The sequence below is a fragment of the Malus domestica genome, chromosome 10 (genome assembly GCF_042453785.1).
Source record: "Malus domestica chromosome 10, GDT2T_hap1".
Taxonomy (NCBI): domain Eukaryota; kingdom Viridiplantae; phylum Streptophyta; class Magnoliopsida; order Rosales; family Rosaceae; genus Malus; species Malus domestica.
In genome coordinates this window covers 28,654,618-28,718,814 of record NC_091670.1, presented here as the reverse complement: position 1 = coordinate 28,718,814, position 64,197 = coordinate 28,654,618, and the positions used below count along the sequence as shown (strand labels likewise).

The 64,197-nt window shown below is 36.7% G+C and overlaps 4 protein-coding genes across 11 annotated transcripts; all 4 read left to right on the top strand.

Annotated features, from left to right (window-relative positions):
* Positions 1-11,567: 11,567 nt before the first annotated feature.
* Positions 11,568-19,335, top strand: LOC103445449 (transcription elongation factor SPT6 homolog). Its single transcript, XM_029109239.2, has 14 exons — positions 11,568-11,894; positions 11,982-12,095; positions 12,275-12,401; positions 12,547-12,619; positions 12,742-12,841; positions 12,939-13,315; positions 13,401-13,586; positions 13,673-14,296; positions 14,374-15,153; positions 16,251-16,398; positions 16,483-17,681; positions 17,895-18,104; positions 18,193-18,688; positions 18,789-19,335. The coding sequence occupies exons 1-14, from the start codon at positions 11,864-11,866 to the stop codon at positions 19,010-19,012; spliced, it is 4,689 nt and encodes a 1,562-aa protein (XP_028965072.2). The 5' UTR covers positions 11,568-11,863; the 3' UTR covers positions 19,013-19,335.
* Positions 19,336-23,042: 3,707 nt separating this feature from the next.
* On the top strand, positions 23,043-24,950 carry LOC103445450 (uncharacterized). Of its 4 annotated transcripts, none has more exons than XM_008384461.4 (5): positions 23,087-23,225; positions 23,372-23,440; positions 23,694-23,770; positions 23,844-23,929; positions 24,356-24,485. In XM_008384461.4, the coding sequence occupies exons 1-4, from the start codon at positions 23,177-23,179 to the stop codon at positions 23,916-23,918; spliced, it is 270 nt and encodes an 89-aa protein (XP_008382683.3). In that variant the 5' UTR covers positions 23,087-23,176; the 3' UTR covers positions 23,919-23,929; positions 24,356-24,485. The 4 variants fall into 4 exon arrangements, with proteins under 4 accessions (XP_008382679.3, XP_008382683.3, XP_008382681.3 ...); XM_008384459.4 differs by having other exon boundaries at positions 23,088-23,225; positions 23,694-23,762; positions 24,356-24,950; XM_008384457.4 differs by lacking the exon at positions 24,356-24,485 and having other exon boundaries at positions 23,043-23,225; positions 23,694-23,762; positions 23,844-24,109.
* Positions 24,951-32,982: 8,032 nt separating this feature from the next.
* Positions 32,983-36,729, top strand: LOC103412184 (probable mitochondrial import inner membrane translocase subunit TIM21). 4 transcript variants are annotated; one of them, XM_029109937.2, is made up of 9 exons: positions 32,983-33,120; positions 33,263-33,384; positions 33,483-33,548; positions 33,634-33,652; positions 34,760-34,923; positions 35,273-35,451; positions 35,577-35,625; positions 36,085-36,204; positions 36,296-36,729. In XM_029109937.2, the coding sequence occupies exons 1-9, from the start codon at positions 33,117-33,119 to the stop codon at positions 36,467-36,469; spliced, it is 897 nt and encodes a 298-aa protein (XP_028965770.2). In that variant the 5' UTR covers positions 32,983-33,116; the 3' UTR covers positions 36,470-36,729. The 4 variants fall into 4 exon arrangements, with proteins under 4 accessions (XP_028965770.2, XP_028965772.2, XP_028965771.2 ...); XM_029109939.2 differs by having other exon boundaries at positions 33,011-33,120; positions 33,200-33,384; XM_029109938.2 differs by having other exon boundaries at positions 33,017-33,120; positions 33,240-33,384.
* Positions 36,730-41,873: 5,144 nt separating this feature from the next.
* Positions 41,874-53,665, top strand: LOC103445447 (myosin-6). Of its 2 annotated transcripts, none has more exons than XM_008384454.4 (39): positions 41,874-42,201; positions 43,275-43,403; positions 43,550-43,693; positions 43,896-44,041; positions 44,130-44,286; positions 44,438-44,496; positions 44,598-44,757; positions 44,884-45,033; positions 45,118-45,254; positions 45,373-45,519; positions 45,654-45,755; positions 46,163-46,220; positions 46,310-46,411; positions 46,618-46,655; positions 46,798-46,924; positions 47,044-47,214; positions 47,326-47,457; positions 47,546-47,655; positions 47,756-47,816; positions 48,017-48,194; positions 48,297-48,502; positions 48,746-48,865; positions 49,086-49,184; positions 49,446-49,658; positions 49,796-49,935; positions 50,039-50,159; positions 50,386-50,430; positions 50,541-50,621; positions 50,697-50,867; positions 50,998-51,141; positions 51,282-51,467; positions 51,714-51,839; positions 51,950-52,020; positions 52,102-52,201; positions 52,294-52,350; positions 52,437-52,493; positions 52,632-52,712; positions 52,817-52,899; positions 53,148-53,665. In XM_008384454.4, the coding sequence occupies exons 1-39, from the start codon at positions 42,199-42,201 to the stop codon at positions 53,260-53,262; spliced, it is 4,527 nt and encodes a 1,508-aa protein (XP_008382676.3). In that variant the 5' UTR covers positions 41,874-42,198; the 3' UTR covers positions 53,263-53,665. The 2 variants fall into 2 exon arrangements, with proteins under 2 accessions (XP_008382676.3, XP_008382675.3); XM_008384453.4 differs by having other exon boundaries at positions 49,796-49,944.
* The last annotated feature ends 10,532 nt before the right edge of the window (positions 53,666-64,197 follow it).

Below are 64,197 nucleotides of genomic sequence, written 5' to 3'. Positions count from 1 at the left end.
GGATTGCTTTTGAATTTTTTTTTTGTTTGGAGGGCATTTCTGTCCACTTTTTTGGATGAAGTTTGTGACCCCAAAAAATACTGTTCACATCAGTGTTGGCTTTATATATAAAGATATATCTTTTTAATCTTTTTTTATTTATTTATTTTTTGAAAAAAAAATTGTCTCAATTCAATGTAATCATGGAAATTCATTGACAATTATTAGAAAATGTACTATTTTACCTAACAATCTTTTCTCATCCTTTTTTTGTTGGAAAATGTACTATTAATTAATTTTATAATAGAAATGTACTCATGTGACCGAAAAATACTTTCAACTCATACAAAATTGCATAAACGAGACAATAAAATTAATAGAACCTTCTGGAGAACATTTTACCCATTACCCATCATTAGTTATTGCCATTAACTTCCGTGAAAAATAATACAATAAAACCTCTGTAAAGTGATACTTTATAAAGAAATAACCTTTTTAAAGTAATAAAAAATTATGGTTCCAACTTGAGATCGATTAGAGAGAAAGGGGGCTGGCGGTATTGAGGGAGAAGAGAGAACATTTAATAGGTAATCAACTCCTAATAGAAATATAAGATACATTCTCATATCTACTAAGATTTATACAATTATATTCCTATTATAAATATGACTGCAACACTCCCCCTTGAGTGTGTAAATACTCAACAAACTATCACATCAGATCTTCAGCAGATAAGGTAGAATAGTTGATGAAGTCATCGGCATAACAAGTGAACGCGAGTCTCAAATTTAATAAAGTTTGCATTTGTAGTAAAACTCATAAAACCTTGCTATGGTAAAACCCAAGGCATGGGGAAAACCCATATACTAAGTAGAAAAGTGAGAAATATGCATAATGTCTAAAACAAACGTCAAACAGGACGAAAGTAGGGAACTCAATGGAGTATGATCATCTCATGATGGGTGCCTCGTTAAAACCTCGTTAGGTAGCAAAAACCCAGTGGGAAAAATGTTCCTAATCATAGGAAAAAGAGTACATTAAGATCAAGTTAGTATGCTTATAGATACTCCCTCTGAGTTCGACATAACTTCTAAATAAGAGAACTACAAGCGATTCAACTCAAATAATTTACACATACCGATTCCTTGGACGAGCTTCTGAAAAGTAGACTTGGGGAACGACTTGGTGAAGAGGTCGGCCAGGTTGTCCTGGGAACGGATTTGCTTAACTTTAATGTTTTGATGTTGTTGCTGGTGGTGTGAGTAAAAGAACTTCGACGTTATGTGCTTGGTGTTGTCTCCCTTGATGTATCCCTTCTTTAACTGCTAGATACATGTTGCATTGTCTTCAAAGATCGTTGTAGGAAGGTCAACAACTGATGTAAGACCACTAGTGCTTTGAATATTTTCCATAACCTCTCTCAGCCAAAAGCACTCACGCGATGCTTCAAGCAGGGTAAAAATCTCAGCATGGTTCGAAAAAGTAGCAACTAGTGTTTGCTTGGTAAACCTTCAAGATATAGCAGTGTCTATAATGGTAAAGACATAACCCGTTTGAGATTGTGCCCTATGTGGGTCAGACAAATATCCAGCATCTATGTAACCAACAAGGGGAGAATCAATCCGAGAACTATAGGAGGTGGCAACATTTGAAGATTCGTGGGAATAGAACAAGCCTAAATCCGTAGCACCCTTGAGGTAGCGGAAAATATCTTAAACACCATTTCAGTGCCTACGTGTGGGCGCATTGATGTATCTTGCCAAAAGATTAATAGCGAAGGAGATGTCGGGTAACCAAGTGCAATAAAGCCCCAATTGCACTTAGGTATGGAACTTTGGGTTCCAAAATCTCTTCCTCATCCTCATTTGGATGGAAGGGATCTCGTTTAGCATCTAGAGTCCGAACAACCATGAGGGTACTCGAAGGCTTCGCTTTATCCTCATTAAAACAACGCAATAACTTTTGGGTGTAGTTTGATTGATGTACTAGGATTCCATCCAAACAATGCTTGATCTCCAAGCTGAGACACTATCAAGTTTTCCCAAGATCCTTCATCTCAAATTCCGATTTCAAGTATGCATCAATTTCCTCAAGCTCTACAAGAGTCCCGATGAAATTCATGTCATCGACATAAACTGCAACAATTGCAAATCTGAAATGTGACTTCTTTATGAACAAGCATGGGCATAATTCATAGTTCACATAACCCTGACTTGTCAAATATTCACTCAGACGGTTATACCACATCCGCCCAGATTGTTTTAATCTGTAGAGTGGCCTCCTAAACCTAATTGAGAGAGTGTTCCATGGTCTAGAACTATTTGAACCAATCAATGAAAGTCCTTCTGGAACTTTCATGTATATTTTTGTATCTAAATCCCTACAAAGATATGCGGTTACCACGTCCATAAGTTGCATATTCAGTTTTTCGGAAACTCCCAAACTGATAAGGTAACGGAATGTTATAACGTCCATTAAGGGGGAATACTTCTCCTCATAATCAATCCTATGGCACTGAGAGAAACCTTGCGCTACGAGGCATGCTTTGTATCGCACTATTTCATTTTTCTCATTACGCTTCCTTTTGAAAACCCACTTGTAGCCAACGGGTTTCACACTTAGTGGTGTAAGAACGATAGGTCCAAACACTTTACGTTTCGCAAGCGAATCAAGTTTTTCTTGGATTGCTTGTTTCCAGTTTGACCAATCGGTTCTACGTCGGCATTTATCGATGGAACATGGTTCAATGTCTTTGCTAAGCATGATGTCAGTAGCCACAAAGTATGCAAATGCATCATCGACGATCATCTCATTCTCATTCCAAACCTCATCCAATAATGCATAGTAGACCGAAATCTCTCGATTCTCGGGAGGCCGGCATGTTTCATCTGAAGCATCACCGTAATCTAGAATAACCTCATACATTGGAACAGATGAGTTAGCGATGGTCGGATTCAAACTAAGGTCACTAGTTGGTGCCATTTTCCTCTTTCGGGGTTATGAATCCTTTAAACCAAGAGGTCTACCACGCTTCAGGGTCGGAGCAGATGATTGGCTAGCCGCCAATGTACCTTGCCGCGTGGAAGGTGCAGCCTTCCCAAGCGAGTTGTTAACGTATGCGGGGTACATATATCCTTGCATGTGGGTTTGCAGCAGGTATATGTGTTATTGTCACCTTTGCTAGATCATTAAAAGCATCTGGCATGCTTTGAGTAATGCTCTGAATAAGACATAGTAGGAGCATACCACAACAATTCGCGGCGTTCTACAGGAATGTTAGCATGCTTATCTCCCTCTAACGATGGGAAAACTGTCTCGTCAAAGTGACAATCCGCAAAATGTGCGGTAAAGAGATCATCTGTCAAAGGTTCTAAATAGCGAACAATTGATGGCCAATCATAACCAACATAGATTCCCATTTTTCTCTAAGGACCCATTTTGGTACATAGTGATGGCATTATTGGCACATAAATAGCGCACCTAAACACCAGTAAATGCAAGACGTCATGCTTGTATCTAGTGACCAACTGTAACGGTAAATGTGGTTGGGTAGCGGTGGTCCTCAAGCGAACCAACATAGTTGCATGCAATATTGCATAGCCCCAAGCAGATGCTGGCAGTTTGGTTCTCATAACCAAAGTCTGAGCTATCAATTGATGGCGCTTTATGAAAGCTTCTGCCAGGCCATTTTGGGTGTGAACATGGGGTACAGGATGTTCCACATCAATCCCTACTGACATGCAATAATCGTCAAAAGTCTGTGACGTAAACTCTTTAGCGTTATCCAGTCGAATCAACTTAATCGAATGATCAGGGTGGTGAACCCTTAGCTTAATGATTTGAGCTAGAAGTTTAGCAAATGCAACATTGCGTGTGGACAATAGACAAACATGTGAACATCGTGTCGATGCATCAACCAACACCATAAAATATCTAAATGGTCCGCATGTTGGTTGGATAGGTCCACAAATGTCCCTTTGAATCCTCTGAAGAAACTTAGGGGGGTCGTGAATATCTTTATATCTGAGGGTTGAGTATTCAACTTCCCTAAAGAACACGTTTTGCATGGCGGGATGCCAACATAAGGAGGTAACCAATGCCCATGAAAAGATTTGAGGATATGGCGCATCATGTCACATTTAAGATGTCCCAAACAGTCTACCAAGGCAACAAAGTGTCCTAGAACTCAGGCATAAGGTCGGCCACTCTGTGGGCTTCTATGCTGCGAATGGTTGTGATGTACAACCCACTCGGCAGACGTTCCAACTTGATGCAGGTGGCTTGCCTTGAAGAAAACAATTTGAAGCCATTAATATGCCTTGGAATAACAAAGGTTTTGTATTTTAATTATTTGGGAATTTGTTAAGTTATTTTGGAAGTTGCAAGGGTGTTATAGAAATCTAAGGGCAATTAATTTGTAAATCCGTATAAATATTGTACTAGAAAGTCTTGAATGAGAGACTTGAATGAATTAAATATAGTTTGCTTTGTGCAATTGAAGTGAGTGATTTCTCCTTCTAAAATCAAGCATTTGGCTTGGTCGTATGAGCGAATCCAAGATTAGCAATGTGAACGAGCTTCGTTGCCCCTGGTTGAGTGATTCCCAGGTTATCTATCCCTCTTTTTTTCGAGACCCTTGGTCTTCCTGCATCACAACTTCTCGTGAATACGCTTCTGGCCATATTCGTACAAAGTGATACAAAGAAATTCAGAACCATTATCTTCAGTAGTTTCAATATGATATTGATTAACTCGAATATCTCTAAAACTTAGCAACATTCTTCCGGAACATGGATAATAGAGTGCCTCCTTAATGGTTAAGATAGTACCATTGGACAATATGATAGAAGTCTTTCTGTATCTTTCAATCAGGTTGGATGGGCCTGAGAGAGTTGTCAAATGAGCTTTCTTGGGTAAAATAGTGTCATTCACGCAAGATGGTGTGTATGGTTGCACTATCTGCTAGACAACTAACTTCCCCACTATACATACCTAGAAATAAATTGATTGAATTGGTCACATGCATAAATATAATTATATTCATTCAATTAAGCAATTTGAGAAAATAATATCCATTCAAATAACAATCCATAATTAAAAACAAACTAAAACCAAACAAATTATTCCAAATACTTAGAAAAATTGTTCAAAATTAAACCATAAACCTAGAAAATATGGGGAAGGGCCAACCACTCCTAGTGGGTTCAGCCACTAGGGGTAAACACCCTAAAAACATGTCTAATTTGTTCATCCATAGGAGATAATGCCTCCTGAAAATTTGATATCTCCATTGATATAGTAGCATCTTCCTGATGATCTACATGTGCAAAGTTAGACTCACGATAGGAATGATACTTGGCAATAGCCTCCAGGGAAACTCGACATACACATGACCAATGATCCCTTGATCCACAGCAGTAGCACATGTCTAGTTCAGTAGAAGCAAAATGAACGGGAGCTTTGTCCTTATTCTTGAAGTTTGGGGCTTAGGGGCAAGTGGTGGACGATGTTGGGTCCATTTCCTCCCTTAGGTGCAACACTCTGTTGACCTTGGGCCCGTGGTTGGGCTTGCCGCCCATTTCCATGGCCACGACAGTTCTTTCATCATTTATGACTGCTAGAATTGGTCGCATGCACTTTAGGCGCGGTGTTCGAGCCAGTGGGTCGAACTTGATGATTCTTCATCAACAACTGGTTCTGCTTTTCAGTGATAAGCAAAACAAAGATCAAATCTGAAAACTTGATGAATTTATGTGCCCTATATTGTTGTTGCAGGACAATATTAGTGGCATGGAAGGTTGAATAGGTCTTCTACAGGATATCTGATTCGGTTAGTTCCACTTTGCAGAATTTCAACAGCGAACGGATTATACAAACTTCAGAGTTGTATTCATTCACAGACTTAAAGTCCTGGAAGCGAAGGTGCTACCAGTTGTGTCTTGCTTTAAGCAAGTATATGTCTTTCTGGTGATCGAAACGGTCAGCCAGAGCAAGTGAGAATGTGCCTGAGTCCTCCTTAACGAGGTACTCGGTCTACAGTGCATCATAGATGTGTCTTCAGATGAAGATCATTGTTGGAGCCTTCTGAGGTTCGTCAACAGGTTTGTCGGTGACAGATGCCTCGATGGTGTCTCTAATACCTTTTGCAGTCAGATGAAACTTCACGTCTTGAACCTACTTCAAATAGTTTCTTCCAGAGACTTCTAGAACGGAGAAATCGAGCTTATTTAAGTTCGACATGTGCCTAAAAATGAGGGAAAAAAACGTGATTAGTCATATGGTAAGCCATAGACATATATCGTAGAACAAACAAGTTCTATAGACATGTATTGGTTTAATTTATGCATGAAAACTATATGTTTCATGTGGTATGTTTTGAATGAAAACTTCAGGTTACAAAGGCACTAAATTTGAAACTACCGGTTCAATTTAGTTTTTATGAACGATTAGCGATTAGTTCATAAGGAGAGGTTCCTGCAAGAAACACATAATGCAATATACTAATTTAAATATAGTGGGTTTGAGTTTCTTTGGGAACTCAAGTGTGAGAACTTCGTTACTACGAAAGTATGTCAACCATTCAAAGTATAAAAAATAAATTATTGAATCATTAATGTCCAAAAGTGATCTTCAGGTCAATAACTTTGGATTTATTATCAGATTAATGGACTGCAGGTCACTTCTAATTAATTCAATAAATTGGGCCATACAGGGTCGATTGTAAAAGCAAAAATAATAGCATTAGGTTGAAAATACCATAGCCCCCAAAAAATTGGGCTAGGTGCCGTAAGCAAAAGGCTCGGGGGTAGGCTGCAAGCCACGAGTCCAGGTCGGTAAGCCCAGCCCTGAAAGCTAGCGTGTTGGGCTGAATAAGGGGGTCATAGGTTTAGGCCAGTAGATTGATGACATGTGGGTTGGCATGGGAAGCTCAGCCAAGGCTGGATCTAGGTTGGGGAAGGCTTCAACCCAGTAGACAAGGCTGCAAGAAGCGGACCTGGATGTAGGACAAAGCCTGGCAGCCTATTGCAGCTGGCAGACTTGGGCCGAGAACATGGGATAGGTCCAAAAAGGGAATGTTGCAGGCTTCCTTTATGGAGTTGGGCTAGGGGCCCGAGTCAAACCAGCCAAGTCGAACGTCTGGTGTGTCCATGTGCTCTACAGCAAAGCCCAGAGACCTGATGCCAAGGTCCAGACGTCGAAACAACGTCGTCTCAATGAGGGTCTCCACATGGCTGGACTTCAGGCCAGCACAGTGGTCCTTGTGATGGTGCCACATGATGTCCAATTTCCCTTTTTTTTCAAAATTTCTAGGGTTTTAGAAACCCTAATATGCTTTTAATTTATGAATATACTTTGACTCACATATTCCACTTAGCAATTTATTTGCGTAATGCATGAAACAAATATATATATATATATATATATATATATTGACAAATATATAAACATATACAATATATATATATATATCGTAAGGAAAATATAAATATAGAGGGGTTCATACATCATGGGGAATGTTTTCATGCTTCATGGATGTTTCAAATATCTTCTTTTATTTTAAGTGTACCTGATTAGCAAAAAACAAATATAAGCCTTTGAATTTTGTGGAAGATAGCCTCCTCTTACGATTTGTTGATTCCTCAACTTCTGACAAGAGCGTGCTGATAACATGTTGTACGCCTATTTGATTGAACTAATCTAAGGGATTAGAGAGAGATGGGGTCGGTGGTATTGAGGGAGAAGAGAAAGTGATTTAATTGTGAGGTGTGTTTGTATCACCCCATTGTGCCTTTATTTATAGTAGTAGGATAGGCAAAAACTTTTCCCTTTAGGATTACAACATTTAATAGGTAATCAACTCCTAATAGGAATATAAGATACACCATATCTACTAGGATTTATACAATCACATTCCTATTCTAAATATGACAGCAACACGAACAATATTTTCTTGTCATTTTTTTGTTGGAAAATGTACTATTAATTAATTTTATAATATAAATGTACTCATGTGACCGAAAAAATACTTTTTTTTTTGTCAAAGACCGAAAAATACTTTCAACTCATACAAAACTGCATAAACGAGACAGAAAAATTAATAGAACCTTCTGGAGAACATTTTACCCAGTACCCATCATTAGTTCTTGCCATTAACTTCCACGAAAAATAATACAATAAAACCTCTTTAAAGTGATACTTTATAAAGAAATAACCTTTTTAAAGTAATAAAAAGTTATGGTTCCAACTCGAGACCGCTTATGGGTTGGTTTGGGATTGTAGTGTTTTAAAAAAAAATAGCTTATTAAAAAAATTAGAACATTAAATGTGTTTGGTAAAACAAAAAAATGTTTTTTAAAAAAAAAATTGTTGTCAATGAAAGTAGAAAAATGTAGAAAAGCATAAGCAGTACATGCTTCTAAAAAAAGTGTTTTTTTTTTTCAAAGCATAGTAATTAATGCTCATTTAATGAACTTTTCAAATGGCAAGTATACCTCACATGTTTTACAAAATTACAATATTTGCCCCTACATTATTTGACATTTATTATATCACATTAAATACTATATTATTTTTAGTCATTTAACGTATTCAAAACAATTTATATAAAAGTTTACCAAACACTCAGACACTATTTTTTTATTTATTATTATTAAAATCACTTTTACAAACAAAAAAAGGTTTACCAAACACTTAACAACTTTATTTTATAGTTGTTTATTCTCACAGCACATCAGAAACAGTTTTTTAAAAAGCACAGCAATACCAAACTAGCTCTATGTATAGGAATAAACTCCACATACCACAGTGGTGGAAAGCTGTTGAGCTTTTGCATGACGAAATGAGTTCAAATCTTATCGGTGGCTAATCTAATAAAATCTATCATTTGACAAAAAAAAAAAAGATAATTTTTCTTGATCCCCATCTTAAGAAAACACACTACTACATAGTAATAATTGTCAATGAGTACAAAAAGTGTGCAATATAACTAGTAAAAGTTTAAGATGAACTAAAATATTTCTCAAAAAGTAATAATTGTCACTTAGTACTAAGGTCTAGTGGTATTCTCTTCATTTGTAAGCGAGAGGTCTTAGGTTCAATTCTCGCCAAAAGCGATGATTGTTTTTTTTTTTTTTTTTGGTCGAAGCCAAAAGCGAATTTGAATCACATTATTATAGCTAACCCAGTGTAAGGCTCAGCCCACTCCCCTATGCACCCTCTTAGTGTGGATAATATTGTTTGTATAAAAAAAATAAAAAATTCCTAAAAATTGTTTGGGACAATACTTTAGTCTTCAGAGTTGATGTCATGTCTTTGAGCTTGCAACTACATAATACTTCATCAATAAGGACACTTTCTTGTTGAAGTCAAAATGTTTCTAACTTCCCCACTCCCCTATGCACCCTCTTAGTGTGGATAATATTGTTTGTATAAAAAAAATAAAAAATTCCTAAAAATTGTTTGGGACAATACTTTAATCTTCAAAGTTGATGTCATGTCTTTGAGCTTGCAACTACATAATACTTCATCAATAAGGACACTTTCTTGTTGAAGTCAAAATGTTTCTAACTTCTCAAACATGTTTACAGCTTCTTGGCATGAAACTTTGGTATTTCTATATTGTAATCCTCAGGAATCCTATTTAGGAAATACAAGATTCATTAATGATGTTTAGAGTTATGAAATTGTTTTGGTCCCAACTTTATGACTTGTTAGGAGTTTTACTGTATTGTGGATTGATTGTTGGTCCTATTTCTTGGTTCCACGTAATTAAGGGCATGTTTACTAAATACAAATGAAAAAAAAATGAAGAAATCTGAAAAATAAAGCTGAATAGAAGTAAGGAAATTTCCTCATGGTACATATTTGGTATGTTTGTATTCTTTTTTGTATGTATTTGGTATGTTTGTATTCTTTTTGGTACATATTTAGTATGTTTGTATTCTTTTTTGTATGTGTTTGGTACGTTTATATTTATTTAAAAAAAAATATATTTGGTACATATATTTCTTCATGGTATATATTTGGTATGTTACATTATATATCTTCTTGGTACGTATTTGGTATTGTTTATATATATATATATATTATCAGTACGTTTATATTTATTTTCAACAAAAAAAAAAAGATCAAAGAACAAACTGAAAGATACAATGAAGAACAGATTTTTGTATACTCCTAATCCTTGTGGGATATGAACTAATTAATATACAAGACATACACAAATTACAATTCAATATAAGTCTAGAACTCCTTGTCCATGCTGAACTAAACAGCAACAACAATATCACAGCAAGATTATACTGCAGCAGCAAGCATAGTTGATTCAGGCTTCTTTGGTTTATCACAAACAACTCGGCAATTTTTGCTCTTTGACTTCCTCCTGTTGTAGGTATAATTTACTGAATAATTATGGAGGCAGAGAAAAGTGCGGCAATGGAGAAGAAGAAGAGAGATGTGTAATTGTGGGTCTGTTCTATTCCACCCCATTGTGCCTTTATTTATATAGTAGTAGGAAGGGTAAAACCTTTCCCTTTAGGATTACAACATTTAATAGGTAATCTACTCCTAATAGGAATATAAGATACATTCTCATATCTACATTTATACAATCACATTCCTAATCTAATAGGACTGCAATACCTCCAACATTTTTGCCATTTTTTCTTTTTTCTTTTTCCAACGTTCCAACGCTATGAGGGATTCCAACGTTTCCAACGCCATTCCAAATAGAAACAAAACCTGAAAATTAATGGGATACATATCATTTTTATTTGCAATTTGGAAAACTAATGAAGTACATATCATCTTTATCTTTAAACTTCAAAATTCAAAAAATATGTCCCCCAAAAAATTGCCGAATAAAAAACCCTCTCCACAAATTAAAATTTGCAAATTATCATAGCTTTAGTAGGCAAAGAACGTAGCTTTTCTTTATGAAGTAATAATTTGGAGCAATTATGTATTCACATAAACTACTAAAAGACTAAGAAGATGGATCAGCGTACCAGCCTCTTGATAAAACCTGAAGCAGTAAAGAATCTTGATGAAATCTGCTCAACGTAACAACATTAAGCCGCCGAAAACAGAGAGTAATTAAATAGCAGAACGTACCAGCATTAAGCTGCCGAAAACAAAGAGTAAATAGCATATCACATATATGTCTAATTATCTCAAATGATAACAAGATAAAAATGTGAAAACAACCATTAATTGAATTGGATAAACCCATTCAAGATTCAAAGATGGGAGATCACAAAATCAAACGTGGGAGAGAAATCCACGTTCTCATCAAATTCAACAAACCATAAACTACTTCCTAAAATAAAGGTCACATACAAAGAAATATCAGCCTAAAAGGATATATTTGGAATTCAATAATTAGCATTTTAATTTAAAAAATAAAATAATGACATATAATTTAAGTAAATATAAAAACGCTGACGCGGCTATTGTTTAAGGCGTCTTAATCAAATCTTAAAATGGAACCAATGTTTGATCTAAAAAGTATTAGAAAGATGTAGGGGATTCTAAACAAAATTAACCCTACTTTATTCAATCGGGGAGATATAAAACTTTGTGCTTGGAGCACTACGGTAAGACGACAATAGGAGAAACAAGTGGACGTGCTCTTCTGCATGGAGATGGAGGGCTGCGTTACTGCAGGCTGCTGATCGGGCGTAAAGCAGAAGATCAAAGCGGGACCACTCGTGCGCTTTTCGCTGACTTGATCCTCACGCGTTAATTTGGAGAGAGAGAGAGCGGGAGAGCCGCGAATGCTTATAAATGGAGAAGCATATTACAATTTCCAGTTTGTAATTTAGGGTTTTGCAAAGAAGAAGAAGAAGGAGAGAGAAAGAGAGTGTTTCTTGTTTCAGCAAATCCGATGGGCAAAGGTGTTGTCTCCGACGAGGAAGGTTAGTGCAATGTATCTTTATTTCTCTCATTTCGCATAAAATATGCTGAAAACCCTAACCCTAATCAAGCTTGCTCAATGCTTTCAGATGAGATGATTCATGGAGAGGACGAGGACAGGTCGCTTGTTGACGACGTTGCAGTGGATGACTCTGACGGTGGCGGTGACGGTGACGACGTGGAAGATGAAGAGGAGGAGGGCGGTACGGGCTTCAATTGTTTCTTCTTGAATTCGCAATTTTGGACATTTTATTTATCTTTGAATTCTTCTTTCTTGTGTGCAATGTGCTTCAACCTTTGTTTAGTTTTCCTCGTTTATTTTATTCGCTATTATTAATGAAATTTGACTCGTGTGATTAATTATCGAGTGCACTCTTTGCAGAAGGTCTGGATGAATATGAGAAGGATGATTTTCTAGTGGATGATGTCGAGGATGAAGAGGAGGAGGAAGAAGGGAGAGCGGACAGTGATGAAGAAGAAAGACAGAAGAAGAAGAAAAAAAAGAAAAGGTGAATGTTCAGTACCCTGAATCGGAGCAATTATCTCTCTCCCGAGTTTTCCCATTTCTTTTTCTCTTTTAAAAATCTTGTAGCAATTGAACAGAAGGCTAGTTATAATTCTTTTGTATAATTCTTTCCGTGTCTAATTTTCTAGGGAGGAGTATGTCCTTGATGACGATGACTATGATCTCCTGGAGGACAATAATGTGTATGCCTTCCGCAGAAAGGTTCTGGTTCTGGTTCTGGACATAGTCTACATCTCTTTATTGTTTCAGTTGCATTTGAAACTAATTCATTTAGTTCTTCTAAAGTTGTTCGTGATATGGATTTTCTTTTTCTGTCCAAACAGTCTCAGGGGAAATTTAAGCGACTGAAAAAAGCTCAGAGGAACTCTGAGGGGGTATCTGATGGGAAGACGATTGAGCAATCTTTATTTGATGGTGAAGAAGGTATGCCTATCTCTACATATGTAGAACTTGACTTGTAGAATAATCAATATATGAATCTGATCTTTTTTCTTGTTGATTTTACACTATAATCCTACAGGTTATCCGCTTGAGGACATTGCAGAAGAGGAGGAACCAGAAGCAGAAGCCGATGGAGATGTTGGTGAAGATGATATGGCAGACTTTATTGTCGATGATGAAGAGTTTGATGTGACTGGATCTCCAGTGAGACAAGGGAAGGTTAAGAGAAGAAAATCTACAAAGGCACCAGAAGTCCCATCATCTTCTTTGCAGGAAGCACATGATATATTTGGTGATCCTCAACAACTGATAGAACTTCGAAAGCAAGGTTTGGATTCCGGGGAATGGAGGAATATGAGGATTAAAGATCAGTTTGAACCCAGTGTTCTTTCTGAAAAGTATATGACAGACAAGGATGAACAGATTCAGGCGCTTGATATTCCGGAAAGAATTCAGGTTCTTTAGTTTGCCCTTCATGACTATATATGCTACAAATCGCAAATTTCTTGTCCCAAACCATGACTCTATTTATTTTGTACAGATATATGAGACATGCACTGGTTCTCCTCCACTGAATGCAAAACGTATAGATGATGAGAGTACCTGGATATATGATCAACTTACGAGTGGTATAATACCCTTCTATGGCATGACAGACTTGGGGAAATCTATAAGCAGGGATGACATCAGAAATTTTTTGGAGTTGCACCATGTGCAAATGTTCGATGTTAGTATTGTCATTAATTTTGAAGCACTTCTGTTCATTTATCTGATATTTATTCTATGGGATGGTCATTCTCTCCTTGTTTTCAGATTCCCTTTATTGCTATGTATCGGAAAGAGGAGTGTCTAAGCTTATTGAAAGATCCCAAACACCTTGAATTGGAAGACGAAAACCAGGACAAAAATAAGAACAAACCTGAGCTAAAGTGGCACAGATTACTTTGGACGATTCAGGACTTGGACAGAAAATGGCTGCTGCTTCAGAAGCGAAAAAGTGCATTGAAATCATACTACAAGAAGCGGTTTGAGGTAGAATCTCAATGTATATCTGAGGAGACCAGACTCACATTGAATCAGCAGCTTTTTGAATCAGTTATGAAGTCACTTGAGGCTGCAAAATCAGAGAGAGAAGTTGATGATGCTGATGCCAAGTTTAACTTGCATTTTCCTCCAGGCGAGGGAGGTGTGGATGCAGGACAATATAAGAGGCCGAAGAGGAAATCACTTTATAGTATCTGCATCAAGGCTGGCCTGTGGCATGCTGCAAGAAAGTTCGGCTACAGCTCTGAGCAATTTGGACTGCAATTATCACTAGAAAATATGAGAATGGATGAGTTGGAGGATGCTAAGGAGACACCAGAGGAGATGGCTTCCACCTTTACATGTGCAATGTTCGATACACCTCAAGCCGTGCTCAAAGGAGCTAGGCATATGGTATGCATTGTTCATAGAAAATTTCATAGAAATTTTAGGTTGTAAGTATTTTGATGTTTCTTTCTGGCTTCTTTCAGGCAGCTGTTGAGATAAGTTGGGAGCCATGTGTCAGGAAGTATGTTCGAAGCAATTACTTGGATATAACTGAGATATCAACAAACCCAACACTTGAAGGAAATGTTGCAATAGATGCTTCTCATCAGTTTGCAGGGGTGAAGTGGCTGAAAAGAAAGCCATTAAATAGATTCGAGGGCGCGCAATGGCTGCTTATCCAGAAGGCTGAAGAGGAGAAGCTTCTTCAAGTTACTATTCAGCTGCCGGAAGACAGACTAAATAAGTTGATCAGCGACTTTAATGAGTACTATCTTAGTGATGGTGTTAGTAAATCTGCACAACTGTGGAATGAGCAGCGGAAGCTGATATTGCAGGATGCACTTTTTAATTTCCTTCTACCTTCAATTGAGAAAGAAGCAAGATCCTTATTGACTAGTAGAGCAAAACACTGGTTACGTGTGGAATACGGAAATGCTTTGTGGAATCAAGTCTCTGTGGGACCTTATCAACGGAAGGAAAATGATGGTAGCTCAAACAATGAAGCTGCACCGAAGGTCATGGCTTGCTTTTGGGGACCTGGTAACCCAGCAACCACTTTTGTGATGTTAGATTCATCTGGGGAGGTGCTAGATGTACTTTATGCCGGGGCCCTCTCTTTACGCTTCCTCAATGCTAATGACGAGAAGCGTAAAAAGGATGAACAAGAACGCATTTTGAAGTTCATGATTGATCATCAACCACACGTCGTCGTCCTAGGGGGTGTTAACTTGTCTTGTACTCGCCTGAAGGACGATATCTATGAGGTGAGTGTTATTATAGTAATCATTTTGTTCACTGGTTTGTGTGTATTACGATTCTTTTTCTCTAGGAGTAGTGGAATGTAATATTTCTTTCTCTTCTTATATAGCTAATATTTCTTTCTCTTCTTATATAGCTTTTCTTGTGATGGTGTATTTATTTAATTAACGTTTTTTTGGGGAGGAGAGGAGGAAATAATGAAGCAATTTTAGAAAAATTATCACCAGCCTTTTCTCTGAATGCCTTGTTCATCTTAGCAGTTAAAATTCAAAGGATTCTTTACCATCCTTTTTTGTGGTTTATCTTTCTTCTGATGGAAGTTGTATCTTCTATAGAAGAAGATTATTCAGTTGGAAGATTAATCTTAGTACAAATAATCAGATACGAAATGAAGAAATGCACTTTCTTATGTTGTTTTTCATTTTTATCTGGTTCTGTACATGTATTTTCTTAATCTGTATCGAGTATATATGTACCTCATAACCAATGTTTTAAGAGGCTCGCATCAGGGTGCGTCTAGGTGTCCTCTGAGGCTGGGCTTGAGGGTTGCCGCCTCTGTTTTGAGGGAGTGGGCGTAAGGCTTTGTCGGAGCCGCCTAGGCAGCGGAAAGGCACACCTCAGGGCTTTTTTTTTTTTAACTCCCAAACCCAAATTTTGGGTAGGGTTTTAACTGCCTCATACCTCTTCCTTACACTATCGTCTCTCTGCCTTTTTCTAATTTTTATTTTTTATATAATGGATGTGTATGTTGTCTGCGTGCATTGTATATATGTGTTTATTGTACTTTTCATCCTTTATTTTATATATATATATATTATGTCTATATATGTGTGTATATATATTTATAATATATGTGTGTGCTCAAAGTGATTATTGGTTAATAATTTTTTTTTTAATAAAATATATATGTACGCTTAGTGTATATATTAAAAAATTAGGTCCGTGAGGCTTCACCTCACACCTCACGCCTCATGCCTAGGCCGGACTATCCCTTGGACGCCTCGCCCACGCCTCACACTTTTAATACACTGCTCATATCATATATATATCAAATCCGTATCTGGTTTATGTGATGCTTATTTTTCTCCCTTGCATTTATCAGATAATTTATAAGATGGTGGAGGAGCATCCAAGAGATGTTGGGGCTGATATGGATGGCCTAAGCATTGTACATGGGGATGAATCTTTGGCTCGCCTATATGAAAATTCTCGGATTTCATCTGATCAGCTACCAATGCAGCTGCAGTCAGGTATATATTTATGTTTCCGATCTTTTGAGTTTTGTGTTTATGAAGATGTCTTATGGCTGATTTTGATTTCTTCTATGTTATCAGGCATTGTCAAGAAGGCTGTGGCTCTTGGGCGTTATCTTCAAAATCCGTTGGCCATGGTTGCCACGCTTTGTGGACCAGGACGAGAGATCTTATCTTGGAAAATCTGCGCTCTTGAGCACTTTCTCACCCCAGATGAGAAGTATGAGGTGGTTGAACAGGTCATGGTAGATGTTACAAACCAGGTAGGCATTGACCTAAATTTGGCTATAAGCCACGAATGGTTATTTGCACCACTTCAATTCATTTCTGGACTCGGACCTAGAAAGGCAGCCTCGTTGCAGAAGATGTTGGTAGGCTTTGGTGAAGCAGTATATACACGAAAGGACATGTCAAAGGACACGTCAAATCCACCAACACTAAAGGACAAGTTAAAGAGAAAATACGGGCTTGATAATAGGGTTTTTATTAATGCTTGTGGTTTCCTGCGTGTTCGGCTGAGTGGGTCGGCTGGTAGCAGCTACACCGATATTGATCTGCTGGATGATACCAGAATCAATCCGGAATCTTATCAACTTGCAGAACAATTGGCGAAAGATGTTTATGGTGTGGAAGGTCGCAATGATGATGATGATGTGGTGGGGTTCGTCAGGGAGCATCCTAAATATCTAAAGAACATCGATGTTGAAGAATATGCTAAAAGCAAACGGTGTGAGAAAAAGATAATTACATTGTATGATATAAGGAGAGAATTAATACAGGGTTTTCAGGACTGGCGTAAAAAATATGAAGAACCAACCCAGGATGAAGAATTCTACATGATTACAGGTGAAACGGAGGATACCCTTGCCGAAGGAAAAATTGTGCAGGTCACAGTTCGCAGGGTGCAAGCTGATCGTGCACAACTTGCTCTTGAATGTGGATTGACTGGTATTCTTATGAAAGAAGACTATCATCCAGATGATTGGAGGGGTATTTCTGACTTGTCTGATAGACTGAATGAGGGTGATATTCTCACTTGCAAGATCAAATCAATTCAAAAGAAAAGTTACCGGGTGTTCCTAGCTTATAGAGAGAGTGAGATTAGAAATGACCGATCTCACATTCAGAATCTTGATACCTATTACCAAGAAGACTGGAAAAGTCTACAGAGTGAGCAAGAAAAAGCTCAGAAGAGTATGCAGCTGGAAAAGAAGAATTTCAATCCAAGGATGATCGTTCATCCTCGCTTCCAGAATATATCTGCAGATGAATCGATGAGGGTATGTTTTAACTTGGCTGTTAATTTGAATTATGTAGGATAGTTTAGTTCTGATTAGTAACCGCTTGTGTTATGCAGGTTAAGGTTGAATTGATATTAAGATTTTTATGGTATCTTCATCTTTATTTTTGTTATTGAATGCTTGAGTTACGTAGACACACATTTATATTATCCCCGAACCATTTCTTACGCTGTCATCTGTTATGTCTAACAGTTATTGTCTGATAAGGATCCTGGGGAAAGCATTTTTCGTCCTAGTTCCCGTGGGCCTTCTCATTTATCCTTAACCCTCAAGATTTATGATGGAGTTTATGCTCATAAAGACATAGTTGAAGGTGGAAAGGAAAAGAAGGACATTACGAGCATACTCCGTATTGGAAAGACCCTGACCATTGGGGAGGACACTTTTGAGGATTTGGACGAGGTTTGTATTTTAAACACAATGTGTTATCAGAGAGTTGTACTGTATTAGTCCTATTACTTACTTTTTCAGTTTATAACTTAACATCCAGGTGGTGGATCGTTATGTTGATCCATTAGTGGCTCAGTTGAAGGCAATGCTAAATTATCGAAAGTTCAGGAGGGGAACAAAGGCAGAGGTTGATGCTCTTTTGAAGATTGAGAAATTGGAGAATCCCGCGCGGATAGTTTATAGCTTTGGGGTATCACATGAATATCCAGGCACGATAATTCTGACCTATATTCGGAGTTCAAATCCACACCACGAGTTAGTTGGAATGTATCCAAAGGGATTCAAGTTCAGAAAACGGATGTTTAAGAAAATTGATCAGCTTGTAGAGTATTTTCAACGCCATGTCAATGACCCTCCGCAAGAGTTAGGGCCACCAATTAGATCAGTTGCTGCTATTGTGCCAATGCGAAGCCCTGCAACTCGGGGTTCTTCAGGGGCATCCGTGGGCAGTGGTGGGGGTGGTTCAACCAATGATGGTGGGCGGAGAAGCCAGACTTCTGGCAGGGATCGATCATCTACATCGAGTTCACGAACAGGTGAAGCTTATACAACATGGATTTGAATCTGTTTGTTTTGCTTGCAGTTCAATTAAGTACACATTGAGAAATACCTTATTTGGTTTGCAACTTCTTCCAGGCCGAAATGATATGGGCAACTTTCCGGGTGCAAAGGTTCAAAACTCACCGGGAAGGGAAGCTTTCCCAGGTGGCTGGGGTGCCGGTGGAAGTGGCAGTGGCAGTGGCTGGGGTGGCAAGAGCAATGATGGATGGGGTCAAGGAAGTGGTGGTGCATATGGAGATGTTGTTGATCCTAGGGCTTCAGGCTGGGATTCTGACCCAAAACGAAGAAGGTTCAGATAACGAGCATTGACGATGGGATGCGCAGTGCTTTATATTATTCTCTTGATCGACCATTGCATAATTCCGGTGGTTACTGCCATGCAAGTTAAACTAAAGATTTTTTAGCTAACTAGAATACTACTTACTGCTCGAGGTCCAATTTGTTGAACAATTTAATTTTTTTTTTTAACGTTAAATTTCAAATTGGGAAAGAGGTATTAGAGCTGTGTAAATTAATAATGCGATCTAGTGGTATTCATTTCATTTGTAAGTTAGAGGTTTTATGTTTGATTATTGCTAAAGGTGAGTTTGAACCACATTATTGTTAACTCATTGTGAAACTACCCCTCCCTTTAATGTAGATAATATCGTTTTTTCAAAAATAAAAATAAAAAAACTCCCAGCACCACTCATCCTCAAACTTAAATTAGCATCTTATTTTATAGAGAAATCAATCTCTTAAATTTAAAATCTGAAGTCTAGTTTAATTTTATAAAAAGATATTATTTTATATTGCCAATTGAAGAAAATAAACTTTGACCTTTTCCTCCTCCCTTTCTTGAAAATTCATATATTTTGCCATCCAAATTCCCAACCCACAAAGATATTAAAGTCTGTAAATATCTTTGTTCTCTTTAAATTTTTACCAAGTTTTTAAAATATCATATATTTTGTTCCCTAAATTCCTAATCCATTCATCTCATTTTTTGTTTGAAAATTCCCAACTTATTCTATATTAATTTGAGTTATGCTAGAGAGACTATTTATTTGAGTCATATTTTGAGACCACGTGATAATATTGCGGTTAATGGTTAGACTGCTTCTTTAAATCATTAAAGAAGAAATCTAATCATCAACTGTCACATTATGTGGTCTCCAAAATATGATTTCCCTAGCATATTTCATAGACTTGATATTGGAAGGTTAATTTCTCTTAATCCTCTTTATATTTGATTAATTAGTCTCTATATTGGCTTGATAATGGAAGGTTAATTTCAACATGAAAAAAAAGCATTTAGGCCTCAAAAAAATTAATTAACTCACTAATCAAAGCATGTATTATACTCTCTTGTAAATACTATCTATTTTTTAAAATATTTATGTAAAGCTCATTTTCACGTAAAATTCTGCTTCTGCCATGGATCCCACTAATTAAAGAATAAAATTAAATAAAATTTCAAATTCACAACTCTTTTACTTGACCCTCTTTTCTCCGCCTTATTCTCTCTTGTCTCTCTCTATTCTCATACAAACCTCTGACTTTGTCAGAAATTCTGTCAAACAAAATGGTTTATGAGTCAAAACTTTAGACATAAAAAGTTTGGAGTGCTTTTCAAAAAGTGTTTTACATATATAAAAAATGGTTTGTAGATTCTTTCAATAAAAAAAAATTAATAAAAGTGGAAGCAAGGCCTATAATATGAAGAGAAGATTTTAGAATTGGTCCAAGAACTTCCATACGTAAATTAAATTGACAAAAAAAATGTCATGCAAATGGTGCATGCCTGTCTCGCTCTCCAGTTCACTTCAAACTCTGTTGGTTTGATGATGTGGTATGGACATGGGACCTGTTGAAAATTTTAATAATATTATTATTATATTAAATTTATAATTGAATGGAAATTAAAAATGATGCCTTTTGGTGAAAATACATGTTTATTCAAATGAAGAATTGCAACTTTTGACTCTTCATAAATAGTCACATGCTTTCTAGAGAAGCATCTCAAATTCTATAAATAGAGTAGCGCCTACAATCACTTAATAACTTTTAATCATACATATATTGCACTAAATTAGAGTCTACATTGAGTTTATGTGATAGAGTATTCAACACATCATGGCTCATGGAGTCTTGTGATTTGGAGTGCTATTATTACAAAGACATGGTCATTGTATCTTGAGAGACAAGCGCCGATCAACCATAAGCACCGTAGTGGGGCGTAAACTTGTCTTAATTAAGGATAGAGTGTCTAACACTTGCCTCAGCCGAATTTTTAGATTTTTCTAATCCATTATGTCACTTTCATTTAACATTGGTTACTCATGTGCGTGCATTAATTTTGATAAATAATTGAATGAATTATTTCTTAATTTTGTATGTGATTTAATATAGAAATTAGGGGTCTAATTTTTCCAACAGGACCGGCATGCTTAATTATAAATATGTGTTTGGTTTTGGTATCAAATAGCTTAGGGACCAAATTAAATCTTAAATGACTTGAAAGTTTATGGACTAATTGTGAGACCTGTATATATTCTGCAATTGAATTAATTTGACGGAAAAGTCTCATGGAGAGACATAAGTGACAATTGTCTTATAAACTATCACCGGTAAATTTTTTGTTATTTAAAAAACGCATTGAATAAAGAGTGCATTTTTGCTCACCACCCTATTTATCACCGTTAGATGAGTTTAAATTTTGAGATTTGTGCTTATCCACTACACGAATCTTGAAAATTCAAACTTATCTAACAGTGATAAATAGGGTGGTAAGCATACACCACACTAAATGGTGGTGAGCAAAATAAAACATGTGGCACAACTTCTTCAAATTGGAAGGCAATCACTCTCCGCGCGCTTAATTGTATACTAACATTTGTCTACACATACTTGTGTGTATGAACATATTTTTGTAGAAAATAAAAATGAGAGAAAGAACGTGAGGGGAGTGGGAGGTTTTTTTTTTGGTTTTTTTTTTTTTTAATATTGGAGGTATTTTAACATCACTTGTAGGTGAGGCTTCAATAAAAATAGTAAAATTTGAACATGTGAAATTACATTATTGCTCATCATTTTTTTTTTTTTTTTGGTAATAGAAGAAGTAGTTTTTTCTTTCTCTTTTGATTGACAAATATAATTTCATTAATTAATAGAAATAAAAGAAAGTGTTTAGACCCAAAATATTGGTTTGGGCCGAGTGTAGAATCATTCTCAGCCCGGAAGGATTTATTTAAAAACTGCTAGGGGTCGTCTTGTTCATGGGCCGCATGGTTAGGGTCGTTTGAATCCTAGTAGGAAAAGGAACGGCCTGGATAAGGAAGAGGCGGGGGAAGTTCTGCGGTTAACAGAAATCCTGATGTGATAAGGAGTCTCGGTGAGATGAGGAGGTTGAGACACATTTTGAATGCGGCCTGATAGAAAGGTTAGGTCCAAAATCCTGATGGGAGTAGGATTACTCGAGATGGTGTTTGATTAGAAGAAGAAGTCCCAATCCGAGTAGGGTTTAACTACTCGGATTAACTCTACTTAGGAAGTATCTGATGCTATAAATAGAGGAGGCTGTGCATTGTTCAACCCACTCCAATTCAACACACAACTGCCATGCGTAAACTCTCTCAACAACTTTGAGATTTTTTTATTTTCTCTTTTCGCTGACACATCTTCCGTTGGCATCAACAGCACTGTGAAAGCAACCGGTGATATCTTCAGTCGGCATAGATAGCTCTATCGCCGTAGAATCAGCCGATCTCGCAGTATCTTCTGTTGGCATCAACAGCACTGCGGCGAGGACGGTTGGTTACCTATCCAAGTCTCGGTCGAGAAGGATTTCCGAATCCTTATTGATCGAGGTCATCTCATTAGCCTTCTCGGCGAAGTGAGGTGTTACAGCTTACTGAGCTCGGCGCATTACACGCCGAGTTATTTTATGATTAGATACTCTCAAGTGGGATTTAGAGTTCGGCATTCAGACGGCCGAACCACGTTCACTATTAAGACTTATATCCGCTTTGAGTATTTGTGCCCTTACACTTTGGTGTCGATTCGGCGTGAGTTTACTCTGACGAATACCATCACTATGGCTGAATCTGACGACGACGATTCGTGAACTTCGTAAGAATAGTAGCCTTGTCTTCAGGTTCGAGAACCCAAGAGGTTGAGACGTGTTCCTTCCTCGGCCGCAATCACAAAACACAGAAGTCAGCCGCGCACCCAACGCAACATCAACAAATTTTACTCCTCGACCGAGAGCCGCTCACCCAACGCAACATCAACAAATTCTACTCCTTGGCCGAGCTCGGCCGACGAGTTGGTATGCCCCGCATTCACCGAATGACGTAGTTAGCTCATAGATTACTCAGCCTGCGCTCCACGTAGACTTAGTAGTTTTTAGGGTTAACAGTGAGGTTCAAATCTGGTTCGCTCGCTCTCTCTATATATATCTATCTTGCAGGCAAGAATCATCCATGGAGGAAGATGAGAGCAAGATCGGCAAAGCTGCAACGACAGAACACCGTAAGTCCGGTTGTCATTCTCGAAACTGATTTCGTACGAGGATTTGGCTGAATTAGGATGATTTTGATTACAAATTTTCGTTTTAACTTGCTGAATTAAGCTGCGCATATTGAAATTAGGATTTGACAAAATAATGTTGATTTCAGTTGCAGCCGAAGGTGCCGTTGAAGTGGAAGATGAGAGCGAGATCGACGAAGCTGCAACGACGGAACATCGTAAGTCCGATAATCGTTCTTGAAAGTGATTTCGAATAAGGAATTGGCTGAATTAGGATGATTTCGAATTCAATTTTCGGTTTGAACTTGCTGAATTGAGCTGCGCATAGTGAAATTAGGATGAAAAAAAAGTGATATCGAATGAGGATTTGGCTGAATTAGGATGATTTCGGATTTCGGTTTAAGTTGCTGAATTGACCTGCGCGCATATTGAAATTAGGATTCGACTAAATGATGTTGGTTTCACTTCCAGCCCAAGGTACGGTTGAAGTGGAAGAGGAAGAGCAGAGCCAAATAGACGAAGCGAGGAAGACGGACTATCGTAAGCCGGTGAATGAAAGTGATTACGAATTACAAGGATTTGACAATTGTTGCTGAATTTTTTATTAATTATTTATTTCAGATGCACAACCTTTGGCCAAGCTGCCCGAGAAGAGGAAAAGGTCCTGCTTGTGCTTGGCTACTGACAGTCAAATAAGTGCAGTGATGGTAATTTTTTTTCATTCGGCAATCAAATTGAAACGCAAAAAAAGTAAGAAAGAAACCTCGAAAAAGGACACTTCCATTCCAAGAAGCTCTTGTGTTTAGCCCTCAATCTCATGTAGTAATCTCTACTTCCATTCCAAGAAGCTCTTGGGTATCAATACGTATATGATTGATTTTTTTTTCTTCTTTTTTGTTTCTTGGGTATCAATATAGCCGACCCCACTTAGTGGGAAAATGCTTTGTTGCTGTTGTTTTCTGTTTCTTATCTTCAACTTAAGACTTTGTTGATAGATTGATTTAATTGCCTTCCTTGCTGTTTGTTTATTGTATCAGTTTGAGATGCAACTTTTATGTCTTATCCTTTCTTTTAATGTGTATATATATATGCTATGATTGATTGACAAGGTTCTTTAAAATTTGTTAAAATAGGATCATATGAGGCTGTTGTTGAACAACTACGTAACCTCTACATGTACGCGGTCAATCCCCGTCTTCCGTTAGGAGGTTCATGGGTTTGTTTGACAAAACTATACGCCAACGATTGGAGCGGTAATTGCACGAATGGTTACCGTATGTCATACACCGCAACTGGGAGTATTAGAACAACCAAGATGTCCAGCACCTTTTAGATCCAATAGCAGATACAATACCTATCAGGAACCACATCAAAACATGGGAGGAATGCCTCAAGTTCTCGATGGAGCCTAAGTCTACATCAATCTTCAAGATCTTGTCACCCAAAAGAAGAACGAGATTGATTCATCCACTGGATCCAATTCCGCTGCTGACTACCTATGAGATACGTACATTCCATATTACCTATAGCTGCCAAATCACATTGTGTGTGTATATATACATATATCAACTACATAGCTATATGGCTGAGCCTCAATTGTCCCACTATTTTAACTACCAGCTAGCCTATAACAGCTAAACAATCTGTGCATACATAATCTGGATGAGTTCTTGTATCATCCAACATAGTAATAGCTTTTGGTTACTGCTAGCAACCAACCCACTCCAACCGAGTGTTTTCAGCAAGTCCTTTTGACTCGTGCTATCTAGATACTGCACCAATGACCTCTGGTTTTCAACAAGTCCTTAGACTCTTGTTGTTTAGATATTGCACCAAATCTTACCAACGACCTCTGTAAAGGAGGCCTTCCGAGGTCCAAGACCAGAAATCAATTCCAAATGGGCAAATAATCGTTCATGGCTTCTGATGATGACGCCTAAGATCCACAGCCTTTTTGAAGATGCCCGATTACGTTAGCAGCTGCTAATCAGATGAAATCCTAAGATCTGGTGCAGTATCTAGACAGCAGGAGTCTAAGGACTTGCTGAAAACCAGAGGTCGTTGGTGCAATATCTAGACAGCACGAGTCAAAGGATTTGCTAAAAACACCTAGGCAGAGTGGGTTGGCTGCTAGCAACAACCAAAAGCTATTAATATGTTGGATGATACAAGAACTCATCCAGATTATATATGCAAGATTGTTGAGTTGTTATAGGCTAGTTGGTAGTTAAAACAGTGGGACAATTGAGCGGTACGTAGCTGATATATGTATATATACACACTCGGTGTGATTTGGCAGCTATAGGTAATATGGAATGTACGTATCTCATAGTTAGTCAACAGCGGAATTGGATCCAGCGAATGAATCGATCTCGTTCTTCTTTTGGGTGATGAGATCTTGAAGCTTGATGTAGACTTGGGCTCCATCGAGAACATGAGGCATTCCTCCCATGTTTTGATGTGGTTCCTAATGGGTAGCATGTCTACTATTAGATCAAAAAGGTGTCGAACATCTTGTTTGTTGTAATACTCCTAGTTGCGGTGTATGGCACACAATAGCCATTTGTGCAATGAGCACCCCAATTGTTGGCGTATAGTTTTGTCAAACAAACCCATGAACCTCCTAATGGAAGATGGGGGATCGACCGTGTACTTGTAGAGGTTACGTAGTTGTTCAACAACAACCTCATATGATCCTGTTTTAACAAATTTTAAAGAACCTTGTCAATCAATCATAGTGTATATATATATATATATATTAAAAGAAAGGATAAGACATAAGAGTTGCATTTCAAACTGATACAATAAACAATCATGCTACAATTTCTGAACAAACCCTTTACTTCCCAAACAGTCAATCCCACATTTTGATGAGCTACACATCCAGTAGGGATTTTAAGAATAAACCATGCTGCAATCTCTAAACACATATAAATGCACTCAGAAGCCACGAGTTATACAGTTGATAATTGAAAAGGTGCCTTTCCAAGCAGTAAAAATTGAAGCAATAATTGGCAGATTGATCTGTGTGAGAGAGAGAGAGTTGAATTGTTAACTATACCATAGAGAATTGCTCCGGTAAAACTATCTCCAGCACCTGCTGTATCCAGAAGTTCTTGGGGTGGTACTTTCTCAGCTGTTCCCAAAAACTGTCCCTATTCCATTGGGTTTCAATTTTGTCACTGGCTGAAAGGATTAAAATGGAAAAACGTTACAAATCAGTTGGAAATATTTTCCACTTGGTACTTATGCTCCTAAGTCCACGTAAATATTCAAGTCACGTGGATGAAATCCATTAAGCAATCCTCAAAAACTGTATAGAAGGGATGAGGGGCTACTGAGAATTTCATCAAGATTCATGGATACGATAGTATTCCCTTCTAAATTGTCTACCAATGAATGCTCAAATTCTCTTAACCTTATGGGGTGCCTTTTGCCCGTGTCACAACAGCGCCTCCAATGGTTTCATCATTTCTTTGGTTTCAATTCACCAGAGTAGCATTCAACTAGACTTACCGACGAAATACAAGTTGGGATAGTTACGCTAGCATCCTTTCTCCGCTTCAGCGATTCCAATAAGTTGTCGGCCTCCATTTCCTCTGTCTGAGAATCCTCTACAAAAAACAGAGTTTTGAACGAAAACCTAAAAGTTATTTCAATCAGATAAAAACAGGCTATATTTACAGAATTGCAAACCACAGCCTTGGACCCTCCGTTTCACAATGTTTTCTTCCTCAATAAACCCTCGACAGTTGAATACTTACCGCCCACACTTCTCTCAAGCATTATGCATCCATCTTCACCCAATGTCACAATTGCGAATTTGATCTTTGGCAGTCGCAAAAGCATCGAAGCAAGAGCACTAGGAACAGATGCTGCTCCTGTCCAGGCCTGTAAGACAAGATATCCAAAGTCACCCACATAAATGACCTAGCGGCATTACACTTAGACCAAGAGATCAAACCAAAAATTAAGACAGCAAGTTTTGGGATTTTGGAAATCAAAAGAAAGAAACTGAACATATATGATTAAACCGTGGAAATATCGCTGAGCGTATGGCATAATCAGCCAAATTTAGGAGATCATCCAACCCTTCTCTTATAAACCTAACCGAGTTCCTATCTTAGTCCAATCTGTCTCATTCGTGTTGTATCATATACAGGCGCATACAACATTAGGCATTACAGTAATATAAGATTCTCAAGATACATTACCTAACCAAAATAATAATAACCAAAAAACAAAAACTATTGACTGGTTCCAGATTTGAAGTACATTTAAACCGTATGCACTATAATATTTGCCTAAAAAACACCAAACGGGCATTCAAATTTATAAATGGCTTTCCAATTGAAGCTTACCACAACAAAAGAAGTATCTATGCTGTCGGCTTGTAGCTCCTGCAGTATACCCCTGCCTTGTGTATCATCTGCAACCTATCGTTTTACAAAGCTTACCTAAATCAGACAATCAAGGTTCCCTCTGCAGAAAGAAAATTCAAAGTTACTGATAAAATTAAAGACCATGGAAATCAGCCTCAGAGTCGGACTTATGACTGGTTTGGTACTGAAGTTGCTTATATAAAATGTGGGTATAAAAAAATAAGCTAAACAGCTTATTTTCACAGTTTTGGATGTAAAAAAGCTGAAAACGTGAAGCCACAAAAATGAGTTTATTCTCACAGCACAGCAGAAGTAGTTTTTTTTCAAAGCACAGCAATACCAAACCAGCCCTTAATCCGAGACGAGCTGCACACGTTAAAGCATTGCCTGCGTTCCCACCTGCTTGAACCTACGAACCCAACCAACCTCACTTATCAAAGCCAAGCTATAGCATGATTCATGTGTCAACAAGATTTATTACCAATAACAATGCAGAACATGGTTTCATCGGCTAAAAGTGCACAAACGACCGGGCTACATAGTCAACCTAAGTTCAAGTAGCGGTAGCGTAAGTACAATGGGAAATTAAATTACCTTGAAGCTGGTTGTTTTGATCTTGTCGTCCGGATTAGGATTAGAGGCCACTGAGGCCAAGAAATCAACACACAATGTGCCGACACCAAGCCGCCATTAGATACCTGATGGTGGGAAAATAGCCTAAGGTGGAAAGAGGTCAGCCGAGGCATTGCACCACAATAGCAACAGCAATAGCAATAGCTTATAGAAAGCAATATTTTTCTTCATTGTCGGGAACAAAACCAACTCCGTACAAATAAATTGAGATTGAAATCGAAATCGAAATCGAAATCGAAATGGAAATGAAATAGTTGTGAATCAGTTATAGATAGGATAATACAGAAAATTAAAGGAAATACCGAATTAGTTAAGCATAATACGTATTCAATTAGGATGTTGAGGGATTCTAATTCTTTCAACGAATCTAGAGGTATCTAATCAGAATGTTAAGTAATTCTCTAAAATTCAACGCGTATTCAATCAGGATTTTATAATAGTATATTAAAATCTTTAGAAATCTGGGTGTATTCAATTAGAATTTTAAATAAATTTATAACATTTCATGTGTATTCAATTATACTTTGATTTTAAAGAATTTGAAAAAGTTGAGGAATTGGAGTGAATTGGAAAGATTTTGTAGTGTATTATAAACATCTACAAATTTCATTCTCCCCATGAGATTTCAAAGGAATTGAATTAAAATTTTATATAAAATCTCTACAAATCAATTAGATTCCATAAAAATTCATGAATTTATAAATCCATTAAAATTTCTCAAATTTCCAATTGAATACACCCTCGTAGACATTGTTTCTTTTTCAAGTCACAGTGCCGTCAAGGTTTAAGGGGTTTTACTTATTAATTCATTTGGCACAAACAAGTAAAAGGAAAGCGGAAAACAGCAAACAGAGAAAATCGAACAAAAGAAAAGTTACCTACGCGGTGATTGCGGAATAATTTGACAGCCATCAACCAGAGCCGTACGATCGGCAATTTTTTGGCTTTCTACTCTCTCCGATTGAATCTCTCTTTTGCTTCTTTGTCGAGAACCTTAGTTATAATTTCTTATTTCTACCCAATTTTTTTTTCTTTTTATCCCTTGTGAATATATTTGTTTGTTTAATTTGTGGGTAAATTACATAATACCCTATCAGGTTTGAAATTTATTACAATCTCATACAACATTTTTAAAACATTTCACTTTCATACCTCACGTACTATTTTATTTCAAAATAATACCTCCGTTACATTTTTCATCCATTGATCCGTTAAGCGCTAAAATGACTACCACAGTTATACCACGTGGCAAAAAAATAATTTTTAAATTTTTAAAAAAAACCTAAATCTTCTAAATAAAAATAAATAAATAAAATAAAATAGAAAAACCTAAAACAAAAGTTGAAACACACCTCCCCGCAACCCCCAAACCCAGAAACCTTATCCCTCCACGACCCACCCAGACGCACCTCCCTCCCCCCTCCTCCTCTCTTCCCCCTGCAACATAGGAAAAAAAAAAAAAAAAAAAAAAACCTTCAGTTCATCTTCCCCCTCATTCTCCTCCTCCTCATCTCTTCTCCCCCATTTTCATCTTCTTTCCCATGCAACCCAAAACAAAAAAAAAAAACAAATCCCGTCTACGCCGCCATCGCTAGGATCGTGAGGTGAAAATGGGAGGAATTGGTGTGGATTTAAGGAGTGAGGTGTGTAGAGGAAGGTGTGAGGGTGGGTGCGGGGGGGGAAGAGGGTTGGGGTGAAGAGGAGAAAGAGCTCGGGGAAGGTGGGGGTGGGGTGGGTTTTTGGATGGGAGGGGAGGTGAAGAGAGTCGAGGAGAGGGAGGTGGTGAGGAGGCTTGGGGGGGATAACAGGGGTGGGGAGAGGTTGTAGGGGTAGGTTCTGTTTTTTTTTTAGAAGATTCAAGTTTTTTTTTTAAATATAAAAAAAAATTGCCACATGGCACACATTTGACAGCCACGTGACACAAATGATGAGTAACGAAACCGTGAGATTAATGTATGGAGGCATGTCATTACTATTAGAGAGATTTTTTAGTATGATGTTACATTGTCACGTTATATTATCAATTTCATATTATAACACCATACCACATATGTCTATTTAATAAAATTGTTCGAGGTTTATAAAATATCAACCGTAATAATGGCAATTTCTAAGGTGCGGATGAAATATAATCCATTCCGCACCTTAGAAACGCCCATGTTATAATAATCCAACCATCATTTGGTGTGATCGTCACATTAACGTAACGGGAATTGAATGTAAGGAATTGGAATTACACTTCATCCAATTGATTGAGGTGTTTACTAACACTTGGGGAATGAAAAAAGTGTGTGGGACCCACTTAATATAGGGAATCAGACTCCTTAAACTCCCGGAATTCAATTCTCGACATTGAGGTGGTAATTGAACTCCCCGAAATGAAGCCTATCAGGAATCCACCTTTTGTACCAATATTACCCCCATATTGTTTTTCTAATTCCGTAACACTCTTTGCAGTTTTACCTTCCAACTCCTCTGCAACCCCAGACCACCCTCCTTCTGTCTTTCCCAAATCTACCACCATGAACGGACACAATAACAACCGTACCCACCACTTCAGCACAACCCTTCCTAAAACCACCACAAATATAACAGCCACCATATGTAGAATTATCGCACCCATCATCGACTTCAACAATCAAAATTTCAAATTTATAGAAAATGAAAAGAAAAAAGAAAAAAGAACCCATAAGCCAAATATCATACCCATTATGATCGATAGTAGGCAACCCGCACAGGAAGCATATATGAGATCTCTGAACTTCGACCCACTCACCGGCTTTCATAGACATATTGGATTGAACGGCGTTGCGAACCATGGCGGGAGTAACCGAGAAAGCGGAAAAGGAAGGCATGGAGGAGTCAGAAATTGGGGCTAGGGCTAGAGTTTCACAGAGGGGAAGGAAATAAAGGATGAGTCACAGATTGGCAACCTTTTATCTCTATTAATGAATGAAATCTTCTTTGTCAACCAAAAGATTGTGAAAAAATTACTTAGTCTTCTATCACAAAAAAAATGATGGGCAATAATGTAATTTCACATGTTCATATTTTACTATTTTTTATTGAAGCTTCATCTACATGTGATGTTAAAAATACCTCCAATATTTAATAAAAAAATTATTAAAAAAATACCAGAAACAAAAGCCTCCCACTCCCCCCACGTTCTCTCTCTCTCTCCCTCTCTCCTTCTCATTTTCTAAAAAAAATGTATTCATACACACAAAGTGTGTAGGCAAATGCTAATATCAATTATATTAATTAATTTAGGACAAGTGCATTGTATGTTATATTAAGAGGCCTATTATGGGTAAAAAATTCATATGATTTTTTTATTAATTAGTATACAAAATAACTAATTTAAAACAAGGGTATTTTAATAATCATATTAGTTTTTATTCTGATTCAGGTAGTTAGTAAACAACAACTTATATGAAATCAAATATCATTAGTCCTCTGATTCCAAAACAATTTAGTAAACTACTTTAATAGAAATTCAATTATGACTCCTCCTTATTCCAACTTCTCCTCAATTCAATTCCTCTCATTCTGATTATGGATTAGTAAACAAGCCTTAGCAAATTAGTTTCATCGTCTAGCAATGAACTCCCACATACCAAACAAAGAACCATTTGGGGACGTTTGTTTGCCCTCACTAAGTATCACTGGACTAGATTGGACTAACTATTAGTCCAGTCCTGTGTTTGTTCCACATTGAGATTATGTTTAATGAGACTAAAGGGGATTCGCATAGACAAACTCCTTCGCTAGGAGTTCTTAGCAAGACCCTCCAATACCCATGGGATTGCTAAAACCTTGTCTACTCCGTCTTTGTATGCTACGTCTCATCCTCTATCTGCTCTTTGTTATCTTGAGCACCGACAACCACCATCACACCACAACTCGCCAACTCCAGTGAGATCACACAACCAGCCCACCACCACTCTCTCCCTCTCTCTTCATGCCGAACCCAAAATTTCGAATTAAGGAAGATCCCACTCTTACCGTTATTCGTCCAACTCTAGCGATCTGCTTCGCTTCACTGCACTTCGAACTCGACCTTGGACTCGTCTGATTCGCTTCGAACTTGACCTTGGACTTGTCGACTTCACGCGATTGACGTGATCTTGTGAACCCAATGATGGGTGAGCCACCCAGTGCGCTTGAAGAAATATGGGAGGCCAAGAACACCAGAGCCTACGACGGCAATGAAGACGTTGGCTGGATTGGGACGACAGTGGCGTGTTCTGCGTCAATGGCAGCGGCTTGGGATTCTTGTTTTCATTTGGTTTTGAACTAGGTTTGATGTGACCTGGAATTGGCATTTGATTTGCTCTGTAATTGTTTGAATGATCTGCAGGTGTGGAATGAATTTTGGGGAGAGAGGAAGAGAAATTAGAAGAGGCTAAATAATAAAATATTAATATATATTTGATTAAATGATATAATATTACAATTTGTTGTTATCCTGTTTCTTAGTCCGACACTGCACCAAACGCTTTACTAAGTTAGTCCAGCTTAGTCTAGTCTAAACCAATCCAGCTTAGTCCCTAAAGCTAGTCCAATCAGAGACAGTTCAGTGCAACAAACACACCCTTTAAGACATGGTTGGTCCAATCAACTCCCACATACCAAGCATTGAGGCCCATTAAAGAAAATGAGTCCACTAACTCAATCCTAGGCTTCTTCCAACCCACTCAACTCGACGTGAATTTCAAATCGAATTAACCCGACCCGTTATTAACTTATTACGGATCCATAACAAATCCCCTTTGCGCCGTGAGGGTGAGGGTTTTACGATTGAGCAGAACAAGAAGCTGAACAAAAAGCTTTTGGGCATCAACCCTCGAGAGACCAGACTGAACCAACATCAACCGCAATGGGTATGCATCCTTTTCGGAATTTTCTCACGCGTTTTTCTCACCATCCAAACAGGAAATAAAGCTCTCTTTATGTTTCAAGTGTTGTTCTTCAAAGGGTTTATCTTCATCTGACTTAGCAGCGGCAACCCTTTTGGTTCTTTAGGATCCTACAAGTGTGCAATGGAGTTATTGAGGAAAAATCAAGTAGATTTGATTAGGGTTTTGCCCAGGATGAGATTGAGGGGGCAGCGGGCTTTCCACACAGAGGAGGTCAAGGCAGATCAGGTTTTTCTTTTAATATAATTTGATTGATTTGCATTTCTGTTTTACTCAGAAGAGTTGAAATTTATGTACTGAGTTACTGTTTGATTGTTGTGGTACAGTTGCTGGCAGTAGTAAGATCAGGTTTTGCGAGTCAATCTGCTGCTTCCGGAAGCCATTTGACTAGGGTGAGGTAATTGTATGATATTGGTTTTAGTATTCTGTTTCTTTCGCACATTGCTCGCTGATGTTCGTTTTCTTGTAATTCTGCAGGGCGTAGCCAGAGCTAATGGTTAGTGACTGCTTTTCCAATTCATACAGTTGATAAGTAATTCTTGTGCTCAGGATAAGTATTTCAATTGTCTTCTGTTGGTTAGTATCAGCAAAAGAATCTCGGGTTGGCTTCTTTTTCATTTTCCGTCATAGATAGTTTTCCTTCAACTATGGGATGTGAGAGAGTTACTTAAAGTGGATGACCTTTTTTCGGTCGATCAAGTCTTCCGTTAAATGACTTCAATTAGAGTATTAGTATGATGTGCCTCTAATCATTAATTCTTTTCTTAGTTTCTAGCTTCGAATATACAGCTTAAACAGGAAAAGTTCATTAGTTAAACTTTCTAGGGTCTAGATGTATATGTATGCTGTATAGTTTATGGATAAATACCAGGAAGCGTTTGGTGCCTAAAGTTTGCCTTTGTATTTAAGTCTGAGGTGTTAAACTTTCTAGGGTCTAGAAGTATATGTATGCTGTATAGTTTATGGATAAGAGTAAATTGTACAAATGGTCCCTCAACTTTAATCAAATTGGAGCAATGGTCCCTCAACTAAAAATCCATTACCATTGGTCCCTCAACTTATCAAAATGTGTAGCTATAGTCCTTTTCATCAATTTTGTCAAAATTTTGTCAAAATAAGCTATGTTGGAATGACCATTTATATAATTAGGGTCCCTTAACTCATCAAAGTGTATAATTATGGTTCTTTTCGTCAACTATGTCAAAAAATTTGTCAAAACGAGTTATATTGGAAGGACCATTGCTACAATTGGGTTAAAGTTAAAGGACCATTTCTCCACTTGAATTAAAGTTCAGGGACCAATGGTAATGAATTTTTAGTTGAGGGACCATAGCTGCACGTTTTGATAAGTTGAGGGACCAAAGGTAATGAATTTTTAGTTGAGGGACCATTGCTCCAATTTGATTAAAGTTGAGGGACCATTTGTACAATTTACTCTATGGATAAATACCAGGAAGCTTTTGGTGCCAAAAGTTTGCCTTCGTATTTAAGTCTGAGGTATAATGATACACTCTACCCATGGGGAGTAGGGAAAGATCCTATTGTTTTGAATTATCTAGTAGTTTATTATTTGCAGTTGAGTTTTATACAATCATGTTTCCAGGAATTCCTGTTCTATATGGAAGGTATCCTGCCAGAGAGTTTATGCATGCTTCTTGGCCACAGTCACAACTCATAAGAAACTACAGAGCAAGTACCACCATTCCTCTCTTTAGCAGATCCTTTTCATCAAAAGCTACACGGAAACAGCAACAAAGTTCAACTGAGGTTTTAGTTTGAACTGTTTTATAAAAAATTTACATGTGTGATCTGTCTGCTTGTTTGTGGTTGGGTGATTTAACCTAGTCTAACATCATTCATGTTGACTGGTTTGATCCGTCATCTATTTGCTGATCTGAAACTAGCACTTGCTTCGATGAAGAGAAATTATTAGGTTGAAGAGGTCAAGGGCTTTTCTAGGCATCTCATTCTGTGTTATGTGGAAACATTAGGATTATCTGTATCAACTAACTTCCTCAAGACTCTGTGCTTGAGGTTGCTAAACTTGCTTTTCTCTTGATACTTTTTGCAACCTCAACTTTTGGTTTCTTAATTCGTCAACTATTTGTTTTGCCAGAATAAGAAAGATGTATCTACTATAGAGGATCCTTTTGATGCTCCTACATACAACATCCCAGAAAAGCCTGTGACGTTTGTAGAGGGAGCTTCCTACAGTCTTGTCATTCTTGCAGGGCTTGGAATTGCTGTTGCTGCAGGATATGCTGTTTTCAAGGAGCTTATTTTTGAACCAAAAGAGTAAGGAGACCAAAAAAAAAAAAAAACCTTATTTTAATTTTCTAGATAAAATATTTGATTCTGTCATAAATTGAAACTATGAGTTATTCAGTATTACTCTGTAATGACAACATGGTCATTGGCAGGTACAAGATCTTTAACAAGGCTCTTAAAAGGATTCAAGATGATGCACAGGTTAGTATATCATTATTGTTTGTCTAAAAGAAGTGTAAAAATTTCTCTTCATCCTGGAACCGTGATTTCATGAAAGGGGTTGGGAGTCTTGAGACTATGCTTTATCTGTACAGTGGCAATGAACCTTGAAAATATTGTAAATTTGTTGGGTGACAAGTTTTTTTTTATGTCCAACACTGGAAACTTCAAGAGCTACATAACTAAGGCTATCAATGTATAAATTAAATGTGTCAACACCTCGTCCCGTACGCGATGCATGTGCTAGCTACAATTGCATATACGACTACAATTGCTTGGGGAGAGAAATGCGTTTTTTTCATGCAGTGAATGGGGATTTATGAGCCAATCCTGAATTAAATACTGATCAATTTTGCACATAATCCTCTTCGTGTGTATGTTTGTGAATATTGTGTTGCCAATATTGTGGCTTAGATGACCCTGATTTGTTTTTTTTATCAGGTTAGGATGAGGGTCGGATATCCTATTACTGGATACGGTCAAGAAAGTAGAAACCGTGCTGCTCGCCAACGCATTCCCAACAGAGTATGGCACGATGAAGAAGGCGTAGAGCATGTAGAGGTGATTTCGTATTGTCAACTTCACCATGTTATTTGCAATACAAGATGATTCCCAGACCCTCATTTGATGTGCTTCTACCAATTGAGCGCAGGTTAACTTTCATGTTCGCGGACCCCATGGAGCCGGGAAAGTATTCGCGGAGATGTTCAAAGACGGAACAGACAATCAATGGAAGTTCACGTATTTGATTGTTCAGATACAATCACCTTCTCCGACACAATTGATTCTAGAGTCTTATCTGCCTTCTTACAACACAGCCAACTAGTCGCGACGCATGCTCACTTCTGTACCAAAATGGCATCGGGGTAGGATCGACATAGAGTTCGTCCTGTTAATATTTCTTCTTCTTTTTCCCCTAATATCCTGAAAATGTTGAGCTTAAACTTGTCCCATATCTTCCTGGAAAGCTTTATTTTTTAGTCCATGTTTTAATCAACTCACATGAGAGATTAAATAAATTTTATCTGGAATTTCGTGTACCTCATTATTTATCATGGAAATTTTGAAATGCTTTGTTCCTTCCTACTCACGTTTGATTACAAACTTTTCTTCATCTCCAAGTTTTAGATTTTGATATGAAAGTAGTTAATTATTTAATTATTATTAATCAGCTTTTAGTTCAACTTTCGTGCTGTCATGTTAGTCTATCTTACAAGGATCTGGATATAAAAATGTGCTTTGAATTGTATAAAACCTAATTCTTTATATAAAGCTAAGAGTTTTATGTTTTTGTTCATATTGTTTTCCAACCAACTTGCTATTGTAGTATTATATAAGGCTAACTATGTTTCGCACCCTCCATTTTTACGGTGATTTTTAAAATGGGTAACGAGGTTTTGATTCTTTCACATTGCCCCTAGATTTTGAAACTGTAACAATTTATACATTTCGTCTAATGAGTTATTTGAGTCTTCATTAAATTTATGACATAGTATGCATGAAACCGTAATTGGCTTGACATTTAAGCTACATTTGCACTATATAGCTTAAAAAGTTCATCAATTAATGAATAATTAGACGTTCAAATATACAAAAGGTGTAAACTAATACAATTTTAAAATCATAGGGTGATTTGAGAAAATTGACTAATTTTAAAATTCCCTCTAACTTTTGAGGGTGTAAAATATAGTTAACCTTATTTTATATATATTTTGTTTTTCACAAGATGATATTATTAGTTTATAGAGAAGTGAAAATGTTGCCAAGTTTTGCTTGTAAAGATAACCTCAAGTCATTAAATTATCTCTATTTAGTGACGTTACGTTATTACCCTTGCAATGTTTTGTTTTTCCTTTTACATTTTGGACCTCTTACTCATTTGTACAAATAAAAGCTCCCTTATTAGGTGCTAAGGATTTTGGCTAAGCAACACATGTGCTAGACGCTAGTTATAATTAAATAGAGCACGCACTCATTTTTACTTCTTACGCACATTTCTTAATTTCTGGCCATCGGATCGAATTAATTGAAAACGACCAATAACTAAAGATTAACAAGAGTGTGTGGGAGATAAAAATAGGTGAGTGAATAACACTATCCAATTATGTTTTGACCTCATCATCTATTAGCCTATACTATTTTTCCAAGCTATTTTACTTATTTTATAATGACAAACTTTAGTAGATGTGTGAATTAGATCAATTTATAAGAGTAATGTGCTTGTTTCTTTGCATTTAGGCTGAGATTTATCTTTTCGTCAATTACAATAGTCGGTTAGTCAATTCTTTAAAAATAGCTTGATAATACACAAAAAAATACATTTAAATTAGTTAAAGCTGTCGTTTTTCACCTGAGATTTCGAGTTCGGTGCTTGCTACCTACCATCGCTTGTTAGAAAGAAAAAAAATATATATTTAAAAAAAAAAAGGCGGTTAGCCTTAGCCCCCATCTCACAAAAAAGGAAATAAAGCGAACTAGTTTAAAGTATGATTATGATTGCAATCTTCTAATTTGATCCCGTCTGTCAAGGCGGTCTTTAACGTCCACTTTTTCCAACAGTATTTCAGTCCAACGGCTGTGGTTGCACCGCATGTGGGTCCTCTTGTCTGCACCGTTGGTTTGTTTACCCCATATGATGTTGACATTTTTCCTTTTGCACGTCCTGAAAGACTCAAGAGGGAGGCGTCAAATGTTGGAGGGAGATGTCAACACGCGCCCCAGAACGTGCTCACGAGTGACTTGAGACTGAAAATTTTAGCCCACGCTCACATTTTCACGCGCTCCATTTGATTGTCTTCATTTTCTAATTTGGTTTTTATTGTCCTTTTAAATATATACGATATTATTTATATTAAATCTGACAATAGCCTAGCCAATAACCATAATATTCTGTTTGAATTTGCTTTCGAAAGAAATGAACCTAAAACCTCTTACTTACATGTGAAGATGATACTACTATAGTATAGTACTAAGTAGTTGATTTTGTTGTCCTTAGAATATGTCGCTCTTCTTTCATATAGTATTTTAGAGATGTCAAACCAAATAGAGCGATGGCACAAGCACGGTATGGCCACGATCGATTTAAATAAGATACTGCACAACACGATTCGTAAGAACTGGGTGGATCAAACCTAAAATTTAGGCCTAATAAGCTTAGCCAAGCTCATGATTCACATGAATCAAGCACAAGCCGCAATTTGGACCCATTATGACTTTCCCAATAACCCGATGTTAACTGACTTTAAAAGGGTCGTGTCAGAATGCGCCATGCCATTTGACACCCCTATAATCTATATTATTCAATTGGATGACAAACTAATGCAAAAGGTTAATTTTACAAAATAATCCAATAATAAGGTTAAGTTTTCTCAATTTCTTTGCATTGTGGGTAATGAAAATTCAAACCTTAAACCCCTTTTTAAAACTAGAAAGAAAAATGCGGTTTAACAGCCATGTCACATCTCGGCCCGGGGTCCACCACATTCCGAGCCCGCTCCACCACCGTAACACGATATTGTTCGCTTTGGGCTCTGACCACGCCCTCACGATTTTGTTTATGGGAACCCACACAAGAACTTCCCAGTGGGTCACCCATCATGGAAGTGATCTCGTGTGCTACTCGCTTAACTTCAGAGTTCCGATGAACTCTGAAGCCAGTAAGCTCACAAAAGGCCTCGTGCTAGGTAGGGATGATAATATACATTTAAGGATCACTCCCCTGGGCGATGTGAGATGTTACAATCCACCCCCTTTAGGGGCCCGATGTCCTCGTCAGCACACTTTCGGCCAGGGATTAGCTCTGATACCAATTTGTCACATCCCGGCTTGAGGTCCACCACATCCCGAGCACGCTCCACCACCGTATCACGATATTATTCGCTTTGAGCCTCGACCACGCCCTCACGGTTTTGTTTCTGGGAACTTACACGAGAACTTCCCAATGGATCACCCCTCATGGGAGTGCTCTCGTGCGCTACTCGCTTAACTTCAGAGTTCCGATGAACTCCGAAACCAGTGAGCTCCCAAAAGGCTTCGTGCTAGGTAGGAATGGAAATATACATTTAATGATCACTCCCCTGGACGATGTGAGATGTTACAAGCCATTTGGTTTTTCAAATATTCAATGAAAATACGCATCTTAAATTTATTGAGACTGGTTGATACATTAAAAGGCAAGTCCAGGTTGTACTTGTCGTGTAATTTTTGCCTCAAAATTTGTCATCACATATTAAGCTACTATAATGCAATGAAATATACACGTGTCAGCAAATCTCACTTGAACTTACTTTTGAGAGAGTCTTGTAGCATTCCTCATAATATATTATTTATTCACCTAAAGCTTAGCTTCATAGTTTTTCCTTCAAATCTAACACTGTTTTAGGAGTCCTATCCATCCAACTTGATTCTAAGAAAACTGACAACGTAAAAACTATTGAGGGAGAAGAATGGTTAATGCCAATATTTATTTAGGTCACTTTTATTCGAATATAAATTAGGAAATGTTCCGTGTTACTCTTATACTTATTGTGTTCTCGTTTCATGTAACTTTTCATTAAAGAAAAGAAAAATGTATTCGTTTAATTAACCAACAAATGAAACAAAAATTTGATGCAATCAACCAAAATACGAAAACCAACGACAGGGAGGAGTTTGACAATCAAGACAACATGGTAAGGCGCGTGGTGGGTAACATCCTTAATTTGATGAGATGGCAATTAACAGTAACTTCTGACTTTAACCATTTTACTTGGTTCACCATCTTAGTATCTTACCTTAATATGGATATTATCTACATCTGTTGTGTTGTGGACACCGAATATTTGTCCTCTCCCATAACTACCCACGAAACTGAGTTATTATTACGAAGCTAGCCTCTATTCCTATGCACAGTCAAGAATTTGTGCACCCTCACAGAGTCTAGATTATAAGTTCATACAATCACAATTTAGATATGTACTTACTTGAACTTGATGACGTTATAAATTTTATCAAAGTGGGATTTTTATTACTTATTGTTGATGGCAAGTGCCTTCGCCCATGAGCGGTAGGTCTCGGGTTCGAGACTTGGGAGCAGCCTCTCCATAAAATGGGGGTAAGGCTAACCGACATTCACCTCTCACAGACCTTGCGTAAAGCGGGAACCTTGTGCACTGGGTACGACCTTTATTGTTGATTCACAAATCGTCTATATCTCACGTGATCCCATTGGAAATGTTTTAGTTAATTAGCTATATCATGAAAGAATAAATCAATGAGTGAACTTGAGAATTATATTTGTATATTTTATGTAGCTCACATAGAACAACCTTTATGAATATCACAAAAAAATTATACGGTTGACCTTATATCAAATGTTACAAATCATTGTATTTTTTGTTGAAGCGTTTGAAAGTACTGTATTTATCTTAAAATTATCACGAAAAAACTTAGTTTTCGAAATTTATATATTAAACAAACCTACAAAAGTGTATTATGGTAAAGTAAAATATAGTGTCTCTTTTTTTAAGTTCTTTAAGTTGAGAAGATACCCAAAACAATTAGTATTAGCATTTTAGTGGTAGCCAAACAAATGTAAAATGTAAATGTAGGGATGGGGAGAAAATTTAGTGAAAAATAACAACCTTTGATAAAATTTTATGAATTAACTTATTTCTCTTGCCAAAAATAGCAATATTCATCATAACATTTCTTACAACTTCATACCATATGAATGATAAATTATATATTTTTAAGGTGATTAATTGTAAATGAATATTACTTCTAACAAATACAACTCGTGCACTCAATCATAATATTTTTTTTTATCACGTGCTCTATTTTTATGTTGCCCGTACCCCGAGCGAGCAAACAAGTCTTTTTATACAATAAGAAAGACAATTAACATTCATGCGTAAAGAGAAATCGAGTTTAGTATTAACCAATGTATGAATTAAAATTCAAAAATTAGTAAAGGAAAAACCAACTTTCAACTTTTCACAAAACTTTCGACAGATAAGGAAAAGAAAAGAAGCTGACAAAATTGAGAAATATTGAGAGTTTACCGCCTCCGGAATTCGATACTTAAGGTCAAAGTTTTCAGACGAGTCTTGTGTGCACTCCAGCGGGACCGTGTCTTAAATTCCGTAATTACCGTCAAGATCCAGTGGCATTTTCGGAAACTTGGGAACTTAATAGGCGTTTTATTTTGTTAATTAAATCGTTAATAGGAGCAATTATGTTAATAAAACTTTACAGAGACACGAAAAATTAAAAACCAAAGTCGACAGAACAGAGAAAAATAACAAGAAAATCTAGTTGGAAAGAAACAGAAGGGGCGGGGGCTTAATCTCTTCTGCAAATTATTTGGGTTTGTTGAAGGGTTTAAGCTTCTTAGTTTTCATTTAATTTTTTGATTAAATTATTTTTTGGAAAGAAATATCAGCTAAAATTGTAGTGGAAGGAGGAGAAGTTGGAAGCTTTTTTGATTGCTGGAATTGGATGGTTTTTGTTGAGAAAGGCTGGAAGTAGATCCAGAAGCAAACCCAAGTCTCTGATCCGATCAGTTTATCTGTGAAAATGGTAATTTTATTTTGTATGTTTCTGCTGGTTTTTGTGTTTTTTTTGGATATTTTATTGATTTGGAGTTTTGGGTTTTTATCATTGTATGGAATTTTTGTTTAAAGATTGGAACTTGTTGATGATTTGATGGTTGTCTTTGGTTTACTTGCTTTGTGGACTGATCTGCGTTTGGTTTGGAGCAGAACAGAGATATGATATGCTTTCGTTGTTTTGTGTTTTGTGTCATTTGGTGTAGATGAATGTCATTAGATTTGTTTACTTCTGTAATGTTGGAATGCCCGTCTGGTTTTAGTCGCTTCGAGCTTCGTATTCGGTTGCATAAACATATTGGCAGCGATGCTTAAAGTTTAGGAATTTAATTGACAAGAGCGAGACTTTATAACTCAATGTGAATATACTGAAATGGCCATCTGGATTTAGTGAGCAACCGTTTCGAGCTTCTTCTTCGTAGCATTGACGTGTTGGCAACACTGTGAGACTTTATAACTCAATGTAATCAGTAACTTGGATGTTGGATTCTGGGGTTGTGATCGAAAGTGACTTATTGGTTCAGCTCTCATATCCAATTGGGGACTAGCAGTCGGCCTGCAGATTTCATGACCATGCCTAAATCAGTCACTGAACATTAGTTATATTTGTTTGGCAATAGGAAAATGGACTCTTGGAAGTGACACTGGTATTCGAACTTAAAGACGTGGTTGTTTTTGAGTTGCCAATAATTTTGAGTTGAGTTTGAACTTCGCAAGGTTCATTATTGAGCTTTTCTCATGCCGAATCTAGCTTATTTATCAGTTAACTCATAAAAACCTCTGACACTCTTTTCCCGTTTAAGTAAACTCTTTTCAGTTATCAGAGAATGCAGTACTTTCCTTATCTTCTTTATTTTGGTTTGGCTCAGCCTTTTTTCTAAGTTGCACATGTGCTGACTCTTCTGCTTAATTCTGTAGAGTTTCCTTGCTTTTGAAAATTAAAAGAAAATCCTTGCGGTACACTTTGTGTGTTGTTGCCGTTACACTTAATTCTTGTTCTAATATTCCACTTGATATGTTAACTTTTGGGACTCTTTCCGTTAGGCTGCTGCTATTAGTCTTGTGGTTGGATCTCTTGTTTGGGTCGAGGATCCTGAAGAAGCTTGGCTAGATGGTGAAATTGTGGAGATTAAAAGTGAAAACTACAAGGTTCTCTGCACTTCAGGGAAGACGGTGGGTGCATTTAATATTTATGCACTATGAGTTTGTGCATCCCAATCTCTGTTAATAATGTTTAGTGTTTAATCATTTATTTACAATATTCCATCAGTTTATTCTGATAATTTTTCGATCTTCCTTTCTTTCCCCATTTCCTGCAGGTTGTCGTTAAAGCCTCCAGTGTCTATCCTAAAGATGCCGAGGCCCCACCCTGTGGAGTGGATGATATGACAAAGCTGGCTTATTTGCATGAACCAGGTGTCCTGGATAATTTAAGATCAAGATATGATATCAATGAAATATATGTAAGTATTTGACTAAATTAAATAAGTTTTTCCATTTGATTATGTATATTTTCTATTTAGCTTGTCGATCTGGTGGGGACAGTCAGTTTCTGCAGTTTATCTGCATTATGTCATCTTTCTTTATGCATTTGGTGTGTGTGAGTGTGCTTTTAATTTTAATATATGAAAGCCAATGATCTAATATACTAAATGCTGCTTCCAGACTTACACAGGGAGCATTTTGATCGCCGTGAACCCTTTTTGTAGACTACCTCATCTGTATGATAGCCATATGATGGAACAATATAAAGGGGCAGATTTTGGTGAACTGAGCCCACACCCGTTTGCTGTTGCAGACGAGGCATATAGGTACATTTTCACATTCTCGCTGTTTATTTGTTTATTTTTGTGATCTCTTTTTGTCCAGTGATGTAAAATTCCATTGGTTTGGTTACAGACTTATGATTAATGACGGAATAAGTCAGTCAATATTGGTTAGTGGTGAGAGTGGGGCTGGTAAAACTGAAAGCACCAAATTGCTTATGCGCTATCTTGCCTACATGGGAGGGAGAGGTGTTGCTGAAGGGAGGAGTGTTGAGCAGCAAGTCTTGGAGGTACCAAGGATTTAGACTTTAGTTTGCATGCAAACAGAAATGAGAAGTCATGAGATTTGATACAATTATATGGTCGACAACTATTGCCTTTCTTATTATTAATTTATCGTCTGTATGATTTAATATGTTTTGGTTTTTTTGTGACTTTCAGTCAAATCCTGTTTTAGAAGCATTTGGAAATGCGAAGACTGTTAGAAACAATAACTCCAGGTCAGAGGATCTTTTGAAATGTTTCTCATGTCTTGAATTTTTTTGTATACTACATGCTCGATTGGGGGTATAACTATATTTGCCGGTTGTGATTTCTGCAGTCGTTTTGGTAAGTTTGTGGAGCTTCAGTTTGATCAGAATGGGAGGATCTCTGGAGCTGCAATCAGAACTTATTTGCTTGAAAGATCACGCGTTTGTCAGGTGTCCAATCCCGAGAGAAATTATCATTGTTTCTACATGCTTTGTGCTGCACCACCTGAGGTAATGAATCTCTTAAAATCAAATTATATACAACTAGAAGCAGAAACGCTTAGTATCCATGTTTGCAGGCAAAGCTCAACGTTTCTTCTCTAACAATTTGGATTGACTTTACGTTGTCATCTTCAGGATGTTCAGAGGTTCAAATTGGGACCCGCAAAAACGTTTCATTATTTGAATCAATCAGATTGTATTGAATTGGATGCGCTTGATGATGCTGAAGAATACATTGCTACAAGGAAGGCAATGGAGGTTGTTGGAATAAGTTCTGAAGAACAGGTATTGATACAGGGAGTACCTTCAAATGTTAAGATCTTTCTAAAGTGGCCTTGAATTATAATTAATCTTTGCAACTGTATTTAGGATGCCATATTTCGAGTTGTGGCAGCAATTCTACATCTTGGAAACATTGAATTTGCAAAGGGTAAGGAAATGGACTCTTCCATGCCGAAGGACGACAAATCTTGGTTCCACCTAAAAACTGCTGCCCAGCTTTTCATGTAATTATGCAATTTCATTGGCACATTATCACATACAAGCTGGTTCTCTTATATTAAGTTTGGCTCTCCATCTATAAATTAATGAAATGCAGCCTCCTTTTCCATGAATTTTGTTTAGGTGTGATGTGAAGGCGCTAGAAGATTCTCTTTGCAAACGCATTATTGTTACTCGTGATGAAACAATCACAAAATGGCTGGATCCAGAAGCCGCAGCTGTCAGTAGAGATGCTTTGGCTAAAGTTGTGTACTCGAGGTTGTTTGATTGGTAAGTTTCCATACCAAAAAGTTTGAATGAAGATATCGTAGTATGGTCATTCCTTGGTTTTACCGTTTCCTTAGATTTGGAACCATACTGAGGTTCACATGCTGATATCCTTGTCATTTCTCTTGTTTGTGCAGGCTTGTGGATAAGATTAACAATTCAATTGGTCAAGATCCTGACTCAAAGTTCTTAATTGGAGTTTTGGACATTTATGGATTTGAGAGTTTCAAAACGAACAGGTGCTTAATTGGTATTCCTTTAGTTTACATAATTGATATGAAATAGTTTCGTCGAGTGAAGAAGTGCCCCTCCCCTCGATGATAGTGTGCACATCAGATGCAAAATAGGTGGAGGATCATCTCCCATCAGTTACTTTCACATCATTGCTGTCATGATCATTTAGCAGTCCACTGAGCTCCACTGATCAACTAGGTTTCCTTCCAGATCGCATTGAGGATTGTAAATTTTTAGTATTAGCATAACGTTATTCTAGTACCACTTTATGGATAACCTAGGGTTGGCTGGAAAGTTCACAGTTTGTCAGAAACATGGTGGTCATAGTATCTGTGAATCGGTGTGATGATTCTACTATTAGAAACTTGTTTGGCTCTTTCTCCTGATGCATGGTTGCTTATGAATTTTGTAGTTTTGAGCAATTTTGCATCAATTTGACGAATGAGAAGCTTCAGCAACATTTCAATCAGGTTTGTCAGTCAATGGACTCCCTATTTTCTTTAGTATCCTTGGCACTTCTTCTGTACATCTAATCTCTATTGCTTATTTGTTTGGGCAGCACGTTTTCAAAATGGAGCAAGAAGAATATACAAAAGAAGAGATTGATTGGAGTTACATTGAATTTGTTGACAACAAAGATATCCTAGATCTGATTGAAAAGGTTTGTGCTGTCTAACTTGAATTCTGTAATTTGTTTCTATGTCGCTATTTACCACCATGTATTTATATGTATATTTGGTGAATCTACTGTTCACGTAAATTTGTTGATCTGGTTTCTTGTTATTAGAATATTCACATTTATTTTTATGATGATTCTTGTGTAAGAGTTCTTATGATGTTTTTAAATATAAATCTTTTTAATTTCAGAAACCTGGTGGCATAATTGCTCTTCTCGATGAAGCTTGGTAAGTGAAGTAGTTTGGATTAGCCTGTCCTTTTATGTCACATTGCTATCCTTGACGTACCATTGTTTATTTAATTACTATTTGCTTAAAAATTCGTTTGACACTATTTTATGGTGAGATAACTGAGGCTTATTTTTTGTAGTATGTTTCCAAGATCGACACATGAAACATTTGCTCAGAAGTTATATCAAACATTCAAAAATCATAAGCGCTTCATGAAACCAAAATTGTCTCAAAGTGACTTCACAATTTGCCATTATGCTGGTGATGTAAGTATACTTGTTTGTTGACCACTACGGTTACTGCTAGTTTTAGGTAATAATATGTTGTGGTTGTAGAGTTTAGAGTCGTAGTTGTACCAAGTAACAAGGTTTAATATAACTTTCAGGTCACTTATCAAACTGCACTGTTTCTGGACAAGAACAAGGACTATGTGGTTGCTGAGCATCAAGCACTTTTGAGTGCTTCTACATGTTCCTTTGTCTCGGGCATGTTTACGTCTTTAATTGAGGATTCGTCCAAGTCGTCAAAGTTTTCCTCAATAGGTTCTCGGTTTAAGGTCTGATATATATATATATCTATATATATATATTTAAATTCTGTTGAAGTAAGTGATTTGTGTATTTGCTTAGTTTTGTGGTTATGAACACTGCATTTGTACTTTATGCAGCAACAACTGCAACAATTGCTTGAAACTCTCAGTTCTACGGAGCCACATTATATTCGGTGTGTAAAACCCAATAATGTTCTTAAGCCAGCAATCTTTGAGAACAAAAATGTTTTACAACAACTTCGGTGTGGGGTATGACAATGTTGATATCTTTAGGTTGCTTTTTTCTGATAGTGTTGCAATTAGGATTCCCAGCATTTATATGTGGTCTGAATTTCAGGGGGTCATGGAAGCAATCAGGATAAGCTGTGCTGGGTATCCTACTAGAAAAGCTTTTGCTGAATTTATAGACCGATTTGGCCTCCTTGCACCTGAAGTTTTGGATGGAAGGTATCTGCACATTTTGTTTTATGGGTTGGGGATGTAAATCTTGATTGGTCACAGCATTGAAGGTTCTAACTTTTTTTCTTTCCGCTTATGTTATACTTAGCACTGATGAGGTCAATGCTTGCAAGAGACTTTTACAGAAGGTGGGCCTAGAAGGCTATCAGGTAATTGCTGATCCAATAATCAATTTTGCGTATCAGCTTGAAATTTGAAGACAGTGATGCTCTCCTTTGCAGTTAGACATTTTATTGGTACTGTTGTCTTAATTTAGTCTTTGACAGAATGATGTATTTATGTTATCCTCTAATATGCAAAATAGTGTTCTAAAACTAAACCTAACCTACTAGCTTATTCATGTTTTCAGATTGGTAAAACAAAGGTCTTCCTTCGGGCTGGTCAGATGGCGGAACTGGATGCTCGTAGAAGTGAGGTCTTAGGAAAATCAGCTAGTATTATTCAAAGGAAAGTGCGTTCTTATTTGGCTAAAAGAAGTTTTATCGTGCTCCGTCTTTCTGCAATACGACTTCAAGCTGCATGCAGAGGTAAATTAGTTGGATGTTATTCAAGGTTTCAAGTACTCTAGTCTGTCGATACCTTAAGGCTTTCACCTAATTGTTATGATGTTTTGCGTATGTCAATTGTAGGACATCTTGCTCGACATGTCTATCAGGGCATGAGGAGAGAAGCTTCCAGTCTAATGATCCAAAGGCATTTGCGCATGTATCTTGCTAGGAAAGCTTACAAAGAATTGTATTGCTCTGCTGTATCTATTCAGACTGGTATGCGAGGGTTAACTGCCCGTAATGAGCTACGCTTCAGAAAACAGACCAAAGCAGCAATTATCATCCAGGTAAAATGATAAAAAAGATGATTGTTATAATAAATTTCTTAAGCTCTTCGTATTTTGTGTTTTCCTTAATCATATAAAGGTTACAGATGAAATGCCAATATCATTCTTTTGAATTTCGAAATGTTTCAAAGAGTTGTTTAAAACTTTAAATGTCTATAGGGCCTTTCTATTACTATATCTGGCAAAAAAAATTGTTCTTTCATATTTGTCCCAAAAACTTTAGATTCACTTTGGTGTTTGCAGAGCCACTGTCGCAAATTCTTGGCACGGTCGCATTATAAGAAGACAAAGAAAGCTGCAATTGCCACACAATGTGCTTGGAGGGGAAAGGTTGCTCGTATGGAACTACGAAAGCTTAAGATGGTAACAAGCTCTTTTTCTTTTCTTTTCATAAGGTCTGTTAGATGATATGTATGCATTATTAGGTTAAAGTTTGGACATTTTTAACTGAAAATGGAGTCTTTTGGAGATCTATATCCTTCTTCATATTTGGGGGCACATAATCTTCCCAAGTACTACTGAAATAAGACTTTGTGTCATGTTTCCTTAGAGGGTCTCATTTCTTTATTGTTCTATTGTACAGGCCGCAAGGGAGACGGGAGCTCTCCAAGCTGCCAAAAATAAATTAGAAAAGCAAGTTGAAGAATTGACATGGAGATTACAGCTGGAGAAACGAATGAGGGTATGCATGATACTGAATTTAATAAAACATTTGTAAAGTTGTGATACTGGTGTTTTGTCTAGGCATGCAACAACTTAGATTGTTCTCTGCATAATCTTCTTGAGAAAAAAACTACTTTGGGGATGGTTGTTGTTGCTATCCTGTGTATCTCATTCGAATGTGATGTCTGCTGGAAAGTGGGAATATCAAACAAAAAATAGTTACACGAAAGGAAAAGGGCAAGTTATTTGCCAATCTCTTACTATGTTCCCTTGCTTGTAGGCCGACATGGAAGAAGCCAAAACACAAGAAAATGAAAAACTACAGTCTGCATTGCAAGAGATGCAAGTTCAATTTAAAGAAACTAAGGCGATGCTTGAGAAGGAGTGTGAAGCCTTAGAAAGAGCTGAAAAAGTAGTCCCATTAATACAGGAGGTTCCAGTTATTGACCATGGCTTGATGGAGAAGCTAACCAACGAAAACGAACAACTTAAGGTAAAGTGCTCAAAATTTGTTGCCGAGAACTGTACTTTGATATTTTGAGTTGATACATCAAGAACGTGCGATAAATTTGGGGAATGAACTCGTACATTTCTATTTACTTGTGTCTTGCTTATTCAAACATGTTGCAGGCTTTAGTGAATTCATTGGAGATAAAAATTGATGAAACAGAAAAGAAATATGAAGAGGCAAACAAAATGAGTGAAGAAAGGTTGAAGCAAGCTTTGGAGGCAGAATCACAGATTATTAAGTTAAAGACAAACATGCAAAGGTTATTTGAGTAAGCTTCTTGTCTGACTATCCATTCAAATTGCGACCAGTCATCTCTCTCTCTCAGTTATTTATTTCATAGTGATTGTTACTTTCATTCGCAGGCTTGAAGAGAAATTTGCTGACATTGAGTCTGAAAACAAAATTCTTCGGCGACAGCAAATAAGTACACCTATTAAAAGGGCACATGAGCACCCACCAATTCCACCAATTCCAGAAACTCAGGTAGCACTCCCTCCCCCCTTCCGTTCCTCTCTCCTTTCCTCCCTCCCCCTATCTCTATACACACACACACACACACATATAAACACACACACACACACACACACACACACACACACACACATATATATATATATATATATATGTGCATTGTCCATACATAAACACACACACAAACACACACATAAACACACACGTATCTCGTTATTGATTTATGCTATTATTTCAGAGAGTGGAAAATGGTCACCATGTGAACGAAGAGAACAGAGCCAATGTAATTTTACTTTTCTCTTCTCTGTTGCTGTCAATCTTCTTTTATCTTTGCCCCTCATATAGCTGCTCCTTTTCCCTATATTTTAGTAGTTGACACTGGTGTCTTTGCAGGAACCACAAAGTGCAACGCCAAAGAAGTTTGGCACCGAATCTGATAGCAAGCTGAGGAGATCATTTGTTGAACGTCAACATGTATGTTCTAACTAATACAAACATCCTTTGATTAGGTTGGCTTCTTTTAACATCGTGCCTGGTCGTTTTCCGCAGGAGAGTGTTGATGCTCTTATCAACTGTGTTGTGAAAAACATTGGGTTCAGTCAAGGAAAGCCTGTTGCGGCCTTTACCATCTACAAATGTCTTCTCCACTGGAAATCTTTTGAGGCTGAAAGGACTAGTGTGTTTGATCGCCTCATCCAGATGATTGGTTCGGAAATTGAGGTAACTGGGTTACTCTGTATAAGGTTTTCTGTTAGAAGTGAAAAAACAAAAGTGAAATGTGATTTTTTTTAAGCATGATGAATATGACTGAAATTGTGCACCAATCAATTAATCTGTCTGTTGATTCCAGAACCAAGACAACAATGATCACATGGCTTACTGGCTGTCAAATACATCTGCGTTATTGTTCTTACTCCAACGAAGTCTGAAGGGTTCTGGAGCAGGTGCAAAGAAGCCATCCGCTCCAACATCTCTCTTTGGGAGGATGACCATGGTATCCAGATTCTTTAATATATTCTTTTTCTACTTTCATTTTGGTTCTTTTTGTTATATATTATGTTTGAAATGCATTATTATTTTGGTTATTTCTTGGAGATTTCACTCCTGTCTTATAATATGGTTTTGTAATTGCAGGGTTTTCGCTCATCCCCTTCTTCTGCAAACCTTGCATCTGCACTTGAGGTAGTACGCCAAGTGGAGGCCAAGTACCCTGCATTGCTATTCAAGCAGCAGCTTACAGCATATGTGGAGAAAATATATGGCATTATTCGAGACAACTTGAAAAAGGAGTTGAATCCATTGCTTTCTTTGTGCATCCAGGTATGCTGAATTTTATTTGACTTCTTGTCTGACTGGAACAAAAGAATCTTAGTCCTACCAAGAGGTGCAGTGGCTGTGATACTATTTCGGTTATAAATCCAATTGGTTTCGTGTGGGTTTTGACTTCTAAAGTCTTTTTCTTAAACATTTATAATGAGTTTGTCAGATAAAATTGGTTACATTATCCAATTGTTTTTTTTTTTGCTTTCTTCACTTTGAACTTTGTTTTTCTCATCTGCGATACAGGCACCGAGAATGTCAAAGGGTGTACTAAGATCTGGGCGGTCCTTTGGGAAAGATTCTCCAGCAAGTCACTGGCTGAGCATTATTGACGGCCTTAGCACTTTCCTTAGCACATTGAAAGAGAATTTTGTAAGAAACTTATTGTACTATTTGTTTACTATACTATACTAATTTTGGGCAATGCCATACATTCTACTTCATCAAATTTTTTCCTATCTTATTATTTTATGGGGTTTCAGGTGCCTCCGGTTCTTGTCAAGGAGATCTTCACTCAGACTTTCTCATATATTAATGTACAACTGTTCAATAGGTAAATACTTGTTTCCACTTTGACGTTTCATCGTTTATGCCAGAATATTCATTTTACACTGGAACATACTATCTTTTTCAGTCTTCTCCTACGCCGTGAATGCTGTACATTCAGCAATGGGGAGTATGTGAAATCTGGATTGGCTGAGTTGGAGTTGTGGTGTTGTCAAGCAAAAGAAGAGGTGACTCCCTCCCTCTTCTCTCTCTATGTAAACTGCTCGGTTCATTGTTATTTATTTTCTGACTTTCATGGCTTCGTCTCCTTGGATTCCAGTATGCGGGCTCATCGTGGGATGAACTTAAGCACATAAGACAAGCTGTTGGTTTCCTGGTATGGTTATCCTCATCTCTTTATAATTTATGTCATTAAATATGTGGCTGTGGAGTTTACTTGATCTGACTCACATTTATCAACAGGTCATACATCAAAAGTATAGAATTTCTTATGATGAAATCACCAATGATCTGTGCCCCGTGAGTTTCTCTTTCCCTCTCCTCTCTCTGAACTAGTCTAGCATATTCTCCAGAGACACATACACGCACTCCCACTCAACCAACAATCTCTCTCCCGTCTCTCTCTTTCTCTCTGATAACAATTCTTCGTTTCTCCAGATCCTGAGTGTTCAACAGCTGTATAGAATATGTACTCTCTATTGGGATGACAACTATAATACCCGAAGTGTATCTCCAGATGTAAGTTTCTTCATGACGATACCTTCTTTAGTTGCAGTATTTGGATTCATATTGTTGTCCAGTGATTTTTGTTCTTAACAACCACCATATTCATCATTTTACAGGTAATTTCCAGCATGAGAGTACTTATGACTGAGGACTCCAACAATGCTGTCAGCAACTCATTTTTGTTGGATGACAATTCCAGGTGGGCTTTCTTTTTCTCTCCTCATGTGTTCTTTGTTGATTAATTACTGGAAAAGGTTTGTGCGACAGAGTGAAGGAAAACGACCATACCCATACAAACTTGCATGCATGAACATAGTAGCGATGCATAAAATGAAACCATACTTTCTCTGGGATGCAATCTAAACATGTGTTTGCTTTATTTTATTTCAATTAACCTGTGAAGACTTGGCGCTTTGAATTGCTACTAATCCGTGTTTCTTAATATAGCATCCCCTTCTCGGTTGATGACCTCTCTACGTCCCTACAAGAGAAGGAGTTTTCAGATGTCCAACCAGCAGATGAACTTCTTGAGCATCCCGCCTTCGAGTTTTTACATGAGTGAGGCTATAAGGATGCGCGAACATGATTTTATCTTGTTTTCTCTAGGTAGGACAGTAATTCAATTTCTATTGCATTTGTTGTAAATCTTTTTTCTTCTTTTCTTTCCCCCGTTTTATATCCATGCCCCTTCTGTAAAATTCTTTATTTATTCTTTTATTTGGGCATTCAAAGTGTGAAATCCTCGTTGAAAGGGGAAGCAGATACATGGAAGTGGGTGTGCATTCTTTTTTTCTTTCTCCTTTGCCTAGTCTCTTCTGTCAACATATGCAGGAAGATAGATATTAGGAGTACACATACTTTTCTTGTAGTGTGGTGGCTGAGCTATTTCTTCCTCCACCAATTCTTTTGTTTGTACAAAGAAATATACTAGCATTATACATTATTTTAAGGTGTTTTTTGGATGAGATTCTCCTCGTGCTGTCGAGATTGCCTGTTATGCTAGCGGGAAGTAACGATTAGATATGAAGGGGCCGGGAGACGTTTGAAGTTTACACCGGTCCTGTCAAGAGTTTGTGTTTCTAGGCACCATTATATGACTGGAGTGTGTTGTATGATGAGGGTACTAAAAAGGGACAAAAGAGAAGGGTGGAATGCTAATGGTGTTTCCAAATTCAGTTGAGTTACAAAACCGTCTACTGCTATTTTCTCTCACTTAAACCAAATTGTACGGTGGAATTTTACAAACTATAAATTTTGGGTTCCTCTAGGCAAACCTACTAAACAATAATAATATCCTTGAATTCATATTATTATCAAATAAAGAGATGAAAAATTATGCAAGGCGGCTTGATCCATGTAGTGTGATGGTTAATTCCAATTTAGCCGATAAAATCTTAGCTATCTATATGCAACGGATTTCTCTTTCTTATCACGTATTTAGTCATATGATGAGAAATAAGGCAGAATTAGAAACAACCTTTACACACTTTAAACTTTCTTCATCCCCACCAATGTCAATAACCTCATGGCTTCTCTTTTAGCCTATTTGAAGAAAAAAATTGGTCATCTCGCCAATCATATACAACTGCCGACACTCAAGAATTTATCTTGTTTGAGAAGCTAGTTGACATGCAATAAAGCCCTCTTGTGCATCACCATCTTTGACTTCTATTTTTTCTATTCCCAATTGCTGCACCTCTCTCCAAACTTCTAAAGTCAAAACACATAGAAATCAAAGAACAAGTTGATAAAATATCTAGCTCTTAGCAACCTTGATTTCCTAAGACATAATTGCACACGGACATGTCCTTGAAAATCAAATCAAAATTTGATTCAAATTTTTTTGTTTCTCCCTAGCCATGAGGATTTCACATGGCACTTGCCTAGTACCTTCACCTATTTCACAAGGGGCTTCACCATGCCCTTCTCAACCACAAGAAAGTCCTTGTTCCCTCACTTAGCCTCTGGACCACAGAACAAATATAGGACCCCTACTGGACCACCCTATATTTTTCTTCAAACCAGCACAACTGGCCCTTCGTCGGCTTGGTTTTCACATCTTGCAAAACTAGTCTTATTGCACCAGATTCGACCCAATCCACTAAATTTTGGGTCCATGTGGGTAAATCTTTGAAGGGTACCTGACTGAACCAATTTATCACTCTGGTATTTTGGTCTATGGCTCATAGGTCCCCTCAAATTTCTCCATCTAATCTCTTCTTGCCACTTTGAAATTAGACAAAAATCACAATATCGTGTTATGTATGCAACAAAATTTTATCTAGTATTGTTGGGTCCATTCCTCGGCATTCATGTAAACAGTTACAAAACGTTTTCGTCCTACTGGATTAGTGTTATGTTTTTAAACTGTTAATAAATATAAACGTGTTATGTTGTTAAACTGTTTATAAAGTAGAAGCACGATTGTGTGTCATGCTCTAATAACTTTAGTGGAAGTTATTGTGATTAGGGCCGGACAAGAGGATTGTATTGAACTAATTCAAGCTCAATAAGTAGTAGGGTTAAGTACGAAAATACTAGCCGACGTGATCTCGTTGTCATGAAATTTTCAATCATAAATAATGTGCTCTAAATTTGTCTTACTCAATCGATCGAGGATGAATGAGATGATGTTGACCTAATAGGAGAAGTCCGAGTGTGTCACTTTCGTTATCACATGGCACATCAAATGCATCCAAATTGAGCCTTCTCTTTGAAGATCATCATTTTGATATGACCTTATCATATTTGTTTCCAAATTGTGGTTGCAATTCAAAGTTTTCCAATAAGTGCAGCCAAGTTCGTGTCATATGTAGAGGAGAAGAAACCCACATTTCAAAACTAATGCCCCCTCAATTATGATTGTCTCAATGTACCCCAACCGTTGGATTAATTAGTGGAGTTCCATTTAGCTTGGCCTTAAAACTAGAGCTCAAAGGAAAAACTCCATACATTACGACGGAATAATGTTATTGTGAGTCTTTTATGTATACGTAAATGAGTGCTATTTGTGATTAATACATTCCAATCTATACCAGCCAATCATCCATGCACGCGTGTTAATTTCAAAGTACATTAAAAATGTACATATTTTGGGCATTTTAAGGAGGAACATGCTTCTATTCGTGAAGACATTAATCAAGCTTTTCAAATATCTAACTTGTCACTGCAATAGTACAAGAGGCCAAAGTAGCCAACTGTTGTCGTCCTTGATGCAGAAACTGACAGCTCACAGAAGGTTTTGAGAAGGAAATGTTTTGGTTAATGCTACTATTTAGCATAATTAAGCATCTCAAACCGCATGTTGATTTTCCAATAACAAACTAACCAACTAATTTATATGCTAATAGATAAAATATGGTTTGCCACAACTATACCAAAAGAAAATGAGAAATGCTAAGGAGACTCTCTCAAACGTGAGACTCTCCGTGGACTCTCAGTCACTTCATATTTTTGGCATAATTTCTGTGCCAACATTATAAAACAGTGTGCTAAAAACATGAGGTGGCAGAGAGTCCTACTTTGAGATAGTCTACTTAATTAGCATTTCTCAAAGAAAATAGCATGAAAAATAAAAAAAATAAAATCCAAATGCATTAATTGGGTAACAGTCAATGGTGACCCTCTTAATTAGTATAATTGAACATTCATATGGATTATGGAGATTAACTAGTTGGTCAAAAATCAAGGTTTTGTTGGTGATCATGGGTGGCTGATCATATATCTGTTGCACATGTATTAGTTTGGTAAAATGGGATTTTAATTTGCTAACAACGACATTTGACTAATTAATTTCTCACTAACGGTCTAACTGCAGTCACTAATATTCCAAAATTGTAGTTAAAATCGGCTGATCCATGTGGTCTCATGTGTTTCAAAGAATCGAGATCTCTTTGTTCCTATCTGGTCAAACTCCATTCATGAGTTATCGTAAGCTAATCTCTAATTATGGTTTAAGGGTCACGTTCTGGTTTGAAACCCTAAACGAGTAGTTCATCGGAAAATATTATAAGATGTTTGCAGTTAATGCAGTTGCAAAGTTAGTTAAGATCACCCATGCATGTTAGAGAGCAGAGAGCAGTGAGTGTGCATGTTAGAGAGTAGAAAGCTTAACATTATGTTTGGATGAAGAAATTTAAGATTACAAAGGAATTTTAAAATGACGAAAATTGAAATGAAGATATTTTATTTTCTAGAATTTGTATTTTGTTGTTTGGTTAACTTAAAAAAACAATGGAATTGAAAACGGAATTTGTTAATTTTAAATTCCCAATCATAGAAATTGGGAAATGACACCTATTTACATGGAATTTAAACTTGGAAATTGGAGGCCCCAAATTCTAAGTTTTTTTTCCATGCGGAAATTTTAAATTTCTATGTTATAAATCCAAACAAGGGAATTGGTGCATGTCAATTTATAAATTCTGACTTTTATCCAAATTCCAAGTTTATTTTCCTCGTCCAAACATAGTGTAAACGATGTTGTTCAAAACACAATCCAGATATTCAAAGGTAGAATCGCCGACTTGCTCACCGCATTTAGTTTGTTTTCTTTTATTATTACTACTATTTGGAAAATGTTTTTTTTATGACATTTCCCCTCAATATAAATGGTCAAACGGTAATTAATAATAATAAAAGGCTAGAATATGTACATAGAAAGTTCGAACGGTAATCAATTAGTGCCTTTTTTTTTTTTTTTTTAAATTTTACAGAGTTTAGTTCTACTTATTACTCTACCGTGTTTACTGCTAACAAAATTTTGATGACTTACTAATCAGTTAATAAGTTAAAAAAGTGGTAATATTAGTTTGAAAAACGTTAGCATTACCCTGCTATTCATTTGATGATGAGTCATATCTATCTATATTGTCATCTAAGTGCTCATCAAGAATTTTTTTTTTTTGTCAAAAGATAAAAATTTATTAGAAATTAAATTTAAACAGTTACATTTACATCTTCTGCAAAAATATTAAAGAATTGAGTGAGTATATTAAGCGTGGTAGTTCAAAATTTTGGTCTGAAAAAATACTAAACAAATAGTTGACTTTCCCTCAAAACGCAAGTGCCTCCTCCACCATAGAGTTTTGAGTTTCCAAATGGGGAAAACCCATTGGGTCTCACTATTAATAATAGTTTATAACTATTAGATGGGTCACATCACATGGATTGAATTTGATTAGTAGCTCCCATTGTGCCAAAATAAATAAATAAAAAGAACAGAAAAAGAAAATTAGTAGCTCTCATGACAAGCTACTTACAAACATTTAATTTCTGGACAGTTACGATCAGCTCATAGCTACTATCATACTCCATTTGTGTTGCAAAGCTAATCCAACGTGTCGAGGCCGGCCTTAGATAATGCCTGACAGGCTGACATGTGGAACTGTGCATGCAAATGCAGAAGCCATGAAACATTCATAAAAAAAAAAATTAAAAAAAAATTCTGAGTTTCTTCTCTACATTCTGCTCTGATCTACAGTAGCCAGGGTTTCAAGGACAAACGCAGCTAGGGTTTCGAGGACAAGTGTTAAAGATGAATTATTTTTGTTAATTATTGAGTTCTATATGGCAGCTTTGGGAGGATACAGGAGCATGAGACTGCGTCAATGGGGATTGACGTGTTTATATATGTGCATGAATCTCATTGCACCTAAAATATCCACGTAGACAAATTATTATTTTATGTGTAGGCACGTAGACATAGTTGTTGAAGTTCCAACCTGCAAAACTTGTTTTCTCGAGAAGCCTTGAGATTCTGACAGAAAATTTTAGTTTAGTTTATTAAAATCCTTGTAATGAAGAATGTGTGCGAAGAGGGAAGCTAAACAAAGGCAGCATCGTATTGTATATCGCCTGTGATTGAATGTATGGATAATGGAAGTGAGCATGAACACTAAAATGGTGTTAGCTTTTGAGATTTACATTAGTAAATAAATTAAATCATATTCATTTAATAATAATCGATACATAAAATTGGTCCCAGCGTCTTAATATATTCCCATTAAAATACTGCAAATTTTGAAAATTGGATATCCATTAGGTTACTGTTGTTAAATGATCATGTTATCACCGTTAAGTGATTGTGTAGACAAATAAACTTAAGGGCATGTTTTGATTTTACTGTGACGTCATCTATATGAAACTCAGAATCCTGAAGCTAACCCTCTTAATCAAAGCCAATTTAAAAATTAACAACTTAGCTAAAAGCAACCAATTTGTGAATTTAAACCTCTATAGGTGACATGTTATAGTGAAAAATGAACATACCTTTTAGTATATTCATGTCATTACTTATGCTCTAGTGACATGATAGATATATATCCAACTATCAAAACATTGGACAAGGATTGTCTGCCCCCCTTGTTCTCATACCCTCTTATGTCCTTCTGTTTGTGTAGTTACAGTTAAGTCACGTCAACATTTTATATTACTATTCATTTTGTCTTATTATCTCTATAAAAAAACAATATAAAATGTTGACATGACTTAATCGTGACCATACAAAACAGAAGGGCATGGGAGGACACGGGAACAAGGAGGGCAGACAATCCTTGTCCCAAAACATTTGGTAGTTATTTAAAATTAAAGTTTCAAAAGTTCTGGACCAGTTAATAATCAGTCTTAATATATAATTGAATAGTTCTACGTACTTAACCCAAACATTATATGGTGAACTTATAATGAAACATAATCAAAATCAAAATCACACGTACAATAAATCTCTATAGTGATACTCTATATATGTCTTAAAATAGTTTTGGTCCCAACTTGGGCCTATATATATATATATGTATGTATTAAACTTCACATTGTATTAAGTTATACTTTTTTTAGGCCATCTCTAAGAAATTTGTCTTCATGGTAATAACAGCCCCAAAAATATATTTAAAGGGGTGTGATATCCACACACCCCATTTTACTTCTCACACATCTTTTTAATTTTGGGCTGTCTGATTGGATGAATTGAAGAAAATAAACAGACAGAAATTATCAAGGGGTGTGTGAGAAGTAAAATGGGATGTGGAGATAGCACATCCCTATTTAAATTGACATACTCTACTATTAATCAGATGATTTTTGGTTACTAAGATGATAATACCAATTAGTATATGAGTTAAGTACCACAATGTGGGATTAATTAATTGCAAAAAACATCTGACGTATACAATATAAAACTTGGTTTAGAAAACCTAGTCAAACATCTACAAACACTTCTCATTAAGAATTACCACATGTTTCACTTCTAATCCCATTTTTTAATAATCAAAACCTCACCTGAATCCTCTCCCACTTTCGCTCTCACCCTCGAACTTGGAAGACTAAATCTATAAATGGATTTCGATCGATGGGGTTTGTGGTATAATTACAAAGGAAGGGGGCGGCACCTAGGATTAAGAGAAGGCTCCAATAGAAAAATTCACATAAAATTTTGAAAATAAATAACATAAAAAATAAACCCGATGCCACATGCAAGCCTTTGGTTTCGCCAGATGCAATGACCCTAACATGATATTTGGGTGACCATTTAGGAGATAACTTGAGACACTTTTTTTTTTTCCTAAATAGGGGACCACTGATGGTAAGCTATGGTTATCCATCGTTTCAAGGGCAGGGAAGACTCACCGAGGCATTTCAGCCTCCCCTGATCACAAGTCTGGCTTCCACACCTACAACGGGTTTCGAACTGGCCGGGACCTCTAGTTTTTAGTTTTAAAGAAGCCTCGTAATCCGTCATTTACCATTAGGCCACCAGATCTTGGTTAGATTACTTGAGACTTCATTCGAACTGTTTTTCCGATCTCATCAACTGAATACATTTAATATAATGTAAGATATAAGGTACCATTAGCAAAATAAATAAAAATATATATGATTCATTTGAAAATGCTTTTAAAATGACTGAAAGCGTTTTTAGAGAAAATATTTTTGGATTTTAAAAGCACTTGAAGTTTTGATGCAATAAGCACCATTTATGTGCTTCTTATAGAAAACACTTTTAAGTATTTTTTTTTTCAAGATCTACTTGCATTTTTACTAAGAATTAATTTCAAAAATATTTTTGTAAAAAATACTATTAGTGATTTTAAAAGTACGTTCAAACAAGCCAATAATGTATTATTTTTGGCATATCAAACAAGATCATTTTACCTTTCAAACTTTTTATATTTAAAAAAAAATATACGAGAAGTGTAAAATGACTTTTTTAAGCACTAATAGTTTTATCTCTTTTACACGTGTATGTTATACATCTATAGATGTTGGGAATTATGTTATCAAAATGAAGGAATGAGCATTTTTATTTTTTGACAAGAGAGAAAGCATTTCATTTCAATCTTTTGGATTTAGGTGCATTTTTTATTTTCTTTTACCAAATAATAAGATAATTACTTACATTGAAAGAATTCGAACTTAGTTGCATAGAATGATGATGATAAATTTTCTAATCTATTTCACTAAATTTATATTTTCTTGTAAATTTTATTGCAATGTGAAGCAACAATGAGATCACACACCGGAATTTATGAGGTCAGCCACTTTCAAGGGATCAATGATTCAATTTAACAAACACGTAGTCATGTTCTCTGCCATGTGATTAACACAATGCTGATTATTGGGGAGTTGGGATCTTACTGGGTGACCACTAGGGGTGGGTTCGGTTTAAATCGGTTCGGTTTTTTGCCAAAATCGAAACCAAACCGAAATTTCGGTTCGGTTCAATTTTTTTCGGTTTTTTTCGGTTCGGTTTTTTTTCGGTTCGGTTTTTTCCGGTTCGGTTTCGGTTTTTTGTTTTTATTTTTTTTTCAAAAAATGAAAAACATTGAAATTTTAAATTTTAACATATCCAACACAATCATAACATAAACATTCTAACTAGAATCAAAGACAATGAAAATAAACATTTAAAGTTGAACTAAAATCATCAATCAAGTCTTTCAAAGTCCAAACTAACAACCTCACAACACAAAAATCGTACAAATGACTTAGAAAAGTTAAATTGTATGATGTTGTTCAAAGATCAGTGTTGTTGTTTGCTTGTAACTGCATGTTGACAACTTGATTAGTAAAGGTAATGCGTGGGTGGATTTATTTAGTGTGTGTTGGATTCTTTTCCATCACAAATTACCCAAGTAATCTACCCGAAATAAATGTTTATGGATTATGTTACATGTTATATGAGAGTAGATTTGGAAAAGAAAGCTGGCGCATAAGTAGACAATGCTATGGAGATGGATGTAGGTACTTCGGGAAGAGGTTTGGTTACGGAACCTTATATGGGGGAGAAATAATAGGTTAGGGTTTAGAGTTTTTATAGGCCTTTTTTTAATATTTTGAGCTTAAAGTTTGGCAACACATTGGGTTAGCACATTTTAACTTACAAATTGGGTTTAGAAAATAATACCCAAAACAAATAATTAAATAAAAAAATTAATTTAATTAATTCGGTTCGGTTCGGTTTCTAGATCACTAAAACCGAACCGAACCAAAAGAATTCGGTTCGGTTCGGTTTTTTCAATTCGGTTCGGTTTTTTCGTTCGGTTCGGTTTTTTCGGTTTTGGTTCGGTTTGGTTTTCGGTTTTGATTCGGTTTTCGGTTTTTTGAACCCACCCCTAGTGACCACTATTTTGCTGCAGCGTAATCCTTAGTTTAGGGCTCTAATTAAAATCATATTTTATAGCAATTTTAATTCTCTCTTTTATATCAAAATTGGTTGCGGCACATGCTATGTACTAAGAGAAGTTAAAAAAACGAGGAATTGATACAATGATCTAAAAACTACGTAATAATTTTAGCGTTCTGGAAAGTCCGACAAATTAGTACCAAACGAAAAAAGTTCAAGAAATGCCAAGTTCCTCGTTAGGGGTTATTTCATCTAAAACTTCTCTACGTTCCCAAAGAATGCTGAAGTTTTATTGTGATCACACAATCACATGTTGAGGAAGCTGCTAGTTGGAAATTTTACACAAATTTAAACTTGTGATTTTTGGTCAAATAGATGCTTATTTGTATGTGGTCGAATATTTTAGTGGAAAAGATGTTAGATTTCGTGTTTCGAGTTCGAAACTCTCCCCTCTCAAATTTATTGGAATAATTTTGAACCCTCTCCATCTCCTTAATCAAAATAAAATTAAAAACAAAATGCTTATTTGGCCGGCCATGTTATATTAAAAATGAAAACATTAATTGTTTAAATCAATTTGACTAGTTGACAAAAAAAAAAATCGACTAACAAGCAATTTCATGTAAAATAACTACTCTCTGCATAATTACATTTGCTTTCAAGAAAAAAAAAACTCTTAATCAAAAAGTAAAAACCATGTCTTTAATATTGTAGTTGTCTCACTAATATGCATGTTGACCACTTGACCTAAAGTAGAATTATGTCATTAATTTTAGGCTTGACCGAAACCCTAAACAAATGTTAATACCGGTATCTTGGTACTAATCATATTATCATCACCAAGATTTTATGTTCGCAATACAAATATCTAGAACAAATCCAACCACATGCGATAAATATTCCTTGGAATTAATTAATCATGTTTTGGTATTGCTTGTATTTAGTCAACTACATGAAAGAAAACATATGGAGGTTTGGAACGAAGATCTTTCAAATCTTTCCAAAGTTCTTATGTGTCCATATAAATTGTATAGATTTTCTTTGTTTTTATTTTTCTTTGTGATTTTTCTCGAAAATTTTATTAGTTTTCTCGGTGCATGTCATGTGAGGCATTTGATTGTCTCTTAAAACCCTAGCTAATAATAAACCGAGCCGTTGGATTAGAATTCAGTATAAGGATGCATTTCGATCCGTTGCTTTGTGAGGTAGGCGAGGTATTCTCCCAACGTTCTTTTAATCTTGGGTACTCGACAACTCGATTATCTTTTTTGCTAAACAATAATGAGAACAGGCTTTAAAAAATTGTTGTGAGTGGAATGAACATGGGGGGAGAGAGAGAGAGAGAGAGAGAGAGATGTTAACTCAGTATCTCAGATTCTATGAAGATAGAGAGAGAGAGAAAAAGAGGAAGAGAGAGAGAATTGTAGAGAGAATTCAGAGGGAAAATATGACTGTATTAATATCTTTCTTAATCAGGAAGCTATTACAAGATGGAGTATTTATATCCATAGCAAACCGACTCTTCTAACAACTATAACAGACAAGCTAATCTGTTTACATGTGGCATCATCTCAGCCGTACATTCTTATACTGCTAACATCCCCCCGCAATCTCATGCTGGGAACTGCCAAGCATTAGATTGGTACAATGAATCTTAAACAAAGGAGCACTCAAACCTTTTGTGAGAATATCCGCAAATTGTTCTTGAGAAGAAACAAATTGAACAATCAATTGGTTCCTGGCAACCCTCTCCCGAACAAAGTGAACATCTATCTCAATATGCTTAGTGCGCTGATGTTGTACTGGATTGAAGGATAAGGCAATGGCGGAAAGATTATCACAAAACAGCACAGGAGTAGAACGAACAGAAACCTT

Excerpts from the sequence above, each read along its gene's own strand:
- LOC103445449 (XM_029109239.2), top strand. The coding sequence starts at position 11,864 with ATGGGCAAAGGTGTTGTCTCCGACGAGGAAG. Across the intron at positions 12,842-12,938 it reads TTTATTTGATGGTGAAGAAG|GTTATCCGCTTGAGGACATT; the intron begins GTATGCCTATCT and ends ATAATCCTACAG. Across the intron at positions 18,105-18,192 it reads CTTTTGAGGATTTGGACGAG|GTGGTGGATCGTTATGTTGA; the intron begins GTTTGTATTTTA and ends CTTAACATCCAG.
- LOC103445447 (XM_008384453.4), top strand. Across the intron at positions 48,866-49,085 it reads AACTACGAAAGCTTAAGATG|GCCGCAAGGGAGACGGGAGC; the intron begins GTAACAAGCTCT and ends TCTATTGTACAG. Across the intron at positions 51,468-51,713 it reads TGCTTTCTTTGTGCATCCAG|GCACCGAGAATGTCAAAGGG; the intron begins GTATGCTGAATT and ends TCTGCGATACAG.
- LOC103445450 (XM_008384457.4), top strand. The coding sequence starts at position 23,177 with ATGGAGGAAGATGAGAGCAAGATCGGCAAAGCTGCAACGACAGAACAC. Across the intron at positions 23,226-23,371 it reads AGCTGCAACGACAGAACACC|TTGCAGCCGAAGGTGCCGTT; the intron begins GTAAGTCCGGTT and ends TGTTGATTTCAG. Across the intron at positions 23,763-23,843 it reads AGCGAGGAAGACGGACTATC|ATGCACAACCTTTGGCCAAG; the intron begins GTAAGCCGGTGA and ends TATTTATTTCAG.
- LOC103412184 (XM_029109937.2), top strand. Across the intron at positions 33,385-33,482 it reads AGGAGGTCAAGGCAGATCAG|TTGCTGGCAGTAGTAAGATC; the intron begins GTTTTTCTTTTA and ends GTTGTGGTACAG. Across the intron at positions 36,205-36,295 it reads AAGGCGTAGAGCATGTAGAG|GTTAACTTTCATGTTCGCGG; the intron begins GTGATTTCGTAT and ends AATTGAGCGCAG.